General features: G+C 45.3%; 1 protein-coding gene and 1 long non-coding RNA gene across 2 annotated transcripts; both read left to right on the plus strand.

The window, feature by feature from the left end:
- The first annotated feature begins 4745 nt into the window (after positions 1–4745).
- Positions 4746–39343, plus strand: LOC109769235 (uncharacterized). The gene is made up of 4 exons (XM_040393732.1): positions 4746–4913; positions 36523–37098; positions 38447–38581; positions 39042–39343. Exons 1-4 carry the CDS (start codon positions 4746–4748, stop codon positions 39060–39062), a joined length of 900 nt encoding a protein of 299 aa, XP_040249666.1. The 3' UTR covers positions 39063–39343.
- Positions 39344–41925: 2582 nt separating this feature from the next.
- On the plus strand, positions 41926–46057 carry LOC120966575 (uncharacterized). Its single transcript, XR_005760588.3, has 3 exons — positions 41926–42202; positions 42357–44150; positions 44532–46057. It is a non-coding gene; the product is annotated as an uncharacterized lncRNA (long non-coding RNA).
- Positions 46058–72089: the final 26032 nt, after the last annotated feature.

Raw genomic sequence — 72089 nt, forward strand, 5'->3', positions numbered from 1 at the left:
TCATCAAGTAAATACACTCAGCATCTACTCAAATCATCTGTGAAGTAAGAACATAACGATATCCACTGCATGCCTCAGCACTCATTGGACTGCATACATCAAAAATGTATTACTTCCAATAAGTTGCTCTCTTGTTCCATCTTACTGAAAAACGAGGACTTTCAGTCATCTTGCCCATGTGGTATGATTTGCATGTCTCAAGTGATTCGAAATCAAGTGAGTCCAAACGATCCATCTGCATGGAGTTTCTTCATGCATATATACCAATAGACATGGTTCACATGTCTCAATCTTTTCAAAAACGACTGAGTCCAAAGATCCATCTACATGGAGCTTCTTCATGCGTTCTATACCAATATGACTCAAATTGCAGTGCCACAAGTATGTGGAACTATCATTACTATTTTATATCTTTTGGCACGAACATGTGTATCACTACGATCGAGATTCATTTTAGGTGCAAGTCCATTGAAGGTATTATTCAAATAAACAGAGTAACCATTATTCTCCTTAAATGAATAACCGTATTGCGATAAACATAATCCAATCATGCTCAACGCAAACACCAAATCTCGATGGTAGAGGGAGCATGCGATGCTTGATCACATCAACCTTGGAAACACTTCCAACAGATATCGTCATCTCACCTTTAGCTAGTCCCCGTTTATTCTGCAGCTTTTATTTCGAGTTACTAACACTTAGCAACCGAACCGGTATCTAATACCCTGGTGCTGCTAGGAGTACTAGTAAAGTACACATTCATAAATGTACATCCAATATACTTCTGTCGACCTTGCCTGCCTTCTCATCTACCAAGTATCTAGGGTAGTACTGCTTCAGTGACCGTTCCTCTCATTACAGAAGCACTCAGTCTCAGGTTTGGGTTCAACCTTGGGATTCTTCACTTGAGCAGCAAACGATTTGTTGTTTCATGAAGTATCCCTTTTGCCCTTGCCCTTATAGAAACTAGTGGTTTTACTAACCATCAACAATTGATGCTCCTTCTTGATTTCTACTTTCGCGGTGTCAAACATCGCGAGTTGCTCAAGGATCATCATCTATCCTTGATATTTATAGTTCATCACAAAGCTCTAATAGCTTGGTGGCAGTGACTATGGAGAACCATCACTATCTCATCTGGGAGATTAACTCCCACTCGATTCAAGCGATTGTGGTACTCAGACAATCTGAGCACATGCTCAACGATTGAGCTTTTCTCCCTTAGTTTGCAGGCTTAAGAAACTTGTCAGAGGTCTCATACCTCTTGACGTGGGCACTAGTCTGAAATCCCAATTTCAGTCTTCAGAACATCTCATATGTTCTGCGACGTTTCAAAACCGTCTTTGGTGCCACAATTCTAAACCATTAGCATTACGCACTGAACTATCACGTAGTCATCAAAACGTGTATGTCAGATGTTTCGCAACATCTACAGACGACGCTGAGGTTCAGCACACCGAGCGGTGCATTAAGGACATAAGCCTTCTGTGCAGCAATGAGGACAATCCTCAGTTTACGGGCCCAGTCCGCATAATTGCTACTACCAACTTTCAACTAAATTTTCTCTAGGAACATATCTTAAACAGTAGAACTAAAGCGTATGACATAATTTGCAAAGACCTTTTGACTATGTTCATGATAATGAAGTTCATCTGATTAATGAACTCCCACTCAGATAGACATCCCTCTAGTCATCTAAGTGATACATGATCCGAGTCAAACTAGGCCGTGTCCGATCATCACGTGAGACGGACTAGTCATCATCGGTGAACATCTCCATGTTGATCGTATCTTCTATACGACTCATGCTCGACCTTTCGGTCTCTTGTGTTCCGAGGCCATGTCTGTACATGCTAGGCTCGTCAAGTCAACCTAAGTGTTTTTGCATGTGTTCCGAGGCCATGTCTGTACATGCTAGGCTCATCAACACCCATTGTATTCGAACGTTAGAATCTATCACACCCGATCATCACGTGGTGCTTCGAAACAACGAACCTTCGCAACGGTGCACAGTTAGGGGGAACACGTCTCTTGAAATTTTAGTGAGGGATCATCTTACTTACTACCGTCGTTCTAAGCAAATAAGATGCATAACATGATAAACATCACATGCAATCAAATAGTGACATGATATGGCCAATATCATTTTGCTCCTTTGATCTCCATCTTCGGGGCACCATGATCATCTTTGTCACCGGCATGACACCATGATCTCCATCATTGTGTCTTCATGAAGTTGTCACACCAATGATTACTTCTACTTCTATGGCTAACGCGCTTAGCAATAAAGTAAAGTAATTTACATGGCGTTATTCAATGACACGCAGGTCATACAAAAAATAAAGACAACTCCTATGGCTCCTGCCGGTTGTCATACTCATCGACATGCAAGTCGTGATTCCTATTACAAGAATATGATCAATCTCATACATCACATATATCATTCATCACATCTTCTGGCCATATCACATCACATAGCACATGCTGCAAAAACAAGTTAGACGTCCTCTAATTGTTGTTGCAAGTTTTTACGTGGCTTGTATAGGTTTCTAGCAAGAACGTTTCTTACCTACGTAAAACCACAACGTGATATGCCAATTTCTATCTACCCTTCATAAGGACCCTTTTCATCGAATCCATTTCGACTAAAGTGGGAGAGACAGACACCCGCTAGCCACCTTATGCAACTAGTGCATGTCAGTCGGTGGAACCTGTCTCACGTAAGCGTACGTGTAAGGTCGGTACGGGCCGCTTCATCCCACAATGCCGCCGAAACAAGATAAGACTAGTAGCGGCAAGAAGAATTGACAACATCGACGCCCACAACTACTTTGTGTTCTACTCGTGCATAGAATCTACGCATAGACCTAGCTCATGATGCCACTGTTGGGGAACGGAGCAGAAATTCAAAATTTTCTACGCATCACCAAGAACAATCTATGGAGTAATCTAGCAACGAGGGGAAGGGGAGTGCATCTACATACCCTTGTAGAACGCGATGCAGAAGCGTTGCAAGAACGCGGATGAGGGAGTCGTACTCGTAGCGATTCAGATCGCGGTTGATTCTGATCTAAGCACCGAAGAACGGTGCCTCCGCGTTCAACACACGTGCAGCCCGGTGACGTCTCCCACGCCTTGATCCAGCAAGGAGAGAGGGAGAGATTGGGGAAGACTCCATCCAGCAGCAGCACGACGGCGTGGTGGTGATGGAGGAGCGTGGCAATCCCGCAGGGCTTCGCCAAGCACCGCGGGAGAGGAGGAGGAGGGAGAGGGGTAGGGCTGCACCGAAAGAGAGACGTTCTCATGTGTCTTGGGCAGCCCAAACCTCAACTATATATAGGGGGGAGGGGGCTGCGCCCCCCTCTAGGGTTCCCACCCCAAGAGGAGGCGGCCAGCCCTAGATCCCATCTAAGGGGGCGGCCAAGGGGAGGAGAGGGGGGCGCCACTAGGGTGGGCCTTAAGGCCCATTTGGACCTAGGGTTTGCCCCCTCCCACTCTCCCATGCGCTTGGGCCTTGGTGGGGGGGCGCACCAGCCCACCTGGGGCTGGTCCCCTCCCACACTTGGCCCACGCAGCCTTCTGGGGCTGGTGGCCCCACTTGGTCCCGGGGGTCCCGGTACATTACCGATATCACCCGAAACTTTTCTGGTGACCAAAACAGGACTTCCCATATATAAATCTTTACCTCCGGACCATTCCGGAACTCCTCGTGACGTCCGGGATCTCATCCGGGACTCCGAACAACATTCGGTAACCACGTACATACTTTCCCTATAACCCTAGCGTCACCGAACCTTAAGTGTGTAGACCCTACGGGTTCGGGAACCATGCAGACATGACCGAGACGTTCTCCGGTCAATAACCAACAGCGGGATCTGGATACCCATGTTGGCTCCCACATATTCCATGATGATCTCATCGGATGAACCACGATGTCGGGGATTCAATCAATCCCGTATACAATTCCCTTTGTCTATCGATATGTTACTTGCCCGAGATTCGATCGTCGGTATCCCTATACCTTGTTCAATCTCGTTACCGGCAAGTCTCTTTACTCGTTCCATAACTCACATCATCCCGTGATCAACTCCTTGGTCACATAGTGCACATTATGATGATGTCCTACCGAGTGGGCCCAGAGATACCTCTCCGTTTACACGGAGTGACAAATCCCAGTCTCGATTCGTGCCAACCCAACAGACACTTTCGGAGATACCTGTAGTGCACCTTTATAGCCACCCAGTTACGTTGTAACGTTTGGTACACCCAAAGCATTCCTATGGTATCCGGGAGTTGCACAATCTCATGGTCTAAGGAACTGATACTTGACATTAGAAAAGCTCTGAGCAAACGAACTACACGATCTTGTGCTAGGCTTAGGATTGGGTCTTGTCCATCACATCATTCTCCTAATGATGTGATCCCGTTATCAACGACATCCAATGTCCATGGTCAGGAAACCGTAACCATCTATTGATCAACGAGCTAGTCAACTAGAGGCTTACTAGGGACATGGTGTTGTCTATGTATCCACACATGTATCTGAGTTTCCTATCAATACAATTCTAGCATGGATAATAAACGATTATCATGAACAAGGAAATATAATAATAACCAATTTATTATTGCCTCTAGGGCATATTTCCAACACTGAGGGCATCTCCAGCTGCCGCGCTACCGGAGGAGCTCCGCTGCGACGGCCGTCGTTGGGTCGCATCGAAGAGCCGCCGAGCCCGCCGCCGGCCATGAACCATCGTGGCGGCGACAGTTGGGGGCGGTGGAGGAGGGGTGGCGGCGGCAGTTGGTGGTGGTTGAGGGCTGGCAGCGGCGGCGGTGGCGATTTCAGCGTCGGCGGCGGTGGTGGCGCAGGGAACAGAGAGGACGGGAATGAAGATACAAAAGAAAGGGGAAAGGTTAAGATCTAGGTTAGATGCTTTACCGAGAGCGCCTCTCGGAAAAGGTGGCCATTACCGAGAGCCGAGAATCGACCCTCGGTAACCACTGATCTAATTTTTCCCCTTCTCTTTTTGTTTTTGTTTTGCACTATCTTTTTTGTATCTCATATTTCATATGCTTTTACGACCAAAGTTTGGAAATTCCATGACTTTTGATGAATTTTTTCGATAAAATACTTTTGATGCACTCATATATATATATATATATATATATATATATATATATATATATATATATATTCTTTTTGGGTTAGATTTGTTCAAAACTCAACTTTAAAGAGTGTAAAGTAAAAAACATGAGAAAAAGCACTTGTTGACCGTGGCCTACCCCCTCTCTCGGTGCCGGTCAACTTTCTAGACCGGCACCGAGAGAGAACTTTAAAGAGTGTAAAGTAAAAAAAAGCGAGAAGAGGCAGTTGTTGACCGTGGCCTACCCCCTCTCTCAGTGCCGGCCAACTTCCTAGAACGGCACCGAGAGAGAACTTTAAAGAGTGTAAAGTAAAAAACATGAGAAGAAGCAGGTGTTGACCGTGGCCTACCCGCTCTCTCGGTGCCGGTCAACTTTCTAGACCGGCACCGAGAGAGAACTTTAAAGAGTGTAAAGTAATAAACATGAGAAGAAGCAGTTGTTGACCGTGGCCTACCCCCTCTCTCGGTGCCGGTCAACTTCCTAGACCACCGGGGCCACCGGATAGCCCATGCATATACATGCGATTGATACGTCTCCGTCATATCTATAATTTTTGATTGTTCCATGCCAATATTCTACAACTTTCATATACTTTTTGGCAACTTTTTATATTATTTTTGGGACTAACATATTGATCCAGTGCCCAGTGCTAGTTCCTGTTTGTTGCATGTTTTCTGTTTCGCAGAAACCCCATATCAAACGGAATCCAAACGGAATAAAAACGGACAGAGAATATTTTTGGAATATTTGGAAAATTCTGGAAGAAGAATCAACGCAAGACGGTGCCCGAGGGGGGCACGAGGCAGGGGGCGCGCCTGCCCCCCCTCGTGGTCCCCTCGTAAGGCGGTTGCTGCTCAACTTTGGACGCAAGAAAACTAATTTTCGGAGAAAAATCTGGGCGAAGGTTTCAATCCAATCGGAGTTACGGATCTCCATATATATACGAAACGGTGAAAGGGTAGCAGAACAGAACGCAGAAACAGAGAGAGACAGATCCACTCTCGGAGGGGCTCTCGCCCCTCCCATGCCATGGAGGCCAAGGACCAGACGGGAAACCCTTCTCCCATCTAGGGAGGAGGTCAAGGAAGAAGAAGAAGGGGCTCCCTCTCCCCTTCTCTTCCAGTGGCGCCGGAACGTTGCCGTGGCCATCATCATTAACGCAATCTTCACCAACAACTTCACCGCCATCATCACCAACTCTTACTATTGGGGATCGTTGCAGAATTTTATAGAATTTTCTACGCATCACCAAGATCCATCTATGGAGTCTACTAGAAACGAGGGGAAAGGAGTGCATCTACATACCCTTGTAGATCGCGAGCGGAAGCGTTCAAGTGAACGGGGTTGATGGAGTCGTACTCGTCGTGATCCAAATCACCGATGACCGAGTGCCGAACTGACGGCACCTCCGCGTTCAACACACGTACGGAGCAGCGACGTCCCCTCCTTCTTGATCCAGCAAGGGGGAAGGAGAGGTTGATGGAGATCCAGCAGCACGACGGCGTGGTGGTGGAAGTAGCGGGGATCCCGGCAGGGCTTCGCCAAGCGCAAGCGGGAGAGAGAGGTGTCACGGGAGGGAGAGGGAGGCGCCAAGGGCTAGGGTACAGCAGCCCTCCCTCCCCCCCTTTATATAGGCCCCCTGGGGGGCGCCGGCCCTAGGATCCCATCTATGGGCGGGCGGCGGCCAAGGGGGGGAAACTCCCCCCCCCCCAAGTCAGGTAGGGCGCCCCCCACCCCCAGGGTTTCCAACCCTAGGCGCAGGGGGAGACCCATGGGGGGCGCACCAGCCCACTAGGGGCTGGTTCCCCTCCCACTTCAGCCCATGGGGCCCTCCGAGATAGGTGGCCCCACCCGGTGGACCCCCGGGACCCTTCCGGTGGTCCCGGTACAATACCGATAACCCCCGAAACTTTCCCGGTGGCCGAAACTGGACTTCCTATATATAATTCTTCACCTTCGGACCATTCCGGAACTCCTCATGACGTCCGGGATCTCATCCGGGACTCCGAACAACTTTTGGGTTTCCGCATACTAATATCTCTACAACCCTAGCGTCACCGAACCTTAAGTGTGTAGACCCTACGGGTTCGGGAGACATGCAGACATGACCGAGATGCCTCTCCGGTCAATAACCAACAGCGGGATCTGGATACCCATGTTGGCTCCCACATGTTCCACGATGATCTCATCGGATGAACCACGATGTCGAGGATTCAATCAATCCGGTATACAATTCCCTTTGTCAATCGGTACGTTACTTGCCCGAGATTCGATCGTCGGTATCCCAATACCTTGTTCAATCTCGTTACTGGCAAGTCACTTTACTCGTACCGTAATGCATGATCCCGTGACTAACTCCTTAGTCACATTGAGCTCATTATGATGATGCATTACTGAGTGGGCCTAGAGATACCTCTCTGTCATACGGAGTGACAAATCCCAGTCTCGATCTGTGCCAACCCAACAGACACTTTCGGAGATACCCGTAGTGCACCTTTATAGTCACCCAGTTACGTTGTGACATTTGGTACACCCAAAGCACTCCTACGGTATCCGGGAGTTGCACGATCTCATGGTCTAAGGAAATGATACTTGACATTGGCAAAGCTCTAGCAAACGAACTACACGATCTTTTGTGCTATGCTTAGGATTGGGTCTTGTCCATCACATCATTCTCCTAATGATGTGATCCCGTTATCAATGACATCCAATGTCCATAGTCAGGAAACCATGACTATCTGTTGATCAACGAGCTAGTCAACTAGAGGCTTACTAGGGACATGTTGTGGTCTATGTATTCACACATGTATTACGATTTCTGGATAATACAATTATAGCATGAACAACAGACAATTATCATGAACAAAGAAATATAATAATAACCATTTTATTATTGCCTCTAGGGCATATTTCCAACACTTAACCCCTCTATGCAGCGGTGTAACCCCTCTTTTACCCGTTGTACTCTCTACTTTAAACATTCCCAATACATAGCAAGCAAGCATGCAAGCATACAAAGAGTATATGAGCAGCAGAAAGTAAAGCATGCAAGTTGCAAGAATGTAAAGAGAAGGGATTGGAGTATGCAAACGCAATTTGGAGACACGGAGTTTTTTATCCGTGGTTCTGATAGGTGGTGCTATCGTACATCCACGTTGATGGAGACTTCAACCCACGAAGGGTAACGGTTGCGCGAGTCCATGGAGGGCTCCACCCACGAAGGGTCCACGAAGAAGCAACCTTGTCTATCCCACCATGGCCGTCGCCCATGAAGGACTTGCCTCACTAGGGTAGATCTTCACGAAGTAGGCGATCTCCTTGCCCTTACAAACTCATTGGTTCAACTCCACAATCTTGTCGGAGGCTCCCAAGTGACACCTAGCCAACCTAGGAGACACCACTCTCCAAGAAGTAACAAATGGTGTGTTGATGATGAACTCCTTGCTCTTGTGCTTCAAATGATAGTCTCCCCAACACTCAACTCTCTCTCATAGGATTGGATTTGGTAGAAAGAAGATTTGAGTGGAAAGCAACTTGGGGAAGGCTAGAGATCAAGATTTATGTGGTTGGAATGGAATATCTTAACCTCAACACAAGGGTAGGTGGTTCTCTCTCAGAAAATATGTATTGGAAGTGTAGGCATGTTCTGATGGCTCTCTCCACGAGTGAAGAGTGGGTGGAGGGGTATTTATAGCCTCCACACAAAATCTAACCGTTACACACAAATCACCAAACTCGGTGGGACCGATTCAAAGAACTCGGTCAGACCGATTTGGTTCATAATGTGACCGTTAGGTGTTTCGGTGGGACCGACTGGATCAACTCGGTGGGACCGATGTGCTAGGGTTAGGGTAAATCCAAAACTCGGTTTGACCGATTACTCAAACTCGGTGAGACCGATTTGCGTAATAAGCAAAACAGAGAGTTGGCCAAGCAAACTCGGTGGGACCGATTGCCTATCTCGGTGGGACCGAAAATATTGCAATAGGCAACAGAGAGTTTGCATGCCCATCTCGGTGAGACCGAGATCCCATCGGTGAGACCGAATTGATTAGGGTTTCTGGCAGTGGCTATGTCAACTGAACTCGGTGGCACCGGATAGAAAGAATCGGTGGGGCCGAGTTTGACTTTTGGTTTGGGACATATTTGGAAGTGAGGAAGTGGTTGAGGGCTTTGGAGCATATCACTAAGCACTTTGAGCAAGCAAGCCATTAAGCAACACCTCATCCCTTCTTAATAGTATTGGCTTTCCTATGGACTCAATGTGATCTTGGATCACTAAAATACAAAATGTAGAGTCCTGAGCTTTGAGCTTGAGCCAATCATTTGTCCTTAGCATATTAAAAGGGTTCCACATCCTCTAGTCCATGCCACTCCATTGCTGAACTTATCTGAAATATACTAGGTAGAAGCATTAGTCCAACAAGAGATATGTTGACATTAATTACCAAAATCACCCAGGGAGCACTTGTGCTTTCAATCTTCCCCTTTTTGGTAATTGATGGCAACATACATCAAAGCTTTAGATAAAGATATAGAGAGCAACAAGTAAAGCTTTGGAAAGACATGTAACACGCATAGGCTCCCCCTATATGTATGCACTCATGTAAATATGGAACATAGGAGCATGTGAATGCATAAGCATGACAGAGTAAGCCATGTGTTACATGTATCTTGGCTATATGTATCAGAACAAATGATGTGAATATAGGAAATGTGCCTTCATGCTCATGAGTCCTTCTTGCAAACAATATGTACATCAGCAAGAAATTCTCATGCATGTGACTGTGATGCATATAATTACCTTGTGGTCTTGAGTTGGCTTAGGAAGGGATGAACCTGAGTAAACAAGGTTAGATAACACAGATACATCTACTAGCTAGAGCAAACAGAAGAACCACAAAGGTACCAAGACTGGGATGACATGTAGAGAGTGAGTACTGAGTACTCCATTGGATATAGACATGTCCCCAAAGGTAAAGATGTGCAATAAAATCAGAGATTTCCTTCCCTTAGATGTCTTGCTCCCCCTAAATCTTGAATGGGATATTGGAAGAAGATAGGGAACAGAAAATCAGAGCAAAAGAAAAGACAACAGAGCTTGAGCTAATGCAAGCAATCAAATATGATCAAGTCTTGCCCCTCTTAAAGACATGTAACTTCTCTCCTCTTGAACACCAAGCATCTGGGGTTTCTTACACACTCCCCCTGAGTATCCTCTCCCCCTATAGAAATGATTAAGCATAGAGATTTGATGTGATCTCTCTCTCCCCCTTTGACATCAATTTCCAAGAAGGGCTCTTCTGGATTTTTGTTTTATTGTGTTGACGCTCAAAAGTGGCACGATCATAAAGCAGCATGCCGGGGCGAAAACCTTGCTGGGGTAAAATCTTGCCGGTGTGAAAGCTTGCCGGTGTGAAGGCTTGCCGGCGTGGAAAGCTTGCCGGCACAGAAAGATCGCCGGTGTGGAAGCTTGCCGGTGTGAAATCTTGTCGGGGGAGAAACCTTGTCAGGGAGGAACCCTTGCCGGGGTAGAAACCTTTCCGGGGTGAAACCTTGCCGGTGTGAAAGCTTGCCGGGTAGAAACATTGCCGGTGTGGAAAGCTTACTCGGATGGAAAGCTTGCCGGGGTGGAGGCTGTGATAGTCAATCAGACGAGAAGTTGAAGATGGGCTCAAAAGGTTATTCAGATGATCTCGGATGGAAAAATGTTCTACACGGAAGTTGTGCGTCTTGTCGAAACGATTGATTTTGATATAAAGATCGTCCCAATCCGAGGTCCTGTGCAAAAGTTAGAGCCCGCACAGCGCGACCCTCCAGTGAGCAAAATATGACGCCCGGAACCAGACACATACGTGGGTATGTCTGATGAGCTGCGTGAATAATTAGCTGTTTTGCGCGAGCGATTTGACCTTCGAGATAACCTCTGATGAAAAAATGTTCAACATGAAAGTTGTTCGTCTCGTCGAAACGGTCAAGATTGCTTTTGGACTCGTTTCCATCCAAAGTCGTTTACCACTACAAAAAAGACCCGCAAAGTACAGTCAGTTTAAACCGAACAGTTTTGGAAAGTTCGGATAAAACCAATCCGAATTTGACTAGGGTTTGGACGTGAATCCAAGCCTTTTCCTTGAACGGGAAGTCCAGCCGCCTCTTATATACCTAAGGGGTAACGGCCGATTGAACAACACACAATCGATCAAATCAATCTACTACTTTTTCGTGTTCATCTACTTTTTATCTCTCCCTTGTATCTTTCTTCTCGTTCTTCGCTAGTTCTTCATGCTAGAGGGCTGCGGATCCACGAGGCTCTAGGGGCGAGCGAATTGACCTGGAGCAGCCCATAGCCGCCGCGAGCCCTGACGGGGTCCCTCCCGGCAAGCGGGGCTTCGGGTCTACAAAAGCATCTGCCGGCTGTCTTGCGTGTCGCGCTGCCGGTCGGATCTCCTTCGACGTGAGCTGCGGTGCATCATCCTCGGCGTTGGAGGTACACGGTGACGTGTTCGTGTGTGAACATATTGCAGAAGGGTTTGGTCCTTGAGTCACAAAGCAAGTTGAATGTGATGCTTGTAGAGGACAAGAATCATTGAGTGGAGCTGGAGCAAGAAAGACTGCAGGAATAAGTGGCAAGTTGTCTTTCCTATAGTGAAATCGGTAGCACCGAGTTGTGTGCTTCGGTGGCACCGAGAGAATTTGGTTGAACCGAAAGAAACAAACTAGTGTGACCGAGTCCATCACAGAGAAAACACTTGTCACCTCAGCTCACTAGGCACTTAAGATCTCACAAGGATTTGCAAGGAATTTGCTGAAAGATTTGCAATGAATTGGATGCAGAAAATGCAGAACAAGAAGAAATGAAAAGATCTAGATGAAGTTTTTCTGAAAGGGGAAATACATATGCATGAGACAAATGCAAGAGGAAACACAAGAGAACTTCATCTAGAATTGGGCGGTGACAAAGTCACCTATGTTTGAGTATATTGACATAAGAGTCAAGTGAGGTCACTTGATCTTTGGTCATACTCATCGTTTAAGCTCAAAATGGGGTTACCATTTTTCGTTTAAGCGTCTTGATGTATTCTCATCTTGTTGAGTTGCTTTACCCCATGACTTGGAGTAAAGCTTCTCTAAGATGGAATAACATACCTTGGGTGGTGTTGTTAATCTTGATCATGTAGTTGAACTTGTGTGGGTTGCTCAAGGTTGATGTAGTTCATCAAGAGTTGGGAGCACCACTTGGAATTTTAGTTCATCTACCTACATGGGTTAGTTTTGCAAGGAAGAGCACTTGTGTATCCAAAATGACAATCATAAAATTTAACATAGAATGTGTCAAAGGATATATTTGAGGGGTTTTGTGCTTCCTCGTCTTCAACCACCATTGTGTAGAGACTTGGTGATGTAGAGATTGCTCAAGATATGTTTGAGTTGCAATCTCATGGATTTAGATTCATCCAAGTACCTACAAGGGTTAGATAGCATGCAAGGGTGCAAAAATATCCAAGACATATTGATAGCATCATGAAAGAAATATCAAGGATTAGTCAAAGACTCATGCCTTGCATGTATCCAAATGGAGTCCCTACTCCAAGTTTGAAGCATCAATGATGTTCAATTCACCTCTCAAACGGCAAAAGACTTTCTCATCAAGCGGTTTGGTAAATATATCCACTAATTGCTTATCGGTGTGAACATGCTTAAGATCAATGTCCCCTTTGGCAACATGATCTCGAATAAAATGATGACGAACTTCAATATGCTTAGTTCGAGAGTGTTGCACGGGATTGTGAGCAATCTTGATAGCACTTTCATTGTCACACAGCAATGGAACATGTTTCACATATATCCCATAATCTTTAAGAGTTTGGGTCATCCAAAGTAATTGAGCACAACATGATCCAGCGGCAATGTATTCCGCTTCGGCGGTGGATAAGGATACCGAGTTTTGTTTCTTGGAGGACCAAGACACAAGAGATCTACCAAGAAATTGACAAGTACCCGAAGTGGATTTTCTATCAACCTTGTCTCCGGCATAGTCCGAATCGGAGTAGCCAACAAGATCGAAAGAAGACCTCTTAGGATACCAAATGCCAAAATTTGGTGTGTGTATTAAGTATCTCACTATCCTTTTCACAGCCTTAAGATGACACTCTTTAGGGGCCGCTTGATATTGTGCACACATGCACACACTTAGCATAATATCAGGATGGGAGGCACATAGATATAACAATGAACCAATCATAGAGCGGTAAACTTTTTGATCAACCGGTTCACCATCTTTGGTCAAATCAAGATGTCCACTAGTAGCCATGGGTGTAGACATACCTTTGCATTCTTGCATATTGAACTTCTTGAATAAGTCCTTGGTGTACTTTGTTTGAGAGACAAAGGTACCTTCCTTAGTTTGCTTGATTTGCAAACCGAGAAAGAATTTGAGTTCACTCATCATAGACATCTCAAACTTCTCCGACATTAGCTTTCCAAACTTCTCACTAAAATGAGGGTTAGTCGAACCAAATATAATATCATCAACATAAATTTGGCACACAAATAGTTCTCCATTAACCCTTTTAGTGAAAAGAGTAGAATCAATTTTACCAATTTCAAAACCTTTTTCAATAAGAAACTTGGTCAAGCATTTATACCAAGCTCTAGGAGCTTGTTTAAGACCATAAAGGGCTTTGTGAAGTTTTTAAACATGATTAGGTTTCTTAGGATTGACAAAGCCAGGAGGTTGCTTGACATAAACTTCCTCCTCAATTTCACCATTTAGAAAAGCACTTTTAATGTCCATTTGGTACAAGGTGATATGATGGTGATTATCATAAGCAAGTAAGATGCGAATGGACTCAAGTCTAGCAACGGGAGCATATGTCTCACCATAGTACATACCTTCGACTTGAGTGTAGCCTTGGGCGACTAGGCGTGCTTTGTTGCGGACGACTTGACCATCTTCATCTTGCTTGTTGCAAAACACCCATTTGGTACCAATGATGTTGTGGTTGTTGTCGGGCTTCTCGACCAATGTCCACACTTGATTTCTCTCAAAGTTATGTAGCTCTTCATGCATAGCGTTTATCCAATCCGGATCTTCCAATGCTTCTTCAACCTTCATAGGTTCAATGCTAGAGATGAATGAGTAATGTTCACAAAAGTTAGCCAAACGAGTTTTAGCCCGAGTGATTCTCCCGGTTTGGATATCATCGTAGATTTGCTCGACGGGATGGTCTTTGGCGATTCTTGCTCGAACTCGTGGGAGCTTTGGCTTGGCTCGGGGTGGAACATCCTCTTCATCCTGTTCTTATTCTTGGCCTTCTTCATTGTTGACGTTGTCATTCTCTTGACGTGGTGGAGAAGGAGGTTGTTGATGTTCATCTTGGTGTGCTTCCTCGTTTTCTTCGTCTTGGTGTGTCCCACTTGTGGATGCTTCCGTATCAATTCTTGGTTCACCTTGTCGTGAGGTAGAAGCTTCCACTTGGATGGACGAGGTACTCTCCTTCACCTCCGTTGGATGAATCTTGCCAATAGACAAGTCTTGGATTGCTTCCGAAGGGTCTTTGTCTCCTACATCAATTGGCAATTGCTCTACTTGCGAGCCGTTAGATTCATCAAACTTCACATCTACCGTCTCTTCAACCTTTCGGGTGAAATTGTTGTAGACACGGTAAGTGTGAGAGTTTGAGCCATAACCAAGTAGGAAGCCTTCATGAGATTTAGGAGCAAATTTAGAACGACGATGCTTATCAAGAATGTAGCACTTTGAGCCAAATACTCAAAAGTATCCAACTTGGGGTTTGTTACCGGTGAGGAGCTCGTATGCCGTCTTGCCGAGTAGCTTGTGAAGATACAAGCGATTTGTTGCATGACAAGCTGTCTCAACCGCTTCCGCCCAAAAGTGTTTTGGAGTCTTGTACTCATCAAGCATCGTTCTTGCCATCTCAATAAGAGTCCGGTTCTTCCTCTCAACAACTCCATTTTGTTGAGGTGTGTACGTAGACGAGAACTCATGTGAAATCCCCTCTTCGTCAAGAAAGGTATCCACATTTGCATTCTTGAACTCCGTTCCATTGTCGCTCCGAACCTTCTTGATCTTCACGTCAAATTGATTTTGGGCCTTCCTAGTGAGGTTTTGGAAGATCTTTTGGACCTACAATTTGTCGTCAAGAAAGAACACCCACGTAAATCTTGAAAAATCATCAACTATGACCAGACCAAATGAGTTACCACCGAGACTCTTGTAGGCATTTGGACCAAAGACATCCATGTGAAGTAGCTTGAGTGGTCTTCTCGTGGTCATGATGTTCTTCGCGCGATGACTTCCTCCAACCTGTTTTCCCGCCTGACAAGCACTGCAGAGTCTATCCTTGTCAAATATGACGTCTTTTATTCCAAGGATATGATCACCTTTAATATGCTTATCAAGATTTCGCATACCCACATGACCTAGCCTTCTATGCCACAACCAACCCTTAGAAGATTTAGCAATTAAGCAAGTTCTAGGTTGAGCCTTTTTAGTGAAATCAACTATGTAAAGATCACCTCTACGTATATCGGTGAAGACCATTTTACGATTGTCTCTACGAAACACTTGGCAATCTACCTCAGTAAATAGGAGATTGAAACCAAAATCAGCAAGTCTAGATACTAAAAGTAAATTGTACCCAAGAGATTCAACAAGCATGACATTTTGAATGGAGCTATCATGTGAGATGGCCACCTTACCTAGGCCAACCACCTTACCCTTTGAGTTATCACCAAAAGTGACATACTTTCGAGGGTCGTTGTTTTCAGCAAGCTCACGGAACATATCTTTATCTCCGGTCATATGATTAGTACATCCACTATCAAGGACCCATTCCTTTCCTCCAGCCATGTAGCCACGAAGATTTGCCATAAGACCAAAGTGTCTCATTGCATCATCAAGATCATAGTCACTATCATCATCCTCATCATAGTATCCATGTTCAACATCATCTTGTGATTGATCAACTCCTAGAGAGGGTAATTCATTAGATAAATGATCATTGCTATGGTTATCTTTATGAATTGTAATAGCTTCGGAGATGATATTGCTAATGATTCCAACATCTCCTTTGGCACGCATGAGATTGGTAAGCTCAAATAGACAATCACCAAATCTAGGATCACTAGAATTCATCTTACTCAAGGCAATAGATTTATGAAGGATTTCGTCTAAAATTTTCAAGGAATAATCTGGAAATCGTTCCTCAAGAAATCTCCACATAGTATAGGCACAATCAAGAGTAGGGAAACTAGCAATCAAATTTTTGGGCAATCCTCTAATGATAAGATTGATAGTTCTAAGATTGCGAATCATGTCAAGATCCTCTTCAGGTGTAGGATGCAAAGGATCAATGTGAGGTGCACAAGGGCTAGCAATGTACTTGTTCAAATGATATTCCTTGAAAATCTCAAGCATTTCATTTTTCCACTCATAGAAAAACTCTCCATCAAGATAGGCACTCTACGTCTAAGACTCCCCAAAGTAGACACATCCATCTTCCTCCAAAGGTGCTTAAACCAAGGCAATGGAGACCAAAGCTCTGATACCAATTGAAAGGATCGAGAAGAGGTGTCTAGAGGGGGGGTGAATAGACTCTAATCAAGAAAAGTTGCAGTTTTTAATTCTTTAGGTTTATGTGGAGTTTTAGCACAAGTTTAAACATTCCCAATACATATCAAGCAAGCATGCAAGCATACAAAGAGTATATGAGTAGCGGAAAGTAAAGCATGCAAGTTGCAAGAATGTAAAGAGAAGGGATTGGAGTATGCAAATGCAATTTGGAGACACGGAGATTTTTTATCCGTGGTTCCGATAGGTGGTGCTATCGTACATCCACGTTGATGGAAACTTCAACCCACGAAAGGTAACGGTTGCGCGAGTCCACGGAGGGCTCCACCCACAAAGGGTCCACGAAGAAGCAAGCTTGTCTATCCCACCATGGCCGTCTCCCACGAAGGACTTGCCTCACTAGGGTAGATCTTCACGAAGTAGGCAATCTCCTTGCCCTTACAAACTCCTTGGTTCAACTCCACAATCTTGTCGGAGGCTCCCAAGTGACACCTAGCCAATCTAGGAGACACCACTCTCCAAGAAGTAACAAACGGTGTGTTGATGATGAACTCCTTGCTCTTGTGCTTCAAATGTGTTGGAAATATGCCCTAGAGGCAATAATAAATTGGTTATTATTATATTTCCTTGTTCATGATAATCGTTTATTATCCATGCTAGAATTGTATTGATAGGAAACTCAGATACATGTGTGGATACATAGACAACACCATGTCCCTAGTAAGCCTCTAGTTGACTAGCTCGTTGATCAATAGATGGTTACGGTTTCCTGACCATGGACATTGGATGTCGTTGATAACGGTATCACATCATTAGGAGAATGATGTGATGGACAAGACCCAATCCTAAGCCTAGCACAAGATCGTGTAGTTCGTTTGCTAAGAGCTTTTCTAATGTCAAGTATCATTTCCTTAGACCATGAGATTGTGCAACTCCCGGATACCGTAGGAATGCTTTGGGTGTACCAAACATCACAACGTAACTGGGTGGCTATAAAGGTGCACTACAGGTATCTCCGAAAGTGTCTGTTGGGTTGGCACGAATCGAGACTGGGATTTGTCACTCCGTGTAAATGGAGAGGTATCTCTGGGCCCACTCGGTAGGACATCATCATAATGTGCACAATGTGACCAAGGAGTTGATCACGGGATGATGTGCTACGGAACGAGTAAAGAGACTTGCTGGTAACGAGATTGAACAAGGTATCGGGATACCGGCGATCGAATCTCGGGCAAGTAACATACCGATTGACAAAGGGAATTGTATACGGGATTGATTGAATCCCCGACATCGTGGTTCATCCGATGAGATCATCATGGAACATGTGGGAGCCAACATGGGTATCCAGATCCCGCTGTTGGTTATTGGCTGAAGAACGTCTCGGTCATGTCTGCATGGTTCCCGAACCCGTAGGGTCTACACACTTAAGGTTCGATGACGCTAGGGTTATAGGGAATAGATATACGTGGTTACCGAATGTTGTTCTGAGTCCCGGATGAGATCCCGGACGTCACGAGGAGTTCCGGAATGGTCCGGAGGTAAAGATTTATATATGGGAAGTCCTGTTTTGGTCACCGGAAAAGTTTCGGGTGCTATCGGTAACGTACCGGGACCACCGGGAGGGTCCCGGGGGTCCACCAGGTGGGGCCACCGGCCCCAAAGGGCTGCGTGGGCCAAGTGTGGGAAGGGACCAACCCCTAGGTGGGCTTGTGCGCCTCCCACAAGGGGCCCAGGGCGCAGGAAGGGGGGGAAGGGGGAAACCCTAGGCTCAGATGGGCCTAAGGCCCACCTAGTGGTGCGCCCCCCTCTCTCCCCCCCTTGGCCGCCCCCAAGTCCCAACTAGGGCTGGCCGCACCCCTTGGGGGGGGAACCCTAGATGGGGGCGCAGCCCCTTCCCCTCCCCTATATATAGTGGGGGTTTGGGGGCTGCCAGGGACATGAGACTTCGTCTCTCTTGGCGCAGCCCTACCCCTCTCCCTCCTCCTCTCCCGCGGTGCTTGGCGAAGCCCTGCAGGAGTGCCACGCTCCTCCATCACCACCATGCCATTGTGCTGCTGCTGGACGGAGTCTTCCCCAACCTCTCCCTCTGTCCTTGCTGGATCAAGGCGTGGGAGACGTCACCGGGCTGCACGTGTGTTGAACGTGGAGGCGCCGTGGTTCGGCGCTTAGATCGGAATCAACCGTGATCTGAATCGCTACGAGTACGACTCCTTCATCCGCGTTCTTGCAACGCTTCCGCATCGCGATCTACAATGGTATGTAGATGCACTCCCCTTCCCCTCGTTGCTAGATTACTCCATAGATTGATCTTGGTGATGCGTAGAAAATTTTGAATTTCTGCTACGTTCCCCAACAGTGGCATCATGAGCTAGGTCTATGCGTAGTTTCTATGCACGAGTAGAACACAAAGTAGTTATGGGCGTCGATTTTGTCAATTTACTTGCCGTTACTAGTCTTATCTTGATTCGGCGGCATCGTGGGATGAAGCGGCCCGGACCGACCTTACACGTACTCTTACGTGAGACAGGTTCCACCGACTGACATGCACTAGTTGCATAAGGTGGCTAGCGGGTGTCTGTCTCTCCCACTTTAGTCGGATCGGATTCGATGAAAAGGGTCCTTATGAAGGGTAAATAGAAATTGGCATATCACGTTGTGGCTTTTGCGTAGGTAAGAAACGTTCTTGCTAGAATCCCATAGCAGCCACGTAAAACATGCAACAACAATTAGAGGACGTCTAACTTGTTTTTGCAGGGTATGCTATGTGATGTGGTATGGCCAAAAGGATGTGATGAATGATATATGTGATGTATGAGATTGATCATGTTCTTGTAATAGGAATCACGACTTGCATGTCGATGAGTATGACAACCGGCAGGAGCCATAGGAGTTGTCTTAATTTATTGTATGACCTGCGTGTCAATGAAAAACGCCATGTAATTACTTTACTTTATTGCTAACCGTTAGCCATAGTAGTAGAAGTAATAGTTGGCGAGACAACTTCATGAAGACACGATGATGGAGATCATGATGATGGAGATCATGGTGTCATGCCGGTGACGAAGGTGATCATGCCGCGCCTCGAAGATGGAGATCAAAAGGCGCAAGATGATATTGGCCATATCATGTCACTTTATGATTTGCATGTGATGTTTGTCATGTTTACATCTTATTTGCTTAGAACGACGGTAGCATAAATAAGATGATCCCTCACTAAAATTTCAAGAGACGTGTTCCCCCTAACTGTGCACCGTTGCGAAGGTTCGTTGTTTCGAAGCACCACGTGATGATCGGGTGTGATAGATTCTAACGTTCGAATACAACGGGTGTTGACGAGCCTAGCATGTACAGACATGGCCTCGGAACACATGCGAAACACTTAGGTTGACTTGACGAGCCTAGCATGTACAGACATGGCCTCGGAACACAAGAGATCGAAAGGTCGAACATGAGTCGTATAGTAGATGCGATCAACATGGAGATGTTCACCGATGATGACTAGTCCGTCTCACGTGATGATCGGACACGGCCTAGTTTGACTCGGATCATGTATCACTTAGATGACTAGAGGGATGTCTATCTGAGTGGGAGTTCATTGAATAATCAGATGAACTTAATTATCATGAACATAGTCAAAAGGTCTTTGCAAATTATGTCATAGCTTACGCTTAGTTCTACTGTTTAAGATATGTTCCTAGAGAAAAATTTGGTTGAAAGTTGATAGTAGCAATTATGCGGACTGGGTCCGTAAACTGAGGATTGTCCTCATTGCTGCACAGAAGGCTTATGTCCTTAATGCACCACTCGGTTTGCTGAACCTCGAGCGTCGTCTGTAGATGTTACGAAACATCTGACATACACGTTTTGATGACTATGTGATAGTTCAGTGCGTAATGCTAACGGTTTAGAATTGTGGCACCAAAGACGTTTTTGAAACGTCGCAGAACATGTGAGATGTTCCGAAGACTGAAATTGGGATTTCAGACTAATGCCCACGTCAAGAGGTATGAGACCTCTGACAAGTTTCTTAAGCCTGCAAAGTAAGGGAGAAAAGCTCAATCGTTGAGCATGTGCTCAGATTGTCTGAGTACTGCAATCGCTTGAATCAAGTGGGAGTTAATCTTCCAGATGAGATAGTGATGGTTCTCCATAGTCACTGCCACCAAGCTATTAGAGCTTCGTGATGAACTATAACATATCAGGGATAGATATGATGATCCTTGAGCAACTCGCGATGTTTGACACCGCGAAAGTAGAAATCAAGAAGGAGCATCAATTGTTGATGGTTAGTAAAACCACTAGTTTCTAGAAGGGCAAGGGCAAAAGGGATACTTCATGAAACAGCAAATCATTTGCTGCTCTAGTGAAAAATCCCAAGGTTGAACCCAAACCCGAGACTAAGTGCTTCTGTAATGAGGGGAACGGTCACTGAAGCAGAACTACCCTAGATACTTGGTAGATGAGAAGGCAGGCAAGGTCGACAGAAGTATATTGGATATACATTATATGAATGTGTACTTTACTAGTACTCCTAGCAGCACCAGGGTATTAGATACCGGTTCAGTTGCTAAGTGTTAGTAACTCGAAATAAAACCTGCGGAACAAATCAAGCATCGCATGCTCCCTCTACCATCGAGATTGGTGTTAAACCTAAATAGTTGTTATTTGGTGTTTGCGTTGAGCATAAACATGATTGGATTATGTTTATCACGATACGGTTATTCATTTAAGGAGAATAATGGTTACTCTGTTTATTTGAATAATACCTTCAATGGTCTTGCACCTAAAATGAATCTCAATCGCAGTGATACACATGTTCGTGCCAAAAGATATAAAATAGTAATGATATTACCACATACTTGTGGCACTGCCATTTGAGTCATATTGGTATAGAACGCATGAAGAAGCTCCATGTAGATGGATCTTTGGACTCACTCGTTTTTGAAAGGATTGAGACATGCGAACCATGTCTATTGGTATATATGCATGAAGAAACTCCATGCAGATGGGTCGTTTGGACTCACTTGATTTTGAATCACTTGAGACATGCAAATCATACCACATGGGCAAGATGACTGAAAGGCCTCATTTTCAGTAAGATGGAACAAGAGAGCAACTTGTTGTAAGTAATACATTTTGATGTATGCAGTCCAATGAGTGCTGAGGCATGCAGTGGATATCGTTATGTTCTTACTTCACAGATGATTTGAGTAGATGCTGAGTGTATTTACTTGATGAAACACAAGTCTGAGTTATTGAAAGGTTCAAGTAATTTCAGAGTGAAGTTGAAGATCGTCGTGACAAGAGGATAAAATGTCTATCATATGTTCATAGAGATATCTGAGTTACGTGTTTAGCACACAATTAAGACATTGTGGAAAGTGTTTCACAATTAATACCGCCTGGAACACCATAGTGTGATGGTGTGTCCGAACATCATAACTGCACCCTATTGGATATGGTGCATACCATGATGTCTCTTATTGAATTACAACTATCGTTTATGGGAGGCATTAGAGACAACTGCATTCACTTTAAATAGGGCACCACGCAATTCCGTTGAGACGACACCGTTTAGAGAAACCTAAGTTGTCGTTTCTTAAAAGTTTGGGGCTGCGATGCTTATGTGAAAAAGTTTCAGGCTAATAAGCTCGAACCCAAAGCGGATAAATGCATCTTCATAGAATACCCAAAACAGTTGGGTATACCTCCTATTTCAGATCTGGAAGCAAAAGTAATTGCTTCTAGAAATGTCCTTTCTCGAGAAAAAGTTTCTCTCGAAAGAATTGAGTGGGAGGATGGTGGAGACTTGATGAGGTTATTGAACCATAACTTCAACTAGTGTGTAGCAGGGCACAGGAAGTTTCCTGTGGCACCTACACCAATTGAAGTGGAAGCTTATGATAGTGATCATGAAACTTCGGATCAAGTCAATACCAAACCTCGTAGGACGACGAGGATGCGTACTACTTCAGAGTAATGCATGATCCTATCTTGGAAGTCATGTTGCTAGACAACAATGAACCTACGAGCTATGGAGAAGCGATGGTGGGCCCATATTCCGACAAATGGTTAGAAGCCATGAAATCCGAGATAGGATCCATGTATCAGAACAAAGCATGGACTTTGGTGAACTTGCCCGATGATCGGCAAGCCATTGAGATAAATGGATCTTTAAGAAGAAGACGGACGTGGATGGTAATGTTACCGTCTATGAAGCTCGACTTGTGGCAAAGAGTATTTTCACAAGTTCAAGGAGTTGACTACGATGAGATTTTCTCATCCGTAGCGATGCTTAAGTCCGTCGGAATCATGTTAGCATTAGCTGCATTTATGAAATCTGGCAGATGGATGTCAAAACAAGTTTCCTTACCAGTTTTCTTAAGGAAAGGTTGTATGTGATACAATCAGAAAGGTTTTGTCCTAAGGATGCTAAAAGGTATGCTAGCTCCAGCGATCCTTCCATGGACTAGAGCAAGCATCTCGGAGTCAGAATATACGCTTTGATGGAGTGATCAAAGTTTTTGGGTTTATACAAAGTTTGTTAGAAACTTGTATTTATAATAAAGTGAGTGGGAGCGCTACAACATTTCTGATAAGTATATGTGAATGACATATTGTTGATCCGAAATGATGTAGAATTTCTGGAAAGCATAAAGGGTTGTTTGAAAGGAGTTTTTCAAGGGAAGACCTGGATAAAGCTGCTTACATATTGGGCATCAAGATCTATAGAGATAGATCAAGACGCCTGATGATACTTTCAAAGAATACATACCGTGACAAGATTTTGAAGGAGCTCAAAATAGATCAGCAAAGGAGTTCTTGGCTGTGTTACAAGGTGTGAGTATTGAGTAAGACTCAAGACCTGACCACAGCAGAAGAGAGACAAAGGACGAAGGTCGTCCCCTATGTTTTAGATGTAGGCTCTACAGTATGCTATGCTGTGTACCGCACATGAAGTGTGCCTTGCCATGAGTTGGTCAAGGGGTACAATAGTGATCCGGGTATGGAGCACATGACAGCGGTCGAACTTATCCTTAGTATCTAGTGGACTAAGGAATTTTCTCGATTATGGAGGTGAAAAGGAGTTCGTCGTAAAGGGTTACGTCGATGCGAACTTTGACACTAATCTGGATGACTCTGAGTAGAAAACCGGATTCGTATAGTAGAGCAGTTATTTGAAATGGCTCCAAGTAGCGCGTGGTAGCATCCACAAGATGACATAGATATTCGTAAAGCACACACGGATCTGAAAGGTTCAGACCCGTTGACTAATAACCTCTCTCACAAGCATAACATGATCAAACCAGAACTCATTGAGTGTTAATCACATAGTGATGTGAACTAGATTGTTGACTCTAGTAAACTCTTTAGATGTTGGTCACATGGTGATGTGACCTATGAGTGTTAATCACATGGTGATGTGAACTAGGTTATTGACTCTACTGCAAGTGGGAGACTGTTGGAAATATGCCCTAGAGGCAATAATAAATTGGTTATTATTATATTTCCTTGTTCATGATAATCGTTTATTATCCATGCTAGAATTGTATTGATAGGAAACTCAGATACATGTGTGGATACATAGACAACACCATGTCCCTAGTAAGCCTCTAGTTGACTAGCTCGTTGATCAATAGATGGTTACGGCTTCCTGACCATGGACATTGGATGTCGTTGATAATGGGATCACATCATTAGAAGAATGATGTGATGGACAAGACCCAATCCTAAGCCTAGCACAAGATCGTGTAGTTCGTTTGCTAAGAGCTTTTCTAATGTCAAGTATCATTTCCTTAGACCATGAGATTGTGCAACTCCCGGATACCGTAGGAATGCTTTGGGTGTACCAAACGTCACAACGTAACTGGGTGGCTATAAAGGTGGACTACAGGTATCTCTGAAAGTGTCTGTTGGGTTGGCACAAATTGAGACTGGGATTTGTCACTCCGTGTAAACGGAGAGGTATCTTTGGGCCCACTCGGTAGGACATCATCATAATGTGCACAATGTGACCAAGGAGTTGATCACGGGATGATGTGTTACGGAACGAGTAAAGAGACTTGCCGGTAACGAGATTGAACAAGGTATCGGGATACCGACGATCGAATCTCGGGCAAGTAACATACCGATTGACAAAGGGAATTGTATACGGGATTGATTGAATCCCCGACATCGTGGTTCATCCGATGAGACAATCGTGGAACATGTGGGAGCCAACATGGGTATCCAGATCCCGCTGTTGGTTATTGGCTGGAGAACGTCTCGGTCATGTCTGCATGGTTCCCGAACCCGTAGGGTCTACACACTTAAGGTTCGATGACGCTAGGGTTGTAGGGAATAGATATATGTGGTTACCGAATGTTGTTCGGAGTCCCGGATGAGATCCCGGACGTCACGAGGAGTTCCGGAATGGTCCGGAGGTAAAGATTTATATATGGGAAGTCCTGTTTTGGTCACCGGAAAAGTTTCGGGTGCTATCGGTAACGTACCGGGACCACCGGGAGGGTCCCGGGGGTCCACCAGGTGGGGCCACCGGCCCCAAAGGGCTGCGTGGGCCAAGTGTGGGAAGGGACCAACCCCTAGGTGGGCTGGTGCGCCTCCCACAAGGGACCCAGGGCGCAGGAAGGGGGAAGGGGGAAACCCTAGGCTCAGATGGGCCTAAGGCCCACCTAGTGGTGTGCCCCCCTTTCTCCCCCCCTTGGCCGCCCCCCAAGTCCCATCTAGGGCTGGCCGCACCCCTTGCGGGGGGAACCCTAGATGGGGGCGCAGCCCCTTCCCCTCCCCTATATATAGTGGGGGTTTGGGGGCTGCCAGGGACATGAGACTTCGTCTCTCTTGGCACAGCCCTACCCCTCTCCCTCCTCCTCTCCCGCGGTGCTTGGCGAAGCCCTGCAGGAGTGCCACGCTCCTCCATCACCACCATGCCGTTGTGCTGCTGCTGGACGGAGTCTTCCCCAACCTCTCCCTCTGTCCTTGCTGGATCAAGGCGTGGGAGACGTCACCGGGCTGCACGTGTGTTGAACGCGGAGGCGCCATGGTTCGGCGCTTAGATCGGAATCAACCGCGATCTGAATCGCTACGAGTACGACTCCTTCATCCGCGTTCTTGCAACGCTTCCGCATCGCGATCTACAATGGTATGTAGATGCACTCCCCTTCCCCTCGTTGCTAGATTACTCCATAGATTGATCTTGGTGATGCGTAGAAAATTTTGAATTTCTGCTACGTTCCCCAACAAAATGATAGTCTCCCCAACACTCAACTCTCTCTCATAGGATTGGATTTGGTAGAAAGAATATTTGAGTGGAAAGCACTTTGGGGAAGGCTAGAGATCAAGATTTATGTGGTTGGAATGGAATATCTTGACCTCAACACAAGGGTAGGTGGTTCTCTCTCAGAAAATATGTATTGGAAGTGTAGGCATGTTCTGATGGCTCTCTCCACGAATGAAGAGTGGGTGGAGGGGTATTTATAGCCTCCACACAAAATCTAACCGTTACACACAAATCACCAAACTCGGTGAGACCGATTCAAAGAACTCGGTCAGACCGATTTGGTTCATAATGTGACCGTTAGGTGTTTCGGTGGGACCAATTGGATCAACTCGGTGGGACCGATGTGCTAGGGTTAGGGTAAATCCAAAACTCGGTTTGACCGATTACTCAAACTCGCTGAGACCTATTTGGGTAATAAGTGAAACAGAGAGTTGGCCAAGCAAACTCGGTGGGACCGATTGCATATCTCGGTGGGACCGAAAATATTGCAATAGGAAAGAGAGAGTTTGCATGCCCATCTCGGTGAGACCGAGATCCCACCGGTGAGACCGAATTGATTAGGGTTTCTGGCAGTGGCTATGTCAACTGAACTCGGTGGCGCCGGATAGAAAGAATCGGTGGGGCTGAGTTTGACTTTTGGTTTGGGACATATTTGGAAGTGAGGAAGTGGTTGAGGGCTTTGGAGCATATCACTAAGCACTTTGAGCAAGCAAGCCATTAAGCAACACCTCATCCCTTCTTAATAGTATTGGCTTTCCTATGGACTCAATGTGATCTTGGATCACTAAAATACAAAATGTAGAGTCCTGAGCTTTGAGCTTGAGCCAATCCTTTGTCCTTAGCATATTAAAAGGGTTCCACATCCTCTAGTCCATGCCACTCCATTGTTGAACTTATCTGAAATATACTAGGTAGAAGCATTAGTCCAACAAGAGATATGTTGACATTAATTACCAAAATCACCCAGAGAGCACTTGTGCTTTCAAGATATGATTATACTTGTTGCTCTAGGATGAAGTCTCCACACCTTCCCTTTTCATGCGAATTTAATGATAATGAAACCTTGGCTTCTTATGCTAGGGGTATATATGATTACTATGATGTGGAACAAATAGAAGAATTTGTTGCTTTTATGGGTGCTTATGAAATTGAATCTATGTTCAAAGAGTTTGAAAATCTTTATGATGCTGTTTATAGACCTGGAAATTTAGCTATCCTTAAATATTGCTATGAGAATTATGAATTCAATTCCGATATTGATGCATTTATTGAGAAAGTCTCTGCTGTCCAAGAAGAGACTAATATTTTGCAGGAATCTATGGAAGAAGAAATTGATGAAACTATGAGCCCATTGGATGAAAAAGATGATGAGGAGAGCGAAGAACAAAAGGAGGAAGAGCGGATTAGCTACCCGTGCCCACCTTCTAATGAGAGTAACTCTTCAACTCATACATTGTTTAATTTTCTTTCGTGCTTACCGTAGGATGATTGCTATGATGACTATTATGATCCCGTTGATTCTCTTGAAATATCCCTTTTTGATGATGCTTGCTATGCTTGTGGCCAAGATGCCAATATGAATTATGCTTATGGAGATGAACTTGCTATAGTTCCCTATGTTAAACATGAAATTGTTGCTATGGCACCCACGCATGATAGTCCTATTATCTTTTTGAATTCTCCCGACTACACTATATCGGAGAAGTTTGCACTTATTAAGGATTATACTGATGGGTTGCCTTATACCGTTGCACATGATGATTTTGATGAATATAATATGCATGTGCTTGCTGCTCCTACTTGCAATTATTATGAGAGAGGAACTACATCTCCGCCTCTTTATGTTTCCAACACGAAAAAATTGCAAGAAACTGTTTATACTATGCATTGGCCTTTACTTTGTGTGCATGAATTGTTATTTTATGACATGCCGATGCATAGGAAGAGAGTTAGACTTCGTCATTACATCATATATGTTGTCGTGTGCTCACTACTAAATGCCAAATCATTGCTAATTAAAATTGGCTTTGATATACCTTGGGATCCGGGTGGATCCATTACTTGAGCACTATATGCCTAGCTTAATGGCTTTAAAGAAAGCGCTGCCAGGAAGACAACCCGGAAGTTTTAGAGAGTCATTTATTTCTGTTGAGTGCTTTCATATAGTTTAAAAACAACAAAAATAAAGAGGGGAACCCAAAACTTTTTCAAAAAGGAAAGTGAAAGTGAGAGAGACAAGCATTGTTGAAGTGGGAGCTAGCCTTGAACTTTGTTCATGCTCACGGAAACTTTGTGAATCTTGATTACAGAAACTTTTAAAAAAAAATTATCTCCTTGTACAATTCCATTGTATTATAAAAATAATGTGCCAAGGTTTGCCTTTAGGATGTTTACAATGCTTGTTGGTTTGTGCGGTGCAGGACAGAAACTTTGGCTGTAGTGCGCGATTTTACATTTTTTACTGGAACGTCAAATGGTTCTGATTCTTTTTGCACTGTATTTATATACAATTTTTTTTATTTTTTACTAATTTTGGCAGAATTTTTCAAGTATGATAAGTATGGTGAATGTTCAGATTATTACAGACTGTTCTATTTTAGACAGATTCTGTTTTTGATGCATAGTTTGCTTGTTTTGATGAAACTGTCGATTTATATCAGTGGATTAAGCCATGAAAAAGTTATACTACAGTAGACACAATGCAAAAAAAACATGAATTGGTTTGCAACAGTACTTAGAGTAGTGATTTGCTTTATTATACTAACGGATCTTACCGAGTTTTCTGTTGAAGTTTTGTGTGGATGAAGTGTTCGATGATCGAGAAGGTCTCGATATGAGAAGAAGGAAGAGAGGCAAGAGCTCAAGCTTGGCTATGCCCAAGGCACCCCAAGTAAATATTCAAGGAGACTCAAGCATCTAAGCTTGGGGATGCCCCGGAAGGCATCCCCTCTTTCTTCAACAAGTATCGGTATGTTTTCAGATTCGTTTCATTCATGCAATATGTGCAATCTTGGAGCGTCTTTTGCATTTAGTTTTCATTTTTATTTTATGCACCATGCTGGTATGAGATAGTCCTTGGTTGATTTATAGAATGCTCTATGCACTTCACTTATATCTTTTGAGTATGGCTTTATAGAATGCTTCATGTGCTTCACTTATATCATTTGAAGTTTGGATTGCCTGTTTCTCTTTACATAGAAAACCGCCATTTGTAGAATGCTCTTTTTCTTCACTTATATTTGTTAGAGCGTGGGCATATCTTTTGTAGAAAGAATTAAACTCTCATGCTTCACTTATATCTATTTAGAGAGATGACAGGAATTGGTCATTCACATGGTTAGTCATAAAATCCTACATAAACTTGTAGATCACTGAATATGATATGTTTGATTCCTTGCAATAGTTTTGCGATATAAAGATGGTGATATTAGAGTCATGCTAGTGGGTAGTTGTGAATTGTAGAAATACTTGTGTTGAAGTTTGTGATTCCCGTAGCATGCACGTATGGTGAACCGTTATGTGATGAAGTCGGAGCATGATTTATTTATTGATTGTCTTCCTTTTGAGTGGCGGTCGGGGACGAGCGATGGTATTTTCCTACCAATCTATCCCCCTAGGAGCATGCACGTAATACTTTGTTTCGATAACTAATAGATTTTTGCAATAAGTATGTGAGTTCTTTATGACTAATGTTGAGTCCATGGATTATACGCACTCTCACCCTTCCACCATTGCTAGCCTCTCTAGTACCACGCAACTTTCGCCGGTACCATAAATCCACCATATGCCTTCCTCAAAACAGCCACCATACCTACCTATCATGGCATTTCCATAGCCATTCCGAGATATATTGCCATGCAACTTCCATCATCATCATATACATGACTTGAGCATTTATTGTCACATTGCTTTGCATGATCGTAAGATAGCTAGCATGATGTTTTCATGGCTTGTCCGTTTTTTGATGTCATTGCTACGCTAGATCATTGCACATCCCGGTACACCGCCGGAGGCATTCATATAGATTCATATCTTTGTTCTAGTATCGAGTTGTAATATTGAGTTGTAAGTAAATAAAAAGTGTGATGATCATCATTATTAGAGCATTGCCCCAGTGAGGAAAGGATGATGGAGACTATGATTCCCCCATAAGTCGGGATGAGACTCCAGACTTTACAAATAAATAAAAGAGGCCAAAGAAGCCCAAATAAAAAAAAGGCCAAAGAAGCCCACCAAAAAAATAAAAAAAAATGAGAGAAAAAGAGAGAAGGGGCAATGTTACTATCCTTTTACCACACTTGTGCTTCAAAGTAGCACCATGATCCTTCATATAGAGAGTCTCTTGAGTTATCACTTTTATATACTAGTGGGAATTTTCATTATAGAACTTGGCTTGTATATTCCGATGATGGGCTTCCTCGAATGCCCGAGGTCTTCATGAGCAAGCAAGTTGGATGCACACCCACTTAGTTTTCAGTTTGAGCTTTCATACACTTATAGCTCTTAGTGCATCCATTGCATGGCAATCCCTACTCACTCACATTGATATCTATTGATGGGCATCTCCATAGCCCGTTGATACGCCTAGTTGATGTGAGACTATCTTCTCCTTTTTGTCGTCTCCACAACCACCATTCTATTTCACCTATAGTGCTATGTCCATGGCTCACGCTCATGTATTGCGTGAAAGTTGAAAAGGTTTGAGAACATCAAAAGTATGAAATAATTGCTTGGCTTGTCATCGGGGTTGTGCATGATTTGAATATTTTGTGTGGTGAAGATGGAGCATAGCCAGACTATATGATTTTGTAGGGATAACTTTCTTTGGCCTTGTTATTTTGAAAAGACATGATTGCTTTATTAGTATGATTGAAGTATTATTGTCTTAATGTCAAATGATAGACTATTGCTTTGAATCACTCGTGTCTTAATATTCATGCCATGATTAGATACATGATCAAGATTATGCTAGGTAGCATTCCACATCAATTTTTTTTATCATTTGCCTACTCGAGGACGAGCAGGAATTAAGCTTGGGGATGCTGATACGTCTCCGTCGTATCTATAATTTTTGATTGTTCCATGCCAATATTCTACAACTTTCATATACTTTTTGGCAACTTTTTATATTATTTTTGGGACTAACATATTGATCCAGTGACCAGTGCCAGTTCCTGTTTGTTGCATGTTTTATGTTTCGCAGAAACCCCATATCAAACGGAATTCAAACAGAATAAAAACGGACGGAGAATATTTTTGGAATATTTAGGAAATTCCGGAAGAAGAATCAACGCGAGACGGTGCCCGAGGGGGCACGAGGCAGGGGGAGCGCCTGCCCCCCTGGGCGCGCTTGCCCCCCTCGTGGCCCCCCCGTAAGGCGGTTACTGCTCAACTTTGGACGCAAGAAAACTAATTTTCGGAGAAAAATCTGGGCGAAGGTTTCAATCCAATCGGAGTTACGGATCTCCATATATATACGAAACGGTGAAAGGGCAGCAGAACAGAACGCAGAAACAGAGAGAGACAGATCCAATCTCGGAGGGGCTCTCGCCCCTCCCATGCCATGGAGACCAAGGACCAGAGGGGAAACCCTTCTCCCATCTAGGGAGGAGGTCAAGGAAGAAGAAGAAGAAGGGGCCCCCTCTCCCCTTCTCTTCCGGTGGCGCCGGAACGTTGCCGTGGCCATCATCATCACCGCAATCTTCACCAACAACTTCACCGCCATCATCACCAACTCTTCCCCCCTCTATGCAGCGGTGTAACCCCTCTTTTACCCACTGTACTCTCTACTTAAACATGGTGCTCAATGTTATATATTATTTCCCAATGATGTATGGCTATCCTATGATGTTTGAGTAGATCCGTTTTGTCCTATGGGTTATTTGATGATCAAGATTGGTTTGAGTTGCATGTTTTATTATTGGTGTTCTCCTATGGTGCTCTCCGTGTCGCGCAAGCGTGAGTGATCCCCGCTGTAGGGTGTTGCAATACGTTCATGATTCGCTTATAGTGAGTTGCGTGAGTGACTGAAACACAAACCCGAGTAAGGGGGTTGTTGCGTATGGGATAAAGAGGACTTGATGCCTTAACGCTATGGTTGGGTTTTACCTTAATGATCTTTAGTAGTTGCGGATGCTTGCTAGAGTTCCAATCATAAGTGCATATGATCCAAGTAGAGAAAGTATGTTAGCTTATGCCTCTCCCTCAAATAAAATTGCAATAATGATTACCGGCCTAGTTATCGATTGCCTAGGGACAAATAACTTTCTCGTAACAAAAAGCTCTCTACTAAAGCTAATTTAGTTGTGTCTTTATCTAAACAGCCCCTACTTTTTACTTACGTGCTCCTTATTATCTTGGAAAGCTATCCAACAACACCTACAAAGTACTTCGAGTTTCATACTTGTTCTAGGTAAAGCGAACATCAAGTGTGCGTAGAGTTGTATCGGTGGTCGATAGAACTTGAGGGAATATTCGTTCTACCTTTAGCTCCTCGTTGGGTTCGACACTCTTACTTATCGAAAGAGGCTACAATTGATCCCCTATACTTGTGGGTTATCAGCGATGGCCTCCTTTGAGAGCACAAGAAGTTTCGAGGCCAACAGAGCAACAGGACCCGCACTTCCTGCACAAACCGGACACATTCCCTCTCGATACCCATAGACTATCTCGAAGAACGGGCCTATACTTGGTCTGTCATCTCGCGATGACATGAACTAACACGGAGAAGCAGTTATTCACCATGGACTACACCCTCTCGGTGCCGAATAACGCCCTAGACCGCCGGGGCCACCGGATGGGTGCTCGATATGGAGATCGCCCGAGGGGGGAGGGCACCCCTACATGCGTGTGGCCCATGCATATGCATGTAGGGGTGGTCTGCTATTTGAATAAGCAACGCACGTCCTTGACGTGGCACGTGCCTCACAAACCACACACACGGGCGGGAACGTCGAGGACCGGCTGCGTTCGTCCCCGAGACAGAGTCTTCGGTGGGTGATCCCGTGATAGAACGGGCCTAGACTTGGTCTGTCATCTCGCAATGACATGCACTAACACGAAGAAGCAGTTATTCCCCGTGGCCTACCCCCTCTAGGTGCCGAACAACGCCCTAGACCGCCTGGGCCACCGGAGGGGTGCCGGTCTCTAGAACCGGACGAGGCCCATCCGAAGAAGAAAACACAAGACGGTAATTATGATGTGCTAAGGTTGTTTGCCAAGCATGGAAGAAAATAACAAAAAAAAGTATAATACATATTATCGAGAATGCACAAGAAGGCAAGAGATCTAGGTTAGATGCTTTACCGAGAGCACCTCTCGGAAAAGGTGGCCATTACCGAGAGCCGAGAATCGACCCTCGGAAACAACTGCTCTAATTTTTTTCCCTTCTCTTTTTGTTTTTGTTTTGCACTATCTTTTTTGTGTCTCATATTTCATATGCTTTTACGACCAAAGTTTGGAAATTCCATGACTTTTGATGAATTTATTTGATAAAAGACTTTTGATGCACTCATATATATATATATATATATATATATATATATATATATATATATGCTTTTTGGGTTAGATTTGTTCAAAACTCAACTTTAAAGAGTGTAAAGTAAAAAACATGAGAAGAAATAGTTGTTGACCGTGGCAAACCCCTTCACTCAGTGCCGGTCAACTTTCTAGACCGGCACCAAGAGAGAACTTTAAAGAGTGTAAAGTAAAAAACATGAGAAGAGGCAGTTGTTGATCGTGGCCTACCCCCTCTCTCGGTGTCGGCCAACTTCCTAGAACGGCGCCGAGAGAGAACTTTAAAGAGTGTAAAGTAAAAAACATGAGAAGAAGCAGTTGTTGACCGTGGCCTACCACCTCTCTCGGTGCCGGTCAACTTTCTAGACCGGCACCGAGAGAGAACTTTAAAGAGTGTAAAGTAATAAACATGAGAAGAAGCAGTTGTTGACCGTGGCCTACCCCCTCTCTCGGTGCCGGTCAACTTCCTAGACCGCCGGGGCCACCGGATAGCCCATGCATATACATGCGATGGCCTCCTTTGAGAGCACAAGAAGTTTTGAGGCCAACGGAGCAACAGGACCCGCACTTCCTGCACAAACCGGACACATTCCCTCTTGATGCCCATAGACTATCTCGATAAACGGGCCTAGCCTTGGTTTGTCATCTCGCGATGACATGCACTAACACGGAGAAGCAGTTATTCACCATGGACTACACCCTCTCGGTGCGGAATAACGCCCTAGACCGCCGGGGCCACCGGATGGGTGCTCGATATGGAGACCGCCCGAGGGGGGGGGAGGGCACCCCTACATGCGTGTGGCCCATGCATATGCATGTAGGGGTGGTGTGCTACTTGAATAAGCAACGCATGTCCTTGACGTGGCACGTGCCTCACAAACCACACACACGGGCGGGAACATCGAGGACCGGCTGCGTTCGGCCCCGACACAGAGTCTTCGGTGGGTGATCCCGTGACAAAATGGGCCTAGACTTGGTCTGTCATCTCGCGATGACATGCACTAACACGAAGAAGCAGTAACTCCCCGTGGCCTACCCCCTCTAGGTGCCGAACAACGCCCTAGACCGCCGGGGCCACCGGAGGGGTGCCGGTCTCTAGAACCGGACGAGGCCAATCCGAAGAAGAAAACACAAGACGGTAATTATGATGTGCTAAGGTTGTTTGCCAAGCATGGAAGAAAACAAAAAAAGTATAATACATATTATCGAAAATGCACAAGAAGGAAAGAGATCTAGGTTAGATGCTTTACCGAGAGCACCTCTCGGAAAAGGTGGCCAATACCGAGAGCCGAGAATCGACCCTCGGAAACCACTGCTCTAATTTTTTTCCCTTCCCTTTTTGTTTTTGTTTTGCACTATCTTTTTTGTATCTCATATTTCATATGCTTTTACGACCAAAGTTTGGAAATTCCATGACTTTTGATGAATTTTTTCGATAAAAGACTTTTGATGCACTCATAGATATATATGTATGTATATATATGCTTTTTGGGTTAGATTTGTTCAAAACTCAACTTTAAAGAGTGTAAAGTAAAAAACATATGAGAAGAAGCACTTGTTGACCGTGGCCTACCCCCTCTCTCGGTGCTGGTCAACTTTCTAGACCGGCACCGAGAGAGAACTTTAAAGAGTGTAAAGTAAAAAACATGAGAAGAGGCAGTTGTTGACCGTGGCCTACCCCCTCTCTCGGTGCCGGCCAACTTCCTAGAACGGCACCGAGAGAGAACTTTAAAGAGTGTAAAGTAAAAAACATGAGAAGAAGCAGTTGTTGACCGTGGCCTACCACCTCTCTCGGTGCCGGTCAACTTTCTAGACCGGCACCGAGAGAGAACTTTAAAGAGTGTAAAGTAATAAACATGAGAAGAAGCAGTTGTTGACCGTGGCCTACCCCCTCTCTCGGTGCCGGTCAACTTCCTAGACCGCCGGGGCCACCGGATAGCCCATGCATATACATGCGATGGCCTCCTTTGAGAGCACAAGAAGTTTCGAGGCCAACGGAGCAATAGGACCCGCACTTCCTGCACAAACCGGACACATTCCCTCTCGATACCCATAGACTATCTCGAAGAACGGGCCTAGACTTGGTCTGTCATCTCGCGATGACATGCACTAACACAGAGAAACAGTTATTCACCGTGGACTACACCCTCTCGGTGCCGAATAACGCCCTAGACCGCCGGGGCCACCGGATGGGTGCTCGATATGGAGACCGCCCGAGGGGGGAGGGCACCCCTACATGCGTGTGGCCCATGCATATGCATGTAGGGGTTATGTGCTATTTGAATAAGCAATGCACGTCCTCACAAACCACACACACGGGCGGGAACGTCGAGGACCGGCTGCGTTCGTCCCCGAGACAGTCTTCGGTGGGTGATCCCGTGATAAAACGGGCCTAGACCTTGTCTGTCATCTCGCGATGACATGCGCTAACACGAAGAAGCAGTTATTCCCTGTGGCCTACCCCCTCTAGGTGCCGAACAACGCCCTAGACCGCCGGGGCCACCGGAGGGGTGCCAGTCTCTAGAACCGGACGAGGCCCATCCGAAGAAGAAAACACAAGACGGTAATTATGATGTGCTAAGGTTGTTTGCCAAGCATGGAAGAAAACAACAAAAAAAGTATAATAAATATTATCGAGAATGCACAAGAAGGAAAGAGATCTAGGTTAGATGCTTTACCGAGAGCACCTTTCGGAAAAGGTGGCCATTACCGAGAGTCGAGAATCGACCCTCGAAAACCACTGCTCTAATTTTTTTCCCTTCTCTTTTTGTTTTTGTTTTGCACTTTCTTTTTTTATCTTATATTTCAGATGCTTTTACGACCAAAGTTTGGGAATTCCATGACTTTTGATGAATTTTTTCGATAAAAAACTTTATATATATATATATATGGCTGGACTATTCTGTTACCCTCGGCCCTATATAAACGCGCGTCACACAGTTTCACAACTCCAACCAAAAAATGACCGCACTGGTGTGGTTGAAAAAAGAGAAAGAAAAACAACCCCACCCCGCACGACCCACTAACCTACGCCCCTCTCACTGTAACCGCCGCCGCCGCTTCCTTCCCCCACGCCGGCGGCCTCTCTCCACCGCGCGCCGCCCTCCTCCTTCCCCGACGCCGGCCGCCGCCCTCCACCACGCGCCGCCCTCCTTATTCCCTGGCGCCGGACGCCTCCCTCCACCACGCGCCACCCTCCTCCTTCCCCAGCGCCGGCCGCCCGCCTCCACTACGCGCCGCCCTCCTCCTTCCCCGGCGCCGGACGCCTCCCTCCACCTCGCGCCGCCCTCCTCCTTCCCCGGCGCCGGCCGCCTGCCTCCACCACGCGCCGCCCTCCTCCTCGTCATGTCGCCGCCGCCCGGCTCCCTCCCCGAGCGCGACGCCGCCGCCCTGCTCCCTCCACCACGCGCCGCCGCCGCCCGGCTCCCTTCCCGAGCGCGACGCCGCCGCCCTGCTCCCTCCCCCAGCGCGCCCCCGCCACAGTGGCCGCGCGGTCCACTGCCGCCACACTAGTCCGTTCGCCACTACCAACCAAGGCCGTTCGACGACGTTCAACAACGCAGAGGTCAGAAGCTTTCCTCTCCTTTTGTTCTGCCTTTGTAAAAAAAAATTGATTTGGGGGCTGAGTGACTCCAGTTTACTGAGGCATTTAGATGTGTTGATGTTGTGCTTGCTTAGCAAAAGTTCAAGATGCTTGTTCAAAATGTGATATATAACGAAAATGGTAAAGATGAATTGTGTTTTCTCGTAGAAAAATGATGCCATGTAGGTGGTATAGCAGTTCACCTTGTATATCTACCATCAGTCTGCAAAAGGACAAGTATGTACTGATGCTAGAAATGATGCTCTGTAGAATTTCTTCTAATCTAGTTCGAATTTGGTCTACTTGAGTAATTTTGTCAGTTCATGACAGGTATGTACTGATGCTACAAATGTAGGTCATTTGCGAATCTTGCTTTTTCAGAGAGAAAAAGAGTTTGTAGTTGCATCACATGGTGCACTGAGCAACATAAACATGGTTTCCTTCATAAATTATTTGTTTTTGGTAAATTCGTTTACATGGACAGTACAAACACACATTGTTTTGTAGTACATGTGTGTATTGTGATTGTAATTTTGGTTTTTAGTTAAGAAAAAATAAAAATAAAGGTTCATAAAAGAACCCAAAACATTCGGTAGTCCTGGAAGTCCAAATTTCAGTTCAACATGTTTTCTATCATCAGCTCATTAAGAACCCCCTGAAAACAGTTCAATGTGTGTGTTAAAATAAATGTGTGTGTTCAAAATGGGAAGCACGGTACATAGGGATGTTGTCCATCATCACTAATTGATTAAATCACATGCGCGCACACACATATATGCTACCAGGTAGTGCTATTAAAAAGTGAATTTATTCCTTGCATGGATGAACCAGTGACACTACTCTTGCATAAAAAATTTCCTTTTCCAAAAAGTAGTTTCGTACAAAAAGAAGCAAAAGTCATGTTTATCTGGTTGCAAAAATGATGCTTGATAGGTGTTTCTTCTAACGAGTAATGCCTATGTGAACAGAACACTCTATTTCTTGTTTTTTTATACTCAGGAAATCTTGTGAACGTTCAGATCAGGGAAACAGGAGGGCTCACCAACAAAAGCCTATGTGATTCATTTCTTAGGATACGTTGTATCTATTTATCACATATACTTGCGAAAGAGTTCAAAAATGTTCTTTCCTTTCTGGAAATTACATGTGATTCATTTCTTTCTGGGCCATACAAATAACAATAACTCATTAGGCTTGTATGGCTGAATTTCTTTTCATTTGTTCGTATGACTGAAATGCATCCTTGCTTATATTATCTCTTGTAACACAAACATTTTTTTATGTTGTCATGTCTTTGAGCGCCCTGGCTGATCACAGCCACCCCCCGCAGGCCGTACAACGCCACCTCCGCAGGCGGTTCATCGCAGCAGCGACCTGGATCCTGCTAGTTCCCACCAGCGACGTCTATTCAAGCATGTCGTCACTCTCCTGCTGCAGTGTGGCTCAGCTACTGCACTTGGTGCAGGTCAGAGCCTTTCCTCTAGTTTTGAACTTCATGGATCCTTAGTGCTTGAACACATTGAACTTGCTGATCCTTCCTTCCTCTGTTCATTGTACATGAATTGGACTGACGAGGAAGATGCAAAGATGCATTCTGGGTATATTAAGTCTGATGCTATTATCAAGATATGGACTGAATATGTATCAAACCATGTTGACAAAAACTTCAGTTAATTTTGTGTTCTGTTGTTTGCCCCAATTGATCCTGGTGCTAATGTTTGTATATGTTGTGCACTTCTGATCCCATCGTGAAGTGAAAAAAGACAAGCGAGCTAAGTACTAGTCCGGAAAGTTTTCAAGTTCGAACGCATAACCTTAAAAGGTTCATTGAAAAACTTTGTTTGCCTGTTCCGCGAAAATGTCTTGCTAAATAAATATCTCTTGTGCACTTATTTATTCGCCTGAATATTTGGTTTGATTCTCAGATGCGAGATGGCGGCTGCTGACGTCGCTAAGTCCATCTACAAACTAGTGGTTGGCTGCTCCCAGCGGTAAATGTGGTCGGGTTCAGCAGCTAGCTCTTCCTCGAGCAACCATTTGGAGAACTTTATTGTGTTCTTGTGGTGGTGATTGATTTTAGCATCAACAAATTTGACGTTGGTAGCTAGCTTGCGTATGGAACCCGCGAGTTCAATATTGGCTTTAGATTCAGTTCTTGTTGTACAAAATGTCCCAGTGTTGACATTTATTCGGGTAAAATTTTTTATTTCAGTTCAGCTACAGAAAACATGCAGGTTCAGTGATGTTGATACCATAAGTTCGGACAAGAAAACAAATATGAATTAAAACAAAATACTTTAAATTATATAAGTTCAAGTGCTCATCCACACACGGTAAATTCAAGATGGTAAAAGTTCAAGTTGCAAAAACAAGAGAAGTCTAGAACATCGTTGCAAAATATTATTAGTAACAGAATATTATTTTGTTACCCCTCAGCTCTATAAGGGCGCGACGCGCAGGCCATAGCAGAAACTCCCCGACCCGACCTCAACCTAACCCGCCTCCTACCGCCGGAGGCAGCCGTCGCGGGCGGGCGAGCGAGCGACGGCGGCAGCCGGAGCGAGGGAGCCCGCGGCGCCGTGACGGGTCGCTCCTCCGACCCACGTGCTGCCGCCGGCCGGCCGTCCACACGCCTCCCCGCCGACGGGCTCGCCGGCCCCTTCCCGCGCGCCTTCCCTCCGACGGGCGCCGGCCCCTCCCCGCGCACCTCCCCGTCGACGGGTGCCGGATCCTCCCCGTGCGCCTCCCCTCTGACGAGCTCGCCGGCCCGTCCCCGCCTTGGCGGCTGCCGAGCGCCGTCCTAGCCTCCCTCCGCCGCCGCGCACCGCCATCCCCGCCCCGCGCCGCCACCCCGAGCCCCTCCGTCGTGCGCCGCCACTCCGAGCCCCGCCGCCCTGCGCCTATCACCCCCCGCCTTGCGCAGCATCCTACCGACCGGACCAGCCGCCGACCGAATCCAGCCTCGCCCCCGAGCTTCGTCTTCTTCCTCACCGAGACACGCGACAGGCACCCCAGTTCGGGCGTAGTAAGTACCTCAGTACGAGTTAAAAATGGTGGTCCGTTTGGAATAAAAGAAATGGCAGAAATTCAAAATGTAAAAGTTCAAGCAAAAAAAGAAACCCCATAAAATCCTGCTTAGTAAGTACCTCAGTACAAGTCGTAAAATGAGAGAAGTTCAGAACATCATTGTCAAAAAAATGTTGAGTTCAAAAAAAAGAAACAAAACAAAACATTTTCTTTTTGAATAAAATATCATTCAGTTCGATAATACAAACCATGCAAGTACAGGGGCGACGATACAGTAAACCGTTGAAAATTTACGAGCAAAAAAATTACCAAAAAAACAGAGCAAAGTCTAGTTAGTGAAAACATGCTTAGTACAAACCCATGCAAACATCAGTACAAGTACTCTTTTTTCAGATTAATTCAAAATTACTATACAAAAAATAGCTCAGTACAAACACACACATATATCAGTACGAGTACTATGTTTTTCAAACGGAAAAATAGCAGGATCCGTCTTGCCGTATTCAGAATTACTCTTAAACGATTGCGAATTTGAGAAAATGTTTAACATGACTAAGTTTCGCATTTTCGGTAGCTTTTCAATGGTATATTATTTGCACCATTTCAATAAACTTTTTAACAAAATCACGTTCAAAATCAACTTTAACCGTATTTGAATTTGTATTTAAACCGTAAGGAATTAGAAAAAACTTTCTATATACAAAAGTTGCGCGTTTTTCATAGCTTTCCAACGCCGTATCGTTTGCGTCAATCCGACAAAACGTTTGCAAAAAACAGCGAAAATACTTTTCGCCCAGAATTTCACCATTTTTCAAATTACTTTTAAATCATATAGAAATTGAAAAAATAGTAGATATATGGAAGATGCGGATTTTTACAAGCTTTCCAACGCCATCTCAATTGCTCAATTCCGACAAACCGTTTGAAAATTAAGTCCAAAATACGATTTGCGTTTTCGGTTTTGAAAAAAATGGTTTTTTCCAAAACTGCTCTTAAACCATAATTTTTTTGCAAAAACAAATTATACAATTGTAATGTAGATGTCAAGAGCTTTCCAACGATATACTACATGCCCCGTTTCAACAAAAAATTGCAAAAAAAATTGAACTAAAGAAGATGATTTTTAACAGAAACAGAAAGCATCAGTTCAAGCGCTCGCGTTTCATCATACAGAATAGCCCATATATATATATATAGACTATTCGTCACCCTGGGTGAGGAATAGTTATTCTTCACCCCCTCTATTTTACCATCAATGCACCGTAATTTTACGTTCCGTAAGTTTTTGTTTTATTTCCGACGTAAAAAAAGACCATAAGAAAATATATAATCGTCGTAAAAAATATTTTATATTATGTAAAATTACAAACGTAAAAACATAGTGTAAAATACACATAAACTGCAAATTTTCTTGTCTTATGACCTATATTTTTATTTTCTTATGCCAAATTTTATGTAGTGAATCAATAAAAAGGTAAATATTTGAATTCCCAACGTAATTTAATTATGAAATGATCGTAAGATTACCTCGGGTGAAGAATAACTTATTCTGCACCCTAAGTGATGAATAGTATCACTATATATACAGGGAACATATATATATATATATATATATATAGTCTATTAATAACCCTGCGTCAGGAATAAGTAATTCCTCACCCGAGTACATCGACCGAGAGAGATGTCCGGCTGTAAAATTATGTTTGCCCACTGTAAAATTATGTCGATGGAAACGGTTGGGCTTTGGTTGGTCGCTAGGAGCTAGCCCACTCACCCCGTACATGAACAGGTGCGAGCGGTTTTCACGGGCTCGGGCAGGTGTTCCTCTATCCCGACCCTCCCCTCTCTAGCAATGGCGGAGGCGACGACAGCGGCGGCACCGGAGGGACCAACCGGAGGCGAGGCCTACTCCCATCTCTCGCGCGTGAAGTAGTCCACTTTGCGCCTCTGATCGGTAGCGAACCGAGGCGACATAGGCAGTGCAACGATTCGACGCGAGCTGGGCGGCGACAATGGCCTTCTCCGGCGTCGCCCTCCATCGTCGGCTTTCTTCTCGCCGGTAAGATCTCCCTCCTCTTCCTCCTCCTCCACAAATTTCTTAATTTCTAGGGTTAGGGTTCTTGGTTTTTGGGAGCGAGGCAGAAGAAGAGAAAGAAAGGAAAAGAAACAGAAGAGAGGATCTTGCATAATGAAGAGGTGATGTACTGATGTAGGTTGATGGTGGAGACTGGCGCTCGGAGGTGGGATCAATTCAAGGAGGAGGTGGATGTCATGCTGTAGGAGGAGAAGAAGGCTGCGGAGAAGGAACAACAGTACAGTATCTTCTTAGATCCAGCCAAAGGCGATGGCCCTGTTTATACACTGTTATAGATAAACTGTCCCTTTTTTTCTTCATTGGAGCTCCACCGTTTTGAAATAACTAGACTGTCACATAGTATTGAGAAATACCATGTTCAGCCATTTACTTAGAATGGAGTTGGGATGCTGCTACTGTATGACAATGGTCATCCCATCATTGTAAATATGCTCTATTGCAGAAGGCACATAAAGAACTCGGAAAGGGTAAAGTACAAGTAAATGTGAAAAACAAGCCTCGCAGTGAAAAATCATGCCCCAAAAAGAAGCACAAAACATTCGTGCCCAAGTAACTGTAATCTTAATGCACAATGTCACCGGCTTGTTGATAGGGAGTGTAATGTCTAGTTAGTTTTTGAGTTAGTTGAGCCACTGCCATCTGGGGCAATCATATTCTGAACATATCGAGATTTACACCTATCGATTAGCTAATCTTACTAAAGAACACAAATGTGCCTTTTCTTAAACTTGAATCGTCCTGGTAAAAGTACGGATTTTCACTTGACCTGTGGCTGTCTATATGTCGAAGGCTTCTGAATTTCTCTAGGCGTAGAATTGAACAATAGTGAGACATTGTAGGCGCAGGCCTGAATAATAGTGAGACATGGTATCAACTAGCGAAAAGTGCAAGATGCAGGATCAGCTTTTATTTTTCCAGTTCATGGTACATTTGTTGCTCTTTGTCACCTCTTTGAAAGCACTGCATACACCTGCAGTACAGTAAACTTTCACAGGGTTGGTTCTCATATTTTCACACTGAGCTTAGGCTAACGCTGGATGGCTAAGCACCTATTTATTTCTAGTTTTGATCTGTTGATACATGGTGAAATGAACAGAACGATATAGCTGGGCGTGCTCCTATTTTATGTCTATGTAAAGAAGCAATGCAATCTATATCGGATGCAAGTTTGGAAATGTATTATTTGTACATGCTCCTATTTTATGTTGGCCCCACATCTCGTAACTCTCAAATTTCTTACATCGGCTGGCGAATGTGGGCTAACTCTGAACTGCTAGATTTTTATATGTGGTTGGTTGGACACCTTATGTTGGCGGACACTGACCTTCTCCCAGCCTGTCAATATTCACGGAAGCTAAGTTTGATTTATTTCTATTGCCAAGAGGTGGACACTGATTCTCATCCAGCCTGTCAATCTTCACTAATATTTTGGTTTAACCTGCTCTCAATGCAAGAGTAATCATGTATAACAGGGAAATGCGATTTTTCCTTCAGGTTATTGCTTATTTGTTTTTTGTAGCATACACCAGATGGGAATGTGCTATTTTTGATGAGTAAATGCGATTCTAACTATGCTCCATCAATTTTTTTTCCGTAGCCATGGATACGTAAAGAAAATCAGCACCATTATTTTTGTTTGAAATTCCTATATACTGTAAGACTTTGATTTCGTTCACATTTGACCTATTTTCCTATCTTGCAGAGCCATCCATTCAAATATGGTTAATATCTTCTACCCTGTATTTACTGTACCACTAGAATAGAGACGTGCATTTATTTTAGTCGATCAATTTTTCTGCTGTAGCAATACTTTCTGTTGTCATCCTGGTTGTGCTCCAATTCACTATTTCCATGAATTAATGTTAAGTACTCCGTCAGCATGTTCACATCATGTGCTAGCCTGCTTTTAAAGGTATTTAAGTTTTGATGCTACGTAATTCATATTCATGAGATTGTGCGTGGATAACTTGTAATCTTTATCTCTTTTGTTTCATCTTATCCAACTGTATCTCGCACACTTTGGTACAAGACATGATTTAGGTTGCATTGCAATTGTAGTTACAGAACTTGGCCTCTCTGTCTTGTTTCTCTGTTTACTTTCGATTCATACCTGTAGCTAGTGTGTTCATGTGATTCTCATAAATCTGGTACATCCAAACTTCCCTTGTGTTTTTTTCAGTTTAAGATAGTAAAGCCTCGGTCTATCTTCAAGTGTGATGTGTTCTTGTTTGTCGGTGGTCTCTACCTGTTTGTTGGTATGCTCCTCAGAAATAAAAATATTATGTTTTTTCAGGTCTATTCAAGTGGATGACGACAACTGTATGAGGGTAGAGAGGAATGAGTTTTCTGGAACACGTCTTCGTATTTTAGTGTATGGTGGGTACAGGTATTGTTTGGTTCAAAATTTAGACCTTTTTACCAATAATTAGTAGCAAAATTTAGGATTGTTGAGAAGAGAGGTGAAGCTAAAGGCTTCAGTACTATTCTTAGGATACTATATGTTGCTTCTAGGCCATGTATAAGAATTGTTCAGTTACTTGAGAGATTGTTGAACATATGAAATTGATGGAAGTCTTTGGGCACCCTCAAGTTAAGTTGCTTGAAGACCAAGTTTAAATATGTGTGAGGGCAGTGCAGTTGGGCATGCCAGTGTAGTAGATCTGTTTTGAAATAGTGCTTTCAGAAATTTTCCTGCTGCTGGTCGCCAAATGGCATTCAATTATCTCCAAATGATTTTTTCTATACTCATAGGGATAGTTTTAATTACGTGAGACATTTCCCAGAACCATTAGTTAGTTTTGTACACTGAATCTATTTATTAGACGGTTTTGTTATTCCTAGGGCCATGTTGATCGTTCTTCCATTTGTTATATAGCATTATTTTAGGGCCATCGGGCTACCATCCATTCCATGGGCTCGTGATTTTACTGTGTTCGTGATGATACATCTGTCCCTTTTATGTTTGGTTCTTCAGATATTAATGTTGTCATCTCAATCAGTGCTGAGCATCGTTTATGGGCTTTTGGATTGTTATCATCACTGTAGTGCTGATGTACCTCCCAAGAAGAAATATAATGTGGTAGGCAGAGATACCTCTTATGGGATGGTTTAGATTGAGGCAAAGCAAAGCTTTCGCCTCCAAAATTTTTTACGGACTTGTCCCTGTATTACAAAAAAAGTTTCTAGCTGATTACTGTGGAAATACCTGAGACAAATCAAACTTTTGGAGTGCAGTTCTAGGATTCTGGATATGGCATTTTCAAGGTTATTTCGTACTATAAGAAAATTTTCGTTTGATCTGCACATCTCAAAGTAAAGTTAACAACGCTCCGCAATCTTTTTGTGTTTCCGGTCTAAGTCAACAAGATAATATAGTACCTCGCCCAAAAAAAATGATCCATTTGACAACTGTCGTGCAAAACATTGGAGAAAAAATTGCAAACAAGAACTACACTGAAGAACAATTTATAGGAACACAGTCACATCCTACAAAAGAAGTCAGGCACGTCTCCTACTCATCCTAAAATTACAGCAACATCATTTTGTTTTTTATAGTGTTATTACTTTGTTGTGCCGTACGGATTTCTCAAATGCCTGATGTAACTTATTAGCATGCAAAATGTAATATTACGTCTGTCCCTTTTGTTTTGTAGAACAGAGACAGTTTCCTACTTCAGGCTGTAATCTTACCTCAAGTGCCTTTGTTTTCTTACGTTTTGAAGGTATGTACGTGGGAGATGGCTGTAATCTTATCTCAAGTGCTTTTGTTTTCTTACATTTTGAAGGTGTGTACGTGGGAGATGGACTGGAGTGAAGAATAAGAATTCTTCACCCTGGGTGACGAATAGCGCGATGTTCAAAACTGAGAACTCTTTACATATATATATATATATATATATATATATATATATATATATATATATATATATATATATATATATTTTGGGTTAGATTTGTTCAAAACTCAACTTTAAAGAGTGTAAAGTAAAAAAACATGAGAAGAAGCAGTTGTTGACCGTGGCCTACCCCCTCTCTCGGTGCCGGTCAACTTTCTAGACCGGCACCGAGAGAGAACTTTAAAGAGTGTAAAGTGAAAAATATGAGAAGAGGCAGTTGTTGACCGTGGCCTACCCCCTCTCTCGGTGCCGGCCAACTTCCTAGAACGGCACCGAGAGAAAACTTTAAAGAGTGTAAAGTAAAAAACATGAGAAGAAGCAGTTGTTGATCGTGGCCTACCCCCTCTCTCGGTGTCGGTCAACTTTCTAGACCGGCACCGAGAGAGAACTTTAAAGAGTGTAAAGAAAAAAACATGAGAAGAGGCAGTTGTTGACCGTGGCCTACCCCCTCTCTCGGTGCCGGCCAACTTCCTAGAACGGCACCGAGAGAAAACTTTAAAGAGTGTAAAGTAAAAAAACATGAGAAGAAGCAGTTGTTGACCGTGGCCTACCCCCTCTCTTGGTGCCGGTCAACTTTCTAGACCGGCACCGAGAGAGAACTTTAAAGAGTGTAAAGTAAAAACATGAGAAGAAGCAGTTGTTGACCGTGGCCTACCCCCCCCCCCCCCCTCTCGGTGCCGGTCAACTTCCTAGACCACCGAGGCCACCGGAACCCATGCATATACATGCGATGGCCTCCTTTGAGAGCACAAGAAGTTTCGAGGCCAACGGAGCAACAGGACCCGCACTTCCTGCACAAACCGGACACATTCCCTCTCGATACCCATAGACTATCTCAAAGAACGGGCCTAGACTTGGTCTGTCATCTCGCGATGACATGCACTAACACGGAGAAGCGGTTATTCACCATGGACTACACCCTCTCGGTGCCGAATAACGCCCTAGACCGCCGGGGCCACTGGATGGGTGCTCGATATGGAGACCGCCCGAGGGGGAGGGCACCCCTACATGCGTGTGGCCCATGCATATGCATGTAGGGGTGGTGTGCTATTTGAATAAGCAACGCACGTCCTTGACGTGGCACGTGCCTCACAAACCACACACTCGGGCGGGAACATCGAGGACCGGCTGCGTTCGTCCCCGAGACAGAGTCTTCGATGGGTGATCCCGGGACAGAACGGGCCTAGACTTAGTTTGTCATCTCGCGATGACATGCACTAACACGAAGAAGCAGTTATTCCCCGTGGCCTACCCCCTCTAGGTGCCGAACAACGCCCTAGACCGCTGGGGCCACCGGAGGGGTGCCGGTCTCTAGAACCGGACGAGGCCCATCCGAAGAAGAAAACACAAGACGGTAATTATGATGTGCTAAGGTTGTTTGCCAAGCATGGAAGAAAACAACAAAAAAAAGTATAATACATATTATCGAGAATGCACAAGAAGGAAAGAGATCTAGGTTAGATGCTTTACCGAGAACACCTCTCGGAAAAGGTGGCCATTACCGAGAGTCGAGAATCGACCCTCGGAAACCATTGCTCTAATTTTTTTCCCTTCTCTTTTTGTTTTTATTTTGCACTATCTTTTTTGTATCTCATATTTCATATGCTTTTACGACCAAAGTTTGGAAATTCCATGACTTTTGATGAATTTTTTCGATAAAAGACTTTTGATGCACTCATATATATATATATATATATATATATATATATATATATATATATATATATATATATATATATATGCTTTTTGGGTTAGATTTGTTCAAAACTCAACTTTAAAGAGTGTAAAGTAAAAAACATGAGAAGAGGCAGTTGTTGACCGTGGCCTACCCCCTCTCTCGGTGCCGGTCAACTTCCTAGACCGGCACCGAGAGAGAACTTTAAAGAGTGTAAAGTAAAAAACATGAGAAGAGGCAGTTGTTGACCGTGGCCTACCCCCTCTCTTGGTGCCGGCCAACTTCCTAGAACAACACCGAGAGCGAAATTTAAAGAGTGTAAAGTAAAAAACATGAGAAGAAGCAGTTGTTGACCGTGGCCTACCCCCTCTCTCGGTGCCGGTCAACTTTCTAGACCGGCACCGAGAGAGAACTTTAAAGAGTGTAAAGTAATAAACATGAGACGAAGCAGTTGTTGACCGTGGCCTACCCCCTCTCTTGGTGCCGGTCAACTTCCTAGACCGCCGGGGCCACCGGATAGCCCATGTATATACATGTGATGGCCTCCTTTGAGAGCACAAGAAGTTTCGAGGCCAACGGAGCAACAGGACCTGCACTTCCTGCACAAACCGGACACATTCCCTCTCGATACCCATAGACTATCTCGAAGAACGGGCCTAGACTTGGTCTGTCATCTCGCGATGACATGCACTAACACGGAGAAAGCGGTTATTCACCGTGGACTACAACCTCTCGGTGCCGAATAATGCCCTAGACCGTCGGGGCCACCGGATGGGTGCTCGATATGGAGACCGCCCGAGGGGGGGAGGGCACCCCTACATGCGTGTGGCCAAGGCATATGCATGTAGGGGTGGTGTGCTATTTGAATAAGCAACGCACGTCCTTGACGTGGCACGTGCCTCACAAACCACACACACGGGCGGGAACGTCGAGGACCGGCTGTGTTCGTCCCCGAGACAGAGTCTTCGGTGGGTGATCCCGTGACAGAACGGGCCTAGACTTGGTCTGTCATCTCGCGATGACATGCACTAACACGAAGAAGCAGTTATTCCCCGTGGCCTACCCCCTCTTGGTGCCGAACAACGCCCTAGACCGCCGGGGCCACCGGAGGGGTGCCGGTCTCTAGAACCGGACGAGGCCCATCCGAAGAAGAAAACACAAGACGGTAATTATGATGTGCTAAGGTTGTTTGCCAAGCATGGAAGAAAACAAGTAAAAAAAGTATAATACATATTATCGAGAATGCACAAGAAGGAAAGAGATGTAGGTTAGATGCTTTACCGAGAGCACCTCTCGGAAAAGGTGGCCATTACCGAGAGCCGAGAGTCGACCCTCGGAAACCACTGCTCTAATTTTTTCCCTTCTCTTTTTGTTTTTGTTTTGCATTATCTTTTTTGTATCTCATATTTATATATATATATATATATATGTGCTTTTTGGGTTAGATTTGTTCAAAACTCAACTTTAAACAGTGTAAAGTAAAAAACATGAGAAGCAGTTGTTGCCCGTGGCCTACTGATGACCCACAAGTATAGGGGATCTATCGTAGTCCTTTCGATAAGTAAGAGTGTCGAACCCAACGAGGAGCAGAAGGAAATGATAAGCGGTTTTCAGCAAGGTATTCTCTGCAAGCATTGAAATTGTAGGTAACACATAGTTTTGTGATAAGATAATTTGTAACGAGCAACAAGTAGCAAAAGTAAATAAAGTGCAGCAAGGTGGCCCAATCCTTTTTGTAGCAAAGGACAAGCCTGGACAAACTCTTATATGGAGAAAAGCGCTCCCGAGGACACATGGGAATTATCGTCAAGCTAGTTTTGATCACGTTCATATGATTCGCGTTCGGTACTTTGATAATTTGATATGTGGGTGGACCGGTGCTTGGGTGCTGTCCTTACTTGGACAAGCATCCCACTTATGATTGACCCCTATTGCAAGCATCCGCAACTACAAAAGAAGTATTAAGGTAAACCTAACCATAGCATGAAACATATGGATCCAAATCAGCCCCTTACGAAGCAACGCATAAACTAGGGTTTAAGCTTCTGTCACTCTAGCAACCCATCATCTACTTATTACTTCCCAATGCCTTCCTCTAGGCCCAAATAATGGTGAAGTGTCATGTAGTCGACGTTCACATAACACCACTAGAGGAGAGACAACATACATCTCATCAAAATATCGAACAAATACCAAATTCACATGACTACTAATAGCAAGACTTCTCCCATGTCCTCAGGAACAAACGTAACTACTCACAAAGCATATTCATGTTCATAATCAGAGGAGTATTAATATGCATATAGGATCTGAACATATGATCTTCCACCAAATAAACCAACTAGCATCAACTACAAGGAGTAATCAACACTACTAGCAACCTACAAGTACCAATCCCAGACTTAGAGACAGGAATTGGATACAAGAGATGAACTAGGGTTTGAGAGGAGATGGTGCTGGTGAAGATGTTGATGGAGATTGCCCTCTCCCGATGAGAGGAGCGTTGGTGATGACGATGGCGATGATTTCTCCCTCCCGGAGGGAAGTGTCCCCGGCAGAACAGCTCCGCCGGAGCCCTAGATTGGTTCCGCCAAGGTTCCGCCTCGTGGCGGCAGAGTCTCGTCCCGAAAGCTTGCTTATGATTTTTTCTCGGACGAAAGACTTCATATAGCAGAAGAAGGCCACCGGAGGGCCAACAGGGGGCCCACGAGGCAGGGGGGCGCGCCCAGGGGGGTAGGGCGCGCCCCCACCCTCGTGGCCAGGGTGTGGGCCCCCTCTGGTATTTCTTCCGCTCAGTATTTTTTATTATTTCCAAAATCAACTTTCGTGGAGTTTCAGGACTTTTGGAGTTGTGCAGAATAGGTCTCTAATATTTGCTCCTTTTCTAGCCCAAAATTCCAGCTTCTCGCATTCTCCCTCCTTATGTAAACCTTGTAAAATAAGAGAGAATAGGCATAAGTATTGTGACATAATGTGTAATAACAACCCATAATGCAATAAATATCGATATAAAAGCATGATGCAAAATGGACGTATCACCTACCCCCTCTCTCGGTGCCGGTCAACTTTCTAGACCGGCACCGAGAGAGAACTTTAAAGAGTGTAAATTAAAAAACACGAGAAGAGGCAGTTGTTGACCGTGGCCTACCCCCTCTATCGGTGCCGGCCAACTTCCTAGAACGGCACCGAGAGAGAACTTTAAAGAGTGTAAAGTAAAAAACATGAGAAGAAGCAGTTGTTGACCGTGGACTACCCCCTCTCTCGGTGCCGGTCAACTTTCTAGACCGGCACCGAGAGAGAGCTTTAAAGAGTGTAAAGTAATAAACATGAGAAGAAGCAGTTGTTGACCATGGCCTACCCCCTCTCTCGGTGCTGGTCAACTTCCTAGACCGCCGGGGCCACCGGATAGCCCATGCATATACATGTGATGGCCTCCTTTGAGAGCACAAGAAGTTTCGAGGCCAACGGAGCAACAGGACCCGCACTTCCTGCACAAACCGGACACATTCCCTCTCGATACCCATAGACTATCTCGAAGAACGGGCCTAGACTTGGTCTGTCATCTCGCGATGACATGCACTAACACGAAGAAGCAGTTATTCACCGTGGACTACACCCTCTCGGTGCCGAATAACGCCCTAGCCCACCGGGGCCACCGGATGGGTGCTCGATATGGAGACCGCCCGAGGGGGAGAGGGCACCCCTACATGCGTCTGGCCCATGCATATGCATGTAGGGGTGGTGTGCTATTTGAATAAGCAACGCACGTCCTTGACGTGGAACGTGCCTCACAAACCACACACACGGGTGGGAACGTCGAGGACCGACTGCGTTCGTCCCCGAGACAGAGTTTTCGGTGGGTGATCCCGTGACAGAACGGGCCTAGACTTGGTCTGTCATCTCGCGATGACATGCACTGACACGAAGAAGAAGTTATTCCCCGTGGCCTACCCCCTCTAGGTGCCGAACAACGCCCTAGACTGCCGGGGCCACCGAGGGTGCCGGTCTCTAGAACCGGATGTAACGCCCACGATGCGGCTATATCTCCCACGTGTCGAGGCACGACTTAGAGGCATAACCGCATAGTGGTTTTGTCGCAAGAAGGGTCATCTTCACACAATCCCATGTAATGAACACGAATGGGATAAAGAGTTGGCTTACAATCGCCACTTCACACAATACATAAATAACATCATACATCATCCAAAATACAAACATATAGACCGACTACGGTCAAAATCCAGATGAAAATAAGACAACCCCAAATGCTAGATCCCCGATCGTCCCAACTGGGCTCCACTACTGATCATCAGGAAAAGACACATAGTAACGACCACGTTCCTCGTCGAACTCCCACTTGAGATCGACGCCATCGTCTGCACTGGCATCATCGGCACCTGCAACTGTTTTGGTAGAATCTGTGAGTCACGGGGACTCAGCAATCTCACACCCGCGAGATCAAGACTATTTAAGCTTATAGGACAAGGAGGTGCAAAGAGGTGGAGCTACAGCGGCAAAAGCATATATGGTGGCTAACTTGCGCAAATGAGAGCGAGAAGAGAAGCAATGGAGCGGTCGTCATCTAGCAATGACCAAGAAGAGGTCCTGAACACCTACTTACGTCATACATAACACAGACCGTGTTCACTTCCCGGACTCCGCCGAGAAGAGACCATCACGGTAACACACACAGTTGATGTATTTTAATTGGGTCAAGTGACAAGTTATCTACAACCGGACATTAACAAATTCCCATCTGCCTCATAACCGCGGGCACGGCTTTCGAAAGATAATACCCTGCAGGGGTGTCCCAACTTAGCCCATCATAAGCTCTCACGGTCAACGAAGGATAAACCTTCTCCCGGAAAAACCCGATCAGTCTCGGAATCCCGGTTTACAAGACATCTCGACAATGGTAAAACAAGACCAGCAAAGCCGCCCGAATGTGCCAACAAATCCCGATAGGAGCTGCACATATCTCGTTCTCAGGGCACACCGGATTGTCCAAGCTTCCGATAGGCCAGACCAGAGTTGCCCCTGGTGGCCACCGGCGACTGACAGTTTGGACCAATACTCAGAGGAGCACTGGCCCGGGGGGGGGGGGTTTAAAATAAAGATGACCCTCGGTAGAAAACCTTGGGGAAAAAGGTATAGGTCGCAAATGGTAAAACCAAGGTTGGGCCTTGCTGGAGGAGTTTTATTCAAGGCGAACTGTCAAGGGGGTCCCATAAATCACCCGACCGCGTAAGGAACGCAAACTCAAGGAACATAATCCCGGTATAACAGTAACTAGGGCGGCAAGAGTGGAACAAAACACCAGGCATAAGGCCGAGCCTTCCACCCTTTACCAAAATATAGATGCATTAATTAAATAAGAGATATTGTGATATCCCAACATATCCATGTTCCGACATGGAACAAACTTCAACTTCACCTGCAACTAGCAACGCTATAAGAGGGGCTGAGCAAAAGCGGTAACATAGCCAAACAACGGTTTGGTAGGAAAAGGATGGTTAGGGGCTGACATGGCTGAAATAGGAGACATGATATAGCAAGTGATAGGTAGCGAGCATGGCAATAGAGCGAACAACTAGCATAGCAAAGATAGAAGTGATTTCGAGGGGTGGTCATCTTGCCTGCAAGATTCTCAGAGTTGTCGAAAGCTTGATCCTCGTAAGCGTACTCGACAGGTTCCTCGTTCATGAACTCGTCTCCCGGCTCTACCCAAGACAAGAGCACAAACAAACGGAACCACAATCAACAACGAGAAATGCGCAAACAACATGATGCAAAAACATGTATGATATGCAAGATATGATATGCGATGCATATGCGTGCTCCGGAAGGAAAATGATGAACATGGCAGTAACTTGGCAAACCAAGCATGCCACTGGAAAGATGAGATGATTTCGGTCGAAATCGATATAAAGATCACCGGAATCGGATGCACGGTTTGCAAATGGCAAGCAAAACAAGAATGACACGAATCTGCGATTAACAGCATGATAGCACTTAAAATGCAACAAGTAACAGTGCTACAGCACCCCAACATAGCAACAAAGCACATGGCAGTAATCTACAGGAGATGCTTGACAAAAGATGAACACTGAGCTACGGCTAGTTCACAACATATCAAGCCCAAACAAGCATGGCAAAAGTGCAAAAGATTACAGGTTCACAGACTTGGTGAAAAACTGGACATGGCAGAAAACAGCATCAGGTAGCAATGTTTAGAGCACGAAATCAACATGCTACAGGAACTTAACATAGCAAAACAAAGCATGGTAGTGTTCTACTAAATGCACATGACAAAAGTCCCTTACTGACCATAAACCAAAAAGGACCAGAAGATATGATGGCAAGCATGTAAACATAGCAAGTTTCGTTATCAGGTTCCAGACTTAGCAGAAAACAGAGCATGACAGAAATATTAATATGTAGGCCTCTTTGTGAGCTTGATGCACTCACTACAGAGCAATTCATGACAACCCAAGCACACCTACAGCAAGATGGCATGATTATGAAGCTATCCATGGCAAGAACACAAGCATATCATGTATGGATCAACTACAATAAGCTTGGCAAGATAGCATGTCATGTTAAGAATCTGCCAGAAATATTTTATAGCAAAAGTAGAGCAAGATTTAGTCATGCTATGGCACTCCATAATTGCAAACAATTACAGGAATGGATCAATTACAACTATATCTAGAAAACATCCTTACTGAATATCTCCAAAATATGCATGGATCTCTCTGTAGCATCAAGTTTACATGGCAACAAAATTACAGCAGACGAGGACTTAGAGAAATCGCTAAGTCCCTGAAATCAGAAATATTACGGGGCCTACTTTGCATGCTTGTGCTAGTCACCACAGAGATCACAAAAATACATGGACTAAACCACTGGAAAGATAGCATGGCATACTTTAAAACACATGTAGAGCTCATGCTCAAAAGATGCACAGATTAAATGATACAAAAATGACAAATCTCCAAGTTCTGATAAGAACCAGAGATTAACAGCAACTAGCCCTCTTCCAACGAAGATTTGGGCATCAAGATGACCTCTAATGAACATGGTGCAATTGAACAAAATGAATAGCATCACGAGACGAACAATTTGACATATTATACGCACGAATCGGAGCTACATGCACAGAGTTATAGCATCGGGAACAAGTGCATATGCTGATAAGTTTTAGGGACTTGGAAGAATTAGAGGGGGATTTCGAGAAAAAGTCAACGGACTCATACCAGATCGGATCGAACCCGAGCTACAGGAGATCGGGCCGGCGACCGAAGGGGCGAGGGAGATGGCCGGCGGGGGAAGCGGCCGGAGGAGGTGGCGGCGGCGCCGGCGGAGGAGGAGGGCGCCGGAGGGCGGGGCACGGCGGGGCCGGGCCGGTGGCGGCGGCGCCCGGCGGAGATGGCGGCGGCGGCGCCCGGCGGCGCGGGTGGCGAGGCGCGCGGGCCCGGTGCGGCCCGGGGCGGGCCGGCCGTGGGCTCGCGGGCCGCGGCGGCGGGGCGCGGGCGAGACGGCGGCGGAGGACACGTGGCAGCGTCTGATTCACGGAGGGGTGCGGTTGGACGTTGTCCGGCGCGGGCGGACGCGTCCGGCGCGGCGCGGAGGGAGGAGCTAGGGTTCGTGTGTAGTTGTATTTCGGGATGCCCACTTATAAATAGATAGAGGGAGCTAGGAGACTCCAAATAAGGTGCGGTTTTCGCCCACACGATCGTGATCGAACGACCTAGAGCATGGAAGAGAGTTTGGTGGGTTTTGGGCTGGTTTTGGAGGGGGTTTTTGCTGGACAATCAAATGGACTTTGCGAATGCCCGGTTAACCGTTGGAGTACCAAACGACCTCCGAATGGAATGAAACTTGACCGGTAGTCTCCGGGTGGTGTAATAAGATCACATGACAAGCCTCGGTCCATTCCGAGAAAGTTTGACATACGCACACGAAAGAAAACAAGAGGGGTGCACCGGAGGAGATAGGAGCGCCGGATTGGAAAACGGACAACGGGGAAAATGCTCGAATGCATGAGACGAACACGTATGCAAATGCAATGCACATGATGACATGATATGAAAATGCATGACATGACAAAAATACAAAACGAAAGACAAAACCCGACAACGGAGGGAAAAATATATCACATAGCCGGAAATGGCAAGAGTCGGAGTTACAAATATGGCAAGTTACATGCGGGGTGTTACACCGGATGAGGCCCATCCGAAGAAGAAAACACAAGACGGTAATTATGATGTGCTAAGGTTGTTTGCCAAGCATGGAAGAAAACAACAACAAAAAGTATAATACATATTATCGAGAATGCACAAGAAGGAAAGAGATATAGGTTAGATGCTTTACCGAGAGCTCCTCTCGGAAAAGGTGGCCATTACCGAGAGTATTATACGATGGCGGTTCCGTTTCCCCGCCCGTCGTGCGCGTGCACGTGTGCGTGGATATTTTCCAAAAAAGGCCCCTAGTATAAGAGGAGGGGAACGGGCACCGGCCGCATCGCCCACCTCATTTCCCCCAAATCGCCTCCTCTCCCTCCTCTCTCCTCTGCCTCATCGTCTCCCTCACCGGCCACCCCACCTGCTCGCTCACCACCACCGCCTCCCTCTCTCCTCCTGCTTGCTTCTGGCTCGGATGGAGCAAGGCCGTGGCGAAGCTACCGTCGCGGAAGGACATCTGGAGAGGACGGGCGCGGAGACCGTGGTAGATGTCGTGTAGGCCCTCATCGGCGGTGCGGGTGCAGGAGGTGCTGCATGCCCATGGCGGACTCCGCCGTGCCGGAGCTTGGCGTGACGGCGTCGAGCGGCCCGTCTCATGGACGTGCGGAGGCCGGCGGCGGGCACGTGGACCTGCAGGTAATCCTTGCCAGCAATCCCCTCCGTTTCTCCCCCATTAAGCAGTAGATTTAGGTGTTAGGGTTTTTTTGTTGTTGCTAGTTGCTGCATCGATCCCCTTCTGATAATTAATTAGGGTTTTTAGTTGTTTGATTGATTGATTTATAGTGAAGGGTTAAGTTTGGATTCTGTGATTGAATCATCCGGTAGATCTACTAGTTAGGGTTTTTTAGTTAGATGTTTAGTTGGGGTTTTTTAATTAGATGTTTAGTTAGGTTATTTATATTAGAATCTGGATTAATTGCCGCATGTGCTCAGATTCTGTTATGTGCTGTATATGTTGTTAGATTTGTTGTGCATATTCCCTCAATGGGCCACGGCAGGGGCTGAGCAGCCACCCAGTGTATCTATTAAAGTTGATATTGTACAAATGAGGTTAAAATCCTACTTCCTTCATTTGAAGTGTATCAATTAATTGTTGAAATGAACACAGTACGTTTATAACTAGTGCGCAATTTCAAAATAGTTAGGAGCTTCACTTCATTATCCATAAACTAAAATTGTAGGTAGGTTTATTTTTGATCTGTAGCTAGGATTGCTGTACTTATAAAGTAAACCATAAGTAGGTTTGCTAGACATGCAACTATGCCAGATGACCAAGTCATATTAAATTTATGTTGCATAACTCCATGCATGAATGTCATATATATGAAATAGGTTCACACCTAGCACCAAAAATTGCACAAAGATTTCCTTTCCTGAAGCTCATGGCATTACAATATACCATCCAATATAAGGTTCAGAGAATAGGGCAGCTGATGCACCACTATGTACATTACATGAGCCAGATGAAGTAAATGCAATTACTTGTTGTCAACCAATGTACTACCTCCATTGGCAGACCTGAGCACTCACAAGATTATTGTTGGTGCCTTGTCTGGCATTATAGTTTGAAGGACCACAGTCAGCATGATATAAAATTTTAGTTTGACCAAGCTATCATTGTATAATGCTTGACCTTTGGATAATTTTAGGTCAAAGTAACATTTCAGGTTATTAGAAGAAGCACATTGCAGATTGCTTGACCTTTGCATCCTGTGTTATATGTAGTTAGTAGTATAATTGAATTAATTACTTATATTAATTGCAGAATGAGGAAGCTGCTGGCAACAAGAGGAAGCTGGACATCGCTGGGTTCAACGACCCGTCTGATTCTGACGACGACGAGGAGGTAACCCCAAGCTGTTTTTTGTCTGTTTATTAATCTGTGTGAGATGTTGTTCGTTGATGATGCCCTATATGAATGCCTCTAAATTGGAATGTTATGTAGTTTATTCATTGATATCATAAAGTTGTGTTGTTTGGTCATTAATTAGCTATAAATGGCATATTTGTAGTCTTTGATCATGAAACCATATCAGAATGCATATAAATGGAAATATTGTGTTGTTTGTCCATTAAATTATTCTAAAATGGAAAGTTTTGTTATACTTTCAATTAATTCCTCTGAAAGTTGTGTTGTTTGTGCATTAATTAGCTGTAAATGGGATATGTGTGATGTTTTTTCATGAAACCATATATGAATGCATATAAATGGAACTATTATGTTGTTTGTCCATTAAATTCTTCTAATTGGAACTATTCTGTTGTTTGTGCATTAATTAGCTGTAAATGGGCTATTATGTTTGTTTGTTCATTAAATTCCAGTAAATGGTAATTATCTGATGTTTGTTAATTACATTACTCTAAATGGGAAGTATGTATTTATGCAAATCATTTGTATGTGCAGTACAACTCTGGAGATGAGGTGGAAGAGTGGAACCACAAGTCCTTCATTGAGCATGAAGCCAACAAGATCAGGGAGAAGGGGAAGGCGGCGTACTACAAGTGGGGCAAGTTCAGGTGCCCATACTGCAGCCAATTCCCAAGGATGGGCTGTATGAGCACCTTATGTCGCATGCACGCGGTTTAAAGACGAGTGGGAAAGACGTGAAGACCAGGGCAGAGCATGCAGCCCTCCTGAAGGCTATGGGTCCCATCTAGTCACCCTCTGTGAAGCTGGTAGTGGTGCTAATCATCAGTATAGTTGATGATGTTTAACTTTTGCGCTAGTATGGTTGTGAACTGTGAATCTGGAAGGTGGGAAGTGTTTGTGAACTGTTAAGTAGTATGGCAGACTCTTAAGTAGTATGGCAGACTCTTAAGTATGGCAGAGACTTAATTAATCTAGTATGTCTCTGAAGTATATCAACTGTCTAGATGCAGGCCAGCTATGCTTTGTTGCAGTGTTTATATTCTGATGCTGCAATGATCACAGTAGGTGCTTCAATGTTGCTTGACTGATGAGACATGCTGCATCAGTGGGCATGTGCTTGGTAATGGTGTGTGCAAAGAACAAGCCTTATCTACATAGGATAGATAGTGAAAAACATGGACTTGAGGTTTTCATAAGTTAGCATGATCGAATCTTCCATTACAAATATATTATATAATTTAGAAAATGTTGAAAATCATTTTTTGTCAATGTTATTAAGTTAGCATGATTGAATATTCCATTTCAAATATATTATAAAAATTACAAAATGTTGAAAATCCTTTTTATCAATGTTCATAAGTGAGCATGATTGAATATTCCATTTCAAATATATTTTTAGAATTAGAAAATGTTGAAAATCCTTTTTGTCAATGTTCATAAGTGAGCATGATTGAATATTCCATTTAAAATATATTTTTAAAATTAGAAAGGTTGTTTGCCAAGCATGGAAGAAAACAACAAAAAAAAGTATAATACATATTATCAAGAATGCACAGGAAGGAAAGAGATCTAGGTTAGATGCTTTACCGTCACTTTTACCGAGAGTAACTCTCGGAAAATATGCCCCCTTAGATCTAGGTTACACTTTTACATAGAGTAACTCTCGGAAAAGTGAAATTACCGAGAGCCGATGGCCGACCCTCGGTAACCACTGCTCTAATTTTTTCTTTTTGTTTTTGTTTGGCACTATCTTTTTTGTATCTCATATTTCATATGTTTTTACGACCAAAGTTTGGAAATTCCATGACTTTCGATGGATTTTTTCCATAAAAGACTTTTGATGAACTCATACATATCTCTATATATATATGCTTTTTGGGTTAGATTTGTTCAAAACTCAACTTTAAAGAGTGTAAAGTAAAAAACATGAGAAGAAGCACTTGTTGACCGTGGCCTAGCTACCCCCTCTCTCGGTGTCGGTCAACTTCCTAGACCGCAGGGGCCACCGGATGGGTGCTCGATATAGAGACCGCCCGAGGGGGGGGGGAGGGAACCCCTACATGCGTGTGGCCCATGCATATGCATGCAGGGGTGGTGTGCTATTTGAATAAGCAATGCACGTCCTTGACGTGGCACGTGCCTCACAAACCACACACACGGGGAAACGGACGCGTCGGGTCTACACGGATGGGATCTTGATGTGGCTTTTGCCCGGATGTTGCTCCAAAGTGTTCCTATGGGCTGACCTAACACAACCGGGTGGAGAGTTCCACTGGTCAAAGCCCGTCCGTGTAAAGTCAAAGGGCTAGATCCCGTGGTCAAACGCTATAGGGTTAGGCGGGACGGGGCCCTGGGGGGGGGTAGCAATGCCACCGGAGCATCGCACCGGGCCCTCATACATGTCGTACGGTGTGGTGGCATGTCCGAAGAGGCGGCACGCGTCTCCAGGGTGTGGCCCCCCTCACGGACGGCGATGACACGGTAGTAGACGTTCTGCAGTAACGAAGCGGCGTGAATATTAGTAAATACTCGGAGCGCGATAAAATCATGAGTTTTTTACACGACGTGGGCACATGTGCTATAGGACTGATGGTAATTTTTCATAATTCTTGGTGATGGAGAAGTATCTGAACACTTCCCTCTCCGAGGATTGCTCTTCGCGTGTCTACGACTGTGGCCGGCGGCCTCCAGGGGCTAGCACATGCCGCCAAATCTTGCGTAGGCGGCCTCTCACAAGTCTGGAAGTGTTGTGGCGGTTGCAAACGCCCGGCACGCATCTCCGGGGTGTGCCCCCCCTCACGGACGGCGCCGCTGCCGGCACCTGGAGGGGGGAAACGGACGCGTCGGGTCTACACGGATGGGATCTTGTTGTGGCTTTGGCCCGGATGTTGCTCCAAAGTGTTCCTATGGGCTGACCTAACACAACCAGGTGAAGAGTTCCACTGGTCAAAGCCCATCCGTGCAAAGTCAAAGGGCTACATCCCGTGGTCAAACGCTACAGGGTTAGGCGGTACGGGGGCCCTGGGGGGGGGGTAGCAATGTCACCGGAGCATCGCACCGGGCCCTCATACATGCCGTACGGTGTGGTGGCATGTCCTAAGTCTTGGGGAACGCAGTAATTTCCAAAAAATTCCTACGCGCACACTAGGATCATGGTGATGCATAGCAACGAGAGGGGAGAGTGTTGTCCACGTACCCTCGTAGACCGAAAGCGGAAGCGTTAGTACAAGGCGGTTGATGTAGTCGTACGTCTTCACGATCCGACCGATCAAGTACCGAACGTACGGCACCTCCGAGTTCAGCACACGTTCAGCTCGATGACGTCCCTCGAACTCCGATCCAGCCGAGTGTTGAGGGAGAGTTTCTTCAGCACGACGGCGTGGTGATGATGATGATGTTCTACCGATGCAGGGCTTCGCCTAAGCACCGCTACGATATTATCGAGGTGGACTATGGTGGAGGGGGGCTCCGCACACGGCTAAAAGATTAATGATCTATTGTTGTGTCTATGGGGTGCCCCCCTGCCCCTGTATATAAAGGAGCAAGGGGGGAGAGGCGGCCAGCCAGGAGAGGGGCACGCCAGGAGGAGTCCTACTCCCACCGGGAGTAGGACTCCTTCCCTTCCTTGTTGGATTAGGAGAAGGGGGAAAGAGGAGGAGGAGAAGAAGGAAAGGGGGGAGCCGCCCCCCCTCCTTGTCCAATTCGGACTAGAGGGGGAGGGGGCGTGCGGCCTGCCCTGGCCGCCCCTCCTCTTCTCCACTAAGGCCCATGTAGGCCCATCAATACCCCGGGGGGTTCCGGTAACCCCCGGTACTCCGGTATATATCCGATAACCCCCGGAACCATTCCAATGTCCGAATATAGTCGTCCAATATATCAATCTTCATGTCTCGACCATTTCAAGACTCCTCGTCATGTCCGTGATCACATCCGGGACTCCGAACTACCTTCGGTATATCAAAACATATAAACTCATAATATAACTGTCATCGAAACTTTAAGCGTGCGGACCCTACGGGTTCGAGAACTATGTAGACATGACCGAGACACGTCTCCGGTCAATAACCAATAGCGGAACCTGGATGCTCATATTGGCTCCCACATATTCTATGAAGATCTTTATCGGTCAAACCGCATAACAACATACGTTGTTCCCTTTTGTTGGAAATATGCCCTAGAGGCAATAATAAAATGGTTATTATTATATTTCCTTGTTCATGATAATTGTCTATTATTCATGCTATAATTGTGTTATCCGGAAATCGTAATACATGTGTGAATACATAGACCACAACATGTCCCTAGTGAGCCTCTAGTTGACTAGCTCGTTGATCAACAGATAGTCATGGTTTCCTGACTATGGACATTGGATGTCATTGATAACGGGATCACATCATTAGGAGAATGATGTGATGGACAAGACCCAATCCTAAGCATAGCACAAAGATCGTCTAGCTCGTTTGCTAGAGCTTTTCCAATGTCAAGTATCATTTCCTTAGACCATGAGATCGTGTAACTCCCGGATGCCGTAGGAGTGCTTTGGGTATACCAAACGTCACAACGTAACTGGGTGACTATAAAGGTACACTACAGGTATCTCTGAAAGTGTCTGTTGGGTTGACACGGATCGAGACTGGGATTTGTCACTCCGTGTGACGGAGAGGTATCTCTGGGCCCACTCGGTAATGCATCATCATAATGAGCTCAAAGTGACCAAGTGGTTGGCCATGGGATCATGCATTATGGTACGAGTAAAGTGACTTGCCGGTAACGAGATTGAACGAGGTATTGGGATACCGACGATCGAATCTCGGGCAAGTAACGTACCGATTGACAAAGGGAATTGTATACGGGATTGATTGAATCCTCGACATCGTGGTTCATCCGATGAGATCATCGTGGAACATGTGGGAGCCAACATGGGTATCCAGATCCCGCTGATGGTTATTGACCGGAGAGTCGTCTCGGTCATGTCTGCATGTCTCCCGAACCCGTAGGGTCTACACACTTAAGGTTCGGTGACGCTAGGGTTGTAGAGATATTAGTATGCGGTAACCCGAAAGTTGTTCGGAGTCCCGGATGAGATCCGGACGTCACGAGGAGTTCCAGAATGGTCCGGAGGTGAAGAATTATATATAGGAAGTCCAGTTTCGGCCACCGGGAAAGTTTCGGGGGTTACCGGTATTGTACCGGGACCACCGGAAGGGTCCCGGGGGTCCATCGGGTGGGGCCACCTATCCCGGAGGGCCCCATGGGCTGAAGTGGGAGGGGAACCAGCCCCTGGTGGGCTGGTGCGCCCCCCTTGGGCCTCCCCCTGCGCCTAGGGTTGGAAACCCTAGGGGTGGGGGCGCCCCCCACTTGGCTTGGGGGGAAGCCACCCCTTGGCCGCCGCCCCCCTTGGATATCTGATCTCCCAGGGCCGGCGCCCCCCCAGGAGGCCTATATATAGGAGGGGGGAGGGAGGGCAGCCGCAACACAGCCCCTGGCGCCTCCCTCTCCCTCCCGTGACACCTCTCCCTCCCGCTTGCGCTTGGCGAAGCCCTGCCGGGATCCCCTCTACTTCCACCACCACGCCGTCGTGCTGCTGGATCTCCATCAACCTCTCCTTCCCCCTTGCTGGATCAAGAAGGAGGAGACGTCGCTGCTCCGTACGTGTGTTGAACGCGGAGGTGCCGTCCGTTCGGCGCTCGGTCATCGGTGATTTGGATCACGACGAGTACGACTCCATCAACCCCGTTCACTTGAACGCTTCCGCTTGCGATCTACAAGGGTATGTAGATGCACTCCTTCCTTCTCGTTGCTAGTAAACTCCATAGATGGATCTTGGTGATGCGTAGAAAATTTTAAATTTCTGCAACGATCTCCAACAGTGGCATCATGAGCCAGGCCTATGCGGAGTTTCTATGCACGAGTAGAACACAAACTTGTTGTGGGCGTAGATGTTGTCAATTTCCTTGCCACTACTAGTCTTATCTTGTTTCGGCGGCATTGTGGGACGAAGCGGCCCGGACCGACCTTACACGTACGCTTACGTGAGACAGGTTCCACCGACTGACATGCACTAGTTGCATAAGGTGGCTAGCGGGTGTCTGTCTCTCCCACTTTAGTCGGAACGGATTCGATGAAAAGGGTCCTTATGAAGGGTAAATAGAAATTGGCATACCACGTTGTGGTTTTACGTAGGTAAGAAACGTTCTTGCTAGAAACCTATAGAAGCCACGTAAAAACTTGCAACAACAATTAGAGGACGTCTAACTTGTTTTTGCAGCATATGCCTTGTGATGTGATATGGCCAAAAGGATGTGATGAATGAGATATATGTGATGTATGAGATTGATCATGTTCTTGTAATAGGAATCACGACTTGCATGTCGATGAGTATGACAACTGGCAGGAGCCATAGGAGTTGTCTTTATTTTTTTGTATGACCTGCGTGTCATTGAATAACGCCATGTAAATTACTTTACTTTATTGCTAAACACGTTAGCCATAGAAGTAGAAGTAATCGTTGGCGTGACAACTTCATGAAGACACGATGATGGAGATCATGGTGTCATGCCGGTGACGAAGATGATCATGGCGCCCCGAAGATGGAGATCAAAGGAGCAAAATGATATTGGCCATATCATGTCACTATTTGATTGCATGTGATGTTTATCATGTTTTACATCTTATTTGCTTAGATCGACGGTAGTAAGTAAGATGATCCCTTATAATAATTTCAAGAAAGTGTTCCCCCTAACTGTGCACCGTTGCGAAGGTTCGTTGTTTCGAAGCACCACGTGATGATCGGGTGTGATAGATTCTAACGTTCGCATACAACGGGTGTTGACGAGCCTAGCATGTACAGACATGGCCTCGGAACACACGCAATACACTTAGGTTGACTTGACGAGCCTAGCATGTACAGACATGGCCTCGGAACACGGAAGACCGAAAGGTCGAGCATGAGTCGTATAGAAGATACGGTCAACATGAAGATGTTCACCGATGTTGACTAGTCCGTCTCACGTGATGATCGGACACGGCCTAGTTAACTCGGATCATGTTTCGCTTAGATGACTGGAGGGATGTCTATCTGAGTGGGAGTTCATTGAATAATTTGATTAGATGAACTTAATTATCATGAACTTAGTCTAAAATCTTTACAATATGTCTTGTAGATCAAATGGCCCACGTTGCCCTCAACTTCAATGCGTTCCTAGAGAAAACCAAGATGAAAGATGATGGCAGCAACTATACGGACTGGGTCCGGAACCTGAGGATCATCCTCATAGCTGCCAAGAAAGATTATGTCCTAGAAGCACCGCTAGGTGAAGCACCCATCCCAGAGAACCAAGACGTTATGAACGCTTGGCAGTCACGTGTTGATGATTACTCCCTCGTTCAGTGTGGCATGCTTTACAGCTTAGAACCGGGGCTCCAAAAGCGTTTTGAGCAGCACGGAGCATATGAGATGTTCGAAGAGCTGAAAATGGTTTTCCAAGCTCATGCCCGGGTCGAGAGATATGAAGTCTCCGACAAGTTCTTCAGTTGTAAGATGGAGGAAAACAGTTCTGTCAGTGAGGACATACTCAAAATGTCTGGGTTGCACAACCGTTTGACTCAGCTGGGAGTTAATCTCCCGGATGACGCGGTCATTGACAGAATCCTTCAGTCGCTTCCACCGAGCTACAAGATCTTTGTGATGAACTTCAATATGCAGGGGATGGAAAAGACCATTCCTGAGGTATATTCAATGCTGAAATCAGCGGAGGTGGAGATCAGAAAGGAACACCAAGTGTTGATGGTGAATAAAACCACTAAGTTCAAGAAAGGCAAGGGTAAGAAGAACTTCAAGAAGGACGGCAAGGGAGTTGCTGTGCCCGGTAAGCCAGTTGCCGGGAAGAAGCCAAAGAATGGACCCAAGCCTGAGACTGAGTGCTTTTATTGCAAGGGAAGTGGTCACTGGAAGCAGAACTGCCCCAAATACTTAGCGGACAAGAAGGCCGGCAACACCAAAGGTATATGTGATATACATGTAATTGATGTGTACCTTACCAGTACTCGTAGTAGCTCCTGGGTATTTGATACCGGTGCGGTTGCTCATATTTGTAACTCAAAACAGGAGCTGCAGAATAAGCGGAGACTGGCGAAGGACGAGGTGACGATGCGCGTCGGGAATGGTTCCAAGGTCGATGTGATCGCCGTCGGCACGCTACCTCTACATTTACCTACGAGATTAGTTTTGAACCTCAATAATTGTTATTTAGTGCCAGCTTTGAGCATGAACATTGTATCAGGATCTCATTTAATTCGAGATGGCTACTCATTTAAATCCGAGAATAATGGTTGTTCTATTTATATGAGAGATATGTTTTATGGTCATGCCCCGCTGGTCAATGGTTTATTCTTAATGAATCTTGAACGTGATGTTACACATATTCATAGTGTGAATACCAAAAGATGTAAAGTTGATAACGATAGTCCCACATACTTGTGGCACTGCCGCCTTGGTCACATTGGTGTCAAACGCATGAAGAAGCTCCATGCAGATGGACTTTTGGAGTCTCTTGATTACGAATCATTTGACACGTGCGAACCATGCCTCATGGGTAAGATGACCAAGACTCCGTTCTCCGGAACAATGGAGCGAGCATCCAACTTATTGGAAATCATACATACTGATGTGTGTGGTCCAATGAGTGTTGAGGCTCGCGGTGGCTATCGTTATGTTCTCACTCTCACTGATGACTTGAGTAGATATGGGTATGTCTACCTAATGAAACACAAGTCTGAGACCTTTGAAAAGTTCAAGGAATTTCAGAGTGAGGTTGAGAATCAACGTGACAGGAAAATAAAGTTCTTACGATCAGATCGTGGAGGAGAATATTTGAGTCACGAATTTGGCACACACTTAAGGACATGTGGAATAGTTTCACAACTCACGCCGCCTGGAACACCTCAGCGAAATGGTGTGTCCGAACGTCGTAATCGCACTCTATTGGATATGGTGCGATCTATGATGTCTCTTACCGATCTACCGCTGTCATTTTGGGGCTATGCTTTAGAGACTGCCGCATTCACTTTAAATAGGGCTCCGTCGAAATCCGTTGAGACGACACCGTATGAATTATGGTTTGGGAAGAAACCTAAGCTGTCGTTTCTAAAAGTTTGGGGATGCGATGCTTATGTCAAGAAACTTCAACCTGAAAAGCTCGAACCCAAGTCGGAAAAATGTGTCTTCATAGGATACCCTAAGGAAACCATTGGGTATACCTTCTACCTCAGATTCGAAGGCAAAATCTTTGTTGCCAAGAACGGGTCCTTTCTGGAGAAAGAGTTTCTCTCGAAAGAATTGAGTGGGAGGAAAGTGGAACTTGATGAGGTGATAGTCACCCCTTCCGAACCGGAAAGTAGCGCAGCGCGGGAAGATGTTCCTGTGATGCCTGCACCAACTGGGGAGGAAGTTAATGATGATGATAATGAAGCTTCAGATCAAGTTACTGCTGAACTTCGTAGGTCCACAAGGACACGTTCCGCACCAGAGTGGTACGGCAACCCTGTCATGGAAATCATGTTGTTAGACAACGGTGAACCTTCGAACTATGAAGAAGCAATGGCGGGCCCAGATTCCGACAAATGGCTAGAAGCCATGAAATCCGAGATAGGATCCATGTATGAAAACGAAGTATGGACTTTGACTGACTTGCCCGATGATCGGCGAGCGATAGAAAACAAATGGATCTTTAAGAAGAAGACAGACGCGGATGGTAATGTAACCATCTATAAGGCTCGACTTGTTGCTAAGGGTTATCGACAAGTTCAAGGGGTTGACTACGATGAGACTTTCTCACCCGTAGCGAAGCTGAAGTCCGTCCGAATCATGTTATCAATTGCCGCATTCTATGATTATGAGATATAGCAAATGCACGTCAAAACGGCATTCCTTAACGGCTTTCTTAAGGAAGAATTGTATATGATGCAGCCGGAAGGTTTTGTTGATCCTAAGAATGCTAACAAGGTATGCAAGCTCCAGCGCTCCATCTATGGGCTGGTGCAAGCATCTCGGAGTTGGAAAATTCGATTTGATGAGATGATCAAAGCGTTTGGGTTTACACAGACTTATGGAGAAGCCTGTGTTTACAAGAAAGTGAGTGGGAGCTCTGTAGAATTTCTCATATTATATGTGGATGACATACTATTGATGGGAAATGATATAGAATTCTTGGAAAGTATAAAGGCCTACTTGAATAAGTGTTTTTCAATGAAGGACCTTGGAGAAGCTGCTTATATATTAGGCATCAAGATCTATAGAGATAGATCAAGACGCCTCATTGGTCTTTCACAGAGTACGTACCTTGACAAGATATTGAAGAAGTTCAATATGGATCAGTCCAAGAAGGGGTTCTTGCTTGTATTGCAAGGTGTGCAATTGAGCACGGCTCAATGCCCGACCACGACAGAAGATAGAGAAAAGATGAGTGTCATCCCCTATGCCTCGGCCATAGGGTCTATTATGTATGCCATGCTGTGTACCAGACCTGATGTAAACCTTGCCGTAAGTTTGGTAGGAAGGTACCAAAGTAATCCCGGCATGGAACACTAGACAGCGGTCAAGAATATCCTGAAGTACCTGAAAAGGACTAAGGATATGTTTCTCGTATATGGAGGTGACGAAGAGCTCGTCGTAAAGGGTTACGTCGACGCTAGCTTCGACACAGATCTGGATGACTCTAAGTCACAAACCGGATACGTGTATATTTTGAATGGAGGGGCAGTAAGCTGGTGCAGTTGCAAGCAAAGCGTCGTGGCGGGATCTACATGTGAAGCGGAGTACATGGCGGCCTCAGAGGCAGCACAGGAAGCAATCTGGATAAAGGAGTTCATTACCGACCTAGGGGTCCTTCCCAATGCGTCGGGCCCGATGACTCTCTTCTGTGACAACACTGGAGCTATTGCCCTTGCCAAGGAGCCCAGGTTTCACAGGAAGACCAGACATATCAAGCGTCGCTTCAACTCCATTCGTGAAAGTGTTCAAAATGGAGACATAGATATTTGTAAAGTACATACGGACCTGAATGTAGCAGATCCGTTGACTAAACCTCTCCCTAGAGCAAAACATGATCAACACCAGAACTCTATGGGTGTTCGATTCATCACAATGTAACTAGATTATTGACTCTAGTGCAAGTGGGAGACTGTTGGAAATATGCCCTAGAGGCAATAATAAAATGGTTATTATTATATTTCCTTGTTCATGATAATTGTCTATTATTCATGCTATAATTGTGTTATCCGAAAATCGTAATACATGTGTGAATACATAGACCACAACATATCCCTAGTGAGCCTCTAGTTGACTAGCTCGTTGATCAACAGATAGTCATGGTTTCCTGACTATGGACATTGGATGTCATTGATAACGGGATCACATCATTAGGAGAATGATGTGATGGACAAGACCCAATCCTAAGCATAGCACAAAGATCGTGTAGTTCGTTTGCTAGAGCTTTTCCAATGTCAAGTATCATTTCCTTAGACCATGAGATCGTGTAACTCCCGGATGCCGTAGGAGTGCTTTGGGTATACCAAACGTCACAACGTAACTGGGTGACTATAAAGGTACACTACAGGTATCTCTGAAAGTGTCTGTTGGGTTGACACGGATCGAGACTGGGATTTGTCACTCCGTATGACGGAGAGGTATCTCTGGGCCCACTCGGTAATGCATCATCATAATGAGCTCAAAGTGACCAAGTGGTTGGCCACGGGATCATGCATTATGGTACGAGTAAAGTGACTTGCCGGTAACGAGATTGAACGAGGTATTGGGATACCGACGATCGAATCTCGGGCAAGTAACGTACCGATTGACAAAGGGAATTGTACACGGGATTGATTGAATCCTCGACATCGTGGTTCATCTGATGAGATCATCGTGGAACATGTGGGAGCCAACATGGGTATCCAGATCCCGCTGATGGTTATTGACCGGAGAGTCGTCTCGGTCATGTCTGCATGTCTCCCGAACCCGTAGGGTCTACACACTTAAGGTTCGGTGACGCTAGGGTTGTAGAGATATTAGTATGCGGTAACCCAAAAGTTGTTCAGAGTCCTGGATGAGATCCCGGACGTCACGAGGAGTTCCAGAATGGTCCGGAGGTGAAGAATTATATATAGGAAGTCCAGTTTCGGCCACCGGGAAAGTTTCGGGGGTTACCGGTATTGTACCGGGACCACCGGAAGGGTCCCGGGGGTCCACCGGGTGGGGCCACCTATCCCGGAGGGCCCCATGGGCTGAAGTGGGAGGGGAACCAGCCCCTGGTGGGCTGGTGCGCCCCCCTTGGGCCTCCCCCTGCGCCTAGGGTTGGAAACCCTAGGGGTGGGGGCGCCCCCCACTTGGCTTGGGGGGAAGCCACCCCTTGGCCGCCCCCCCCCCTTGGAGATCTGATCTCCCAGGGCCGGCGCCCCCCCAGGAGGCCTATATATAGGAGGGGGAGGGAGGGCAGCCGCAACACAGCCCCTGGCGCCTCCCTCTCCCTCCCGTGACACCTCTCCCTCCCGCTTGCGCTTGGCGAAGCCCTGCCGGGATCCCCGCTACTTCCACCACCACGCCGTCGTGCTGCTGGATCTCCATCAACCTCTCCTTCCCCCTTGCTGGATCAAGAAGGAGGAGACGTTGCTGCTCCGTACGTGTGTTGAACGCGGAGGTGCCGTCCGTTCGGCGCTCGGTCATCGGTGATTTGGATCACGACGAGTACGACTCCATCAACCCCGTTCACTTGAACGCTTCCGCTTGTGATCTACAAGGGTATGTAGATGCACTCCTTCCTTCTCGTTGCTAGTAAACTCCATAGATGGATCTTGGTGATGCGTAGAAAATTTTAAATTTCTGCAACGATCTCCAACACCTTTATCATCGGTATGTTACTTGCCCGAGATTCGATCATCGGTATCTCAATACCTAGTTCAATCTCGTTACCGGCAAGTCTCTTTACTCGTTCTGTAATACTTCATCCCGCAACTAACTCATTAGTTGCAATGCTTGCAAGGCTTAAGTGATGTGCATTACCGAGTGGGCCCAGAGATACCTCTCCGACAATCAGAGTGACAAATCCTAATCTCGAAATACGCCAACCCAACAAGTACCTTTGGAAACACCTGTAGAGCACCTTTATAATCACCCAGTTACGTTGTGACGTTTGGTAGAACACAAAGTGTTCCTCCGGTAAACGGGAGGTGCATAATCTCATAGTCATAGGAACATGTATAAGTCATGAAGAAAGCAATAGCAGAATACTAAACGATCGTGTGCTAAGCTAACGGAATGGGTCAAGTCAATCACATCATTCTCCTAATGATGTGATCCCGTTAATCAAATGACAACTCATGTCAATGGCTAGGAAACATAACCATCTTTGATCAATGAGCTAGTCAAGTAGAGGCATACTAGTGACACTCTGTTTGTCTATGTATTCACACAAGTATTATGTTTCCGGTTAATACAATTCTAGCATGAATAATAAACATTTATCATGATATAAGGAAATAAATAATAACTTTATTATTGCCTCTAGGGCATATTTCCTTCAGTCTCCCACTTGCACTAGAGTCAATAATCTAGATTACACAGTAATGATTCTAACACCCATGGAGTCTTGGTGCTGATCATGTTTTGCTCGTGGAAGAGGCTTAGTCAATGGGTCTGCAACATTCATATCCGTATGTATCTTGCAAATTTCTATGTCTCCCACCTGGACTAGATCCCAGATGGAATTGAAGCCTCTCTTGATGTGCTTGGTTCTCTTGTGAAATCTGGTTTCCTTCGCCAAGGCAATTGCACCAGTATTGTCACAAAAGATTTTCATTGGACCCGATGCACTAGGTATGACACCTAGATCGGATATGAACTCCTTCATCCAGACTCCTTCATTTGCTGCTTCCGAAGCAGCTATGTATTCCGCTTCACACGTAGATCCCGCCACGACGCTTTGTTTAGAACTGCACCAACTGACAGCTCCACCGTTCAATGTAAACACGTATCCGGTTTGCGATTTAGAATCGTCCGGATCAGTGTCAAAGCTTGCATCAACGTAACCATTTACGATGAGCTCTTTGTTACCTCCATAAACTAGAAACATATCCTTAGTCCTTTTCAGGTATTTCATGATGTTCTTGACCGCTG

This window comes from Aegilops tauschii, chromosome 6 (genome assembly GCF_002575655.3).
Source record: "Aegilops tauschii subsp. strangulata cultivar AL8/78 chromosome 6, Aet v6.0, whole genome shotgun sequence".
In the NCBI taxonomy this organism is placed as follows: Eukaryota; Viridiplantae; Streptophyta; class Magnoliopsida; order Poales; family Poaceae; genus Aegilops; species Aegilops tauschii.

What these genes read in the sequence shown, in the direction of transcription:
- LOC109769235 (XM_040393732.1), top strand. Translation starts at nt 4,746, where the DNA reads ATGAACCATCGTGGCGGCGACAGTTGGGGGCGGTGGAGGAGGGGTGGC. An exon ending in ATACAAAAGAAAGGGGAAAG is followed by an intron (nt 4,914 to 36,522) that starts GTTAAGATCTAG and finishes GGTTGAAAAAAG; the next exon opens with AGAAAGAAAAACAACCCCAC. An exon ending in AGCTACTGCACTTGGTGCAG is followed by an intron (nt 38,582 to 39,041) that starts GTCAGAGCCTTT and finishes TTTGATTCTCAG; the next exon opens with ATGCGAGATGGCGGCTGCTG.